General features: G+C 47.8%; 1 protein-coding gene and 2 long non-coding RNA genes across 4 annotated transcripts; all 3 read left to right on the top strand.

Annotated features, from left to right (window-relative positions):
- The first annotated feature begins 26,478 nt into the window (after window positions 1-26,478).
- On the top strand, window positions 26,479-27,106 carry LOC124684514. The gene is made up of 3 exons (XR_006997048.1): window positions 26,479-26,603; window positions 26,719-26,846; window positions 27,025-27,106. It is a non-coding gene; the product is annotated as an uncharacterized LOC124684514 (long non-coding RNA).
- A 3,810-nt stretch (window positions 27,107-30,916) lies between these two features.
- On the top strand, window positions 30,917-31,874 carry LOC124684515. 2 transcript variants are annotated; one of them, XR_006997050.1, is made up of 3 exons: window positions 30,917-31,150; window positions 31,222-31,328; window positions 31,449-31,874. It is a non-coding gene; the product is annotated as an uncharacterized LOC124684515 (long non-coding RNA). The 2 variants fall into 2 exon arrangements; XR_006997049.1 differs by having other exon boundaries at window positions 31,222-31,874.
- Window positions 31,875-39,891: 8,017 nt separating this feature from the next.
- LOC124664274 lies at window positions 39,892-48,621 on the top strand. Its single transcript, XM_047201830.1, has 13 exons — window positions 39,892-40,063; window positions 40,747-41,003; window positions 41,121-41,376; window positions 42,005-42,227; window positions 42,320-42,440; window positions 45,041-45,205; window positions 45,544-45,990; window positions 46,065-46,129; window positions 46,245-46,656; window positions 46,749-46,877; window positions 46,981-47,156; window positions 48,099-48,164; window positions 48,488-48,621. Exons 2-13 carry the CDS (start codon window positions 40,836-40,838, stop codon window positions 48,540-48,542), a joined length of 2,283 nt encoding a protein of 760 aa, XP_047057786.1. The 5' UTR covers window positions 39,892-40,063; window positions 40,747-40,835; the 3' UTR covers window positions 48,543-48,621.
- The last annotated feature ends 23,468 nt before the right edge of the window (window positions 48,622-72,089 follow it).

Here is a 72,089-nt window from a genome sequence, read left to right on the forward strand (position 1 = left end):
CCTTTCTTCTATCTTCTATCGGGTGCGCGTCAGCGCTCCCGATGGGAGTAGCCCCCGAGTCTAGGTACGGATGCTTGCAATCCGTGCGTAGACTCAAGTTGTACCACTCGAGCATCTTCTTCTGCCGAAGCTTTTTCCTGCAAGTCTTTGTAGACCATCCGATACATTTTCTTTATGCAAGGGATAACGAATAACGTGCCCAACTTTTGTTGGTTAACTGCCGATGGAAAAACAACGTTACCCTACACAGAATCAAGTCCCCGGGCAAGATCCTGGAGTGCGAAAAAGGTTTTATCAGGTGCGCGTTCAGCGCTCCCGATGGGAGTAGCCCCCGAGTCTGGGCACGGGCGCTTACGTCCGGGTGCAGACTCGAGTCAAGTTTTTCCTTCGAGTCTTTATTCTATCGGGTGCGCGCCAGCGCTCCCGATGGGAGTAGCCCCCGAGCCTAGGTGCGGATGCTCGCAATCCGTGCGTAGGCTCAAGTTGATCACCCGATACTTTCTTATCTCTTCGTATGCAATCATTCCTCATGACGTCATTGATGACGTTTTTCTGTCCCCTTGATTTTGACTGATAAGACGCGACCTGCCATCCCTGTTTTCGAGCAATTCCTGCTCCTCTTACACGGTTAGCGAGGCACCTCCTCGATTTCCGCAACCATTAACTGGAGAAAAGGCCCACTGACAATACGAGGCCTTCCTTAAGTTTCCCAAGAGATAGAAATCCCTAATCTTTTCCTTCATTCATCCCTTCGCTGTTCTTCCTCTTCTCCCGTTCACAACCGCTCGCGCCGCCACCACTACTTCCTAGCTTTTCCCGGATCTTGCGATGGTGAAGAAGAAGAACCCTAGCGCCGCCGCCAGCTCTACGAGCGGAGGCACCGCCGCCAAATCTTCCTTGATTCCTCCGAGGGAGGGCGCTCCAAGCGCTCCTCCCCCAACTCCGGCGCCGCCGGCGCCGCCAGGCTCAGCAGCCAGGCCCGGAGATTGGATAGCTTCGACCGTCACCAGGCGTGACGAGAAGAGATCCCGAAGCCTGGGATTGATCTCCTCCGATGAGGGGAATGTGATCTTTCCAGGTGCGATTTCCCGACCTAATCCCCCGCTGGTTTTACCGTGATGTTCTTGTCGTTCTTATATCGAGGTCTTTCGCTTCCCGTTCACGAATTCCTCCTTCATCTCTTGCGAACTTACGAAATCCAACTATGGCAACTCACTCCCAACTCAATCCTCCACGTTGCTGTGTTTATCACCCTCTGACATAGGCATCCCAAATGGGCCTGCCGAATATAGTACCCGGGGTTTATTGAAGGCCCACTACCCGAAGAATAAGAAGATTCGGAAGCCCAAGATGTATTTAAGGAAAAGATAGAGTTGTAATAGGAGATGTTATTTGTAATCTGGCGGGATGAGTTAGAAGCCGTCCCGGACTCTGTAACTTGTACGAAACGAAACCCTCGGCTCCACCTCTTATATAAAGGGGGAGTCGAGGGACGAAGAGATCATCGAATCATTGTCTGCAAACCCTAGTTTTCATATTCGTCGAGTACTTTTCGGCTGAAACCTTCGAGATCTACTTGCCCTCTACTTCTAACTAAACCCTAGCCTACAATTCATAGGCATTGATAAGTTAATCCCTTGTCAATTGGCGCCGTCTGTGGGAATTAGAGGCGTAAGGATCTGATCTCGATGGCACGTTCAAGATCTTCGACATCGTCAACCGGAAGCAACACTATGGATCGAGGTAAACAGATCGCTCGCTGGTCTTGTTGATTTTGTTCCTCACCCACCCTCCCGTTTGGATGCATATGCGTATCTGGCGGAGCCCTTGGAGATGACGTTCGGAAGATTCCACTTTCGCGTCGAGAAGGAAGGATCGTATCGTGTCGAAATTCCGATTTCGTCGGGATCGTCGGCGGTCGATTCTGATTTTTCAAGCTATGCATCGTCAACTCGAGTCGAAGAAGAAACTTCGGCAACACGTTACGTCAGCATCGAGCAAGAGAGAAACTCGCCAAGATCTTCAGCAACGCATCGTTTGAGTCATCTCGCGGACTCATATATAAGCGATGGCTCAAGCGATGTCGACAGCTACGACTTCATCGACAAATCTCTCACAATGGGCAAGGTCTTCATCAATCTCAACAATGATGTCACCAAACCCAACATAGATCCGAGTACAAAATATCATCAGATTTATGCTATAGAAAATCAAGAGGAAACATCGGAGGCTTTCGACGAGTTGGGAAATCCTTTTGTCGATCCCTCAGATCTAAGGAGAGGTATGGGCACTAAATATGTCGGGCCCACACCACGCGTCAGAGTTCAACTTCCACGAGCAGCCCGGGATAGAGCGGCAAAAGCCATAGATGGTTCGAGAACCAATGACGACGACAGCCTACAGCTCAAGAACCGCAAGCTTATCGATATATGCTCGCACGAACCGCCCGAGAAATAGAAAAACAGACAACTGAGTTGAACGAGAGAAAGGAGGCAGCTTCGCATCCAGCAGGAGAAGGGCAGATCTAAGTGGACAATCTAGAGTTTCGGGTGATAGCCACAGAGAGGCTCGGAACGCAGGAAGATCAAGGTTACAACACATACCCGAAGCGTAAAGAGAGCACTTGATTCAAAACCTCGACATGTCTTTTATGACGATAGATACAAGAGGAAATATTATCCCTAAGACACCGTAAGCCGGGTATATGGCGACACAAGCTTACATCCTTGCATCCGGACCACCCCAGGAGATCCAAGGGAAACATTATACAATATGGCGTTAGCAGGGGTTGGAGCCATGGGGACAAGCGTTCGTAGCAACGCCTCCCGAAGAAGCGGCAAGGCAAAATAGTCCACGACCCGCAAGCAGCAACGGCGGCAGCTCCGGAAGGGCCAAGTAGAGCAAGAGATACAGGAGCACAAGCAAGGGTCGATAGAGCGAGGCAAAGCAGAAGGGATCATCGGCAGTCCCCGGAGCTTAATGACGAGGATATGTGCGGTCTACCGTGCTTCACGAGAAGAGTCCGAAAAACTCGAGTCCCCTCAGATTCAAGTTACCCGATCACTTCAAAAAGTTCGACGGCTTGCAAGATCCGGAGGACCGGCTAATTGATTACCTCGAGACGGTGAAGCTAACCGGAGGAACTAGAGCAACAGACGATGCAAAGTATTCAGGTGCACTTAAGTGGAGCCGCACGATCTTGGATCAAAAAACTTCCGCCAGGATCCATCGACACCGGGAAAGTTTCGAGGACGTATTTGTCAAGAACTTCAGGTCCACATGCAAGAAGCCTGCGTCGTTAGAAGAGCTGAGGGCGTGTCGACAAAAGCCGGATGAGTCAATGAGAAAATACATCCAAAGGTGGAACATCATAAAAAACTCGTACAGAAAATATATCCGACGAAAGAGCAATAGATGCGTTTGTCGCAGAATCAGGCGTGGAGATTTCGTCGAGGACTTGGGAAGGACCAATCCAAAAACAAGTATCCGCGTTGATGGAGATAGCAAATAGATGGGCAGACGGAGAAGACGCTGTCCACAATAAACGACACAGTCGCCGTAAGAGGACCGTGGTCGAAGTTATCGGCCGAGGCGACGATTTCCTCGAGCAGTATCCGAATTATGACGCCCCGGGGCAAATTTCGGCGGGATTTCGGGCAAATACAGGAGGAAGCAACAGAGACGATTATCAGAGAAGCAATGAGCAGCGAAGCGATAATAGGGACGACTCCCGCAACAGGCAAAATAGTGGGCCAAGGTTCCCAAGACCTTTCGTGTCCCCCGAAGAAATGCTGAACGGACCGTGCCAGATGCACTTCTTCCTCGACAGACAATGGGAAAAGACAAGTGAGGCACCTACGTAAAGATTGTCGAAATTTTCAAGCAATGTTCGGATGTGCGTAAAACGCTCACGCACGAGCAAGCACAGAGAAATCCTCGGGAGCCTAGGAGCGAAGTTCACCTACCGCCACCTCCCGCGATTACAGAGGACAATCGACACCAGCTCGAATAGCGGCAGCACTCGCACCACCACCCTATGTTGATCCTAACTCCAACGGAGCAAGTTGTCGATGATTCGTAAAGGAAGGCCGTCCAATAGAGCTCAAAAAGTAATCTCGCGACAGTGTTCATGGCAGTAGAAAATGCCTCCACCAACAGCTTGAGTACCTCAATTGGTCGGGGCAAGACATCGGTTTCACCATAGCAGACCACCCGCAACAGTGTTCCTCGACCAGTAGGCAGTCAGCACTTATACCGCCAGCAGCTATCGCAGATTTGACGTTTCTCGAGTATTCATAGATGGTGGCAGCAGCTTAAACCTTATGTATGCGTATACATTGAGGAAGATGAACATATCCTTAGCAAACCTAAAGCCAACGGACACAAGGTTCCACGGCATCACACCGTAGAAACCAAGTTACCCATTGGGGAAGATCAACCTCGACGTTCGGCTTTGGAACCCGAGAAAATTATAGAATCGAGAAACTCGGAGTTCGAAGTCGTGGATTTTCCATCACAAGCACTCACGCTTTGTTGGGACGACCAGCATACGCTAGATTTATGGCAGTACCACACTATACATACCTGTTATGGAGATTGCCCGGACCCAAGGGACCAATCACGGTCAAAGGGAGTTTCGCCTTAGCTGATAAGTGCGACAAGGATTTCCATCGGTTATCAGAAACCTTCGGGATGCAAGCTGAATACTTGGCGTCGAAAAGCATGACTGATTACGACGTACTGCCAGACGTTGGAAGGCCAAACAAAGAATCAACTTTCAACACAGAGAAAAATTCTAAGGAGGTGCGAGATTCACCCGACAGATCCAAAAAGACGACATCCATTGCAAACAACATGGATATCGCATAGGAAAGCGCGCTCGTCGAGTTCCTCCGTGAGAACTCGGAAAATCTTCGCATGGTGTCCAGCTGACATGCCAGGAGTACCTGTGGAACTTGCCGAGCACCACCTAAATTTGGATCCAACAAATAAACCAATCGGACAACCTTTGCGGCGTTTTTCGGAACCAAACCGCAAATCCATGCTATCAGAAATAAATCGACTAGAGGAAGCTGGTTTTATCGTAGAGATATCTACAGAAGCCACATGGGTAGCTAACCCAGTGATGGTGCCGAAGAAAAACACGACAGCCCTTCGCATGTGCGTCGACTTCACGTGTCTCAACAAACATTGCCCTAAGGATCACTTTCCCCTCCCAAGGATCGATCAAATCATCGACTCCACGGCAGGTTGTGAACGTCTTTCCTTTTTGGATGCATACTCCGGTTATAACCGGATCAGATTAAAAGAAGATGACGAAGCCAAAACAGCGTTTATTACACCTTACGGCGTGTTTTGCTACAAGACAATGCCCTTCGGTCTAAAAAATGCGGGAGCAACATATCGGAGGATGATGCGTAGTGTTTAGCAACACAGATCGGGAAAACGTGCAAGTATACATCGATGATGTCGTCATAACATCAAAAAAGGGGACAACGCTGATCGAGGATCTCAAAGAAACTTTTGACAACCTCGACAAATTCCGCCTCAAGCCGAACCCGACGAAGTGTTCTTTTGGCGTCCCAGCAGGAGAACTTCCGGGATTTCTAGTTTCAGCGAAGAGGGATTGAAGCAAATCCCGACAAAATACAAGCCATAGTAACAATGAGGAAGCCAACAAAGTTGAAAGAAATACAAGCAGCCTAACCGGGCGAGTCGCAGCTTTGAGCAGATTCGTCGCCGTGTTAGGAGAAAAAGTGTTACCATTTTATGCGCCGATAAAACAAGGAGATAAATTCCAAGTGGAACGAAGAAGCCGATAGAGCTTTCGAGGATCCGAAGCGAAAAATATCGACACCACCAATCCTGGTGGCTCCAAAGGAAAAGGAACCTCTCCTGCTGTATATTGCAGCCACACCCCAAGTGGTTAGCACGGTGTTAGTTGTCGAAAGAGAAGAAGAAGGGAAAATCCATGGAGTACAACGACCAGTATACTTCGTGAGCGAAGTCTTGTCGCCCTCAAAACAAAGGTACCCTCAGTACCAAAAGCTAGCATATGGAGTGTTCACGACAAACACGAAAATTGCGCCACTATTTTTCGGCACACCCGATCATAGTGGTCAATGAAGCTCCTTTGTCAAATATACTCAACAACCCAGAAGCTACGGGTCGTGTCTCCCTTTGGGGAATAGAACTTTCCCCTCGGGACATCACGTATGAAAAAAGAAAAGCAATAAAGTCGCAAATACTACCAGACTTCATCGCAGAGTGGATGGAGTTGCAAAATACAGGACCCCCAGATTTATCGAGAACCTGGACTATGAACTTTGATGGGTCCAAGAGACTAGAAGGGGCTGGCGCAGGAGTAGTACTCATATCACCTGAAGGCGACAAGTTGAAGTACATCCTTCGGATGACGTTCCCAAACGCATCCAACAATGAAGCAGAATATGAGGCTCTCATACACGGGATGAAGATGGCGAAAGCCTGCGGAGCAACTCGATTAAAAATCTTTGGCGATTCACAGTTGGTAGCTCAGCAAGTTATGAACCAATGTGACGCAGTCAACGATAGCATGATGGCATACAAGGAGGTGTACAATGAGCTCGAGAAGTTGTTCGATGGATGCGAAGTAAATCATATTAGTAGACTGAGCAACGACGAAGCCGACGTTCTGGCAAACATCGGGTCGCAATGCCTTGCAGTCCCACCAGGTGTATTTTGGGAAGAGATAACGAGAGATCCACCGAATCGACAAAGTCAAAAAAGAAGGAGAAGAAACCCTCGGGGCTACCAAGGAAAAGCAAGAAGAAGAAGAAGAAGAGCAAGACCTGGTCATGGTAATACGTATACCATGGATGCAGCCATACATATCATATATACTCGGGAAAGAAATACCCGACGATCCAGTCGAGGCAAGGCGAGTAATTCGACGCTCCAAAGCCTTCACAAGTGGTTAAGGGGGAATTATATAAGAGAAGTATTTCGAGCGTCTTGCAAAGGTGCGTCACACCCGAAGAAGGAAGAATAATTCTAAAGGATGTACACGAAGGAATATGTGGCCACCACGCAAGTAGTCGAGCTATCGCAGCCAAGGTTTTTCGGGCAGGATTCTACCGGTTAACAAGCAATTGAGGACGCTAAGGACATAGTACGAACTTGCGACGCGTGCCAAAGGTTTGCCGCAAAACCTCACTCTCCAAGCAGCAGAGTTAGCACCAATACCTTTGTCGTGGCCCTTTGCACAATGGGGACTCGATATGGTGGGCAAGTTACACAAATCATGGCCAGGAGGAAAGGAGTACATGCTAGTAGTCGTCGACAAATTTACAAAGTGGATAAAAGCGAAGCCGATAAATTCACCGGACGGAGCATCCGCAAGTAAAATTCATACAAGGCCTCGTCTTCGGATTTGGAGTGCCCCACAAGCATCGTCACGGACAACGGCAGCAACTTCACATCCAATGAATTCAAAGACTATTGCAAAGAGGTGGGTATCAAGCTGAACTTTGCATCGGCTTGCACATCCTCAAACCAATGGGCAAGTCGAGAAAGCCAATGGCATCATCCGCAATGGCATCAAGAAACGTCCGTTGGGACCTTTAGAAAAAGCTCGACATACCTGGCCCGAAGAACTACCAAGTGTGCTCGTGGAGCATCCGAACAACACCAAATACGGCGACACAAGAAACCCCGTTTTTTCGGTCCATGGCGCGAGGCAGTACTTCCAATAGAAATAGAGCACGACTCCCCTAGAGTCACAGCATATGATGAAGAAGCTTCAAAGATAGCATTGGAAGACGATGTAGACGCACTCGATGAAGCTCGAGACGAGGTATTATCAAGGGTTACCAAATATCAACAGGACTTGAAAAATTATCACAGTCGACGTTTGCGGCCAAGATCTTTTCAAGTGGGGGACTTAGTTCTTCGGCTCACGCAAAAAAGTCATGAAAAACTCGAGTCACCATGGCTTGGCCCTTACATCGTCACGGAAGTAATCGGAGGAGGAGCATACAGATAAAGGACAAGAAGACAGGGGTGGAGGAGCCAAACCCCTGGAACGTGGCGCAACTTAGGCGGTTCTACGCCTAGAGTCGAAAGATAGTCCTTGTAAAACTTCAATGTACTGAAACGCCCGCGAGTTTTCAGACGCACTCTTTTCCTTTTTCGGGGCACCGAGTGGGGCCGGAGAAGGTTTTTAATGAGGCGGGCTCGCGGTGCTGCAATATAATAAAGATAGTGGCCATATCACCTTTCTTCTTTATCAACATGACAAAAGTCACTGATCCGACGAATTCCAATATAGTTTATCGACAAAAGAAAAACCTTACCTTGGTATTCAAATACCTCGTGAGTCAATACAAATACAAAATAGTACTCAATAAAAGCTCGGGGGCTCATATTTGCCTCAAATATATAAATGCCTTGGTTCACAACCTCGCAAATATACAAATATAGTAAAGAGTCACCGAAACACTCGGGGGCTTCAACAACATAGAGGACCTCAGCAACATACAATAAGTTCCTTCGGAAATACAAAAAAGAGAGAGGAGACACAAGGTCTTCTAACAATGATACAAGTCAATTAAATCCCAAGATAGTATCTACCGACAAACCCCTGGTTGTTCTATGTTCAGCATACGAACCCTTGGTAAAGAACTCGGAGTCCATCCGAAGAAGTTCATCAATCATCGACTCAGCCACGGAGCTACCATGGCATCGATTGAGTCAATATCATTTTTCCGACGCGTTTTCTTGGCCGAGCAACCAAGCAACAATCTTCGTCAGGTCCAACTTTGGATAACAAATGTTTATCATAATCATGGCAAATCTAGCTCCAGCAGTGAGTTGAGCCCGCACAAAGTTATGGATGCGAGGAGCATCTCTGAATACCTCCAATAATTCGGGAAGAGTTTTCGGAACCTCGTTTCTCGGAAACAGATTCCTATAGACAAGGGTCAATGTCGACGTGCAAAAGCCGAGAAAATCGCGCACTCGGCAAGCACGATCTTGGAACCTAACAATTTGTTGGGTTCGCTCAGGAGTGGCCCGAACAAACACCCATGATTAAGGGAGAGATTAACAAGAAGATTTGTCCTCTCATTTACTCTCCGATCTTCGGCAGCTAGAATCAAGAACCGAGCCCGTTAAAAGCGACAGGGCAAGAAATTGGAAGAAAGGCACAAGCAAGATAAAGAAGAGGCATCAAAAGAAAGCAAAAACGTACCTAGCATATCCGTGCTAGCTTCTAGCATTAGCTCAAGCATACTATTTTCTCGGGTTGTGGCTCCCTTTGCTTCCAAGATACAAGAAGATCCCCAAGCAGCCACGAACCTTCTTCGGCTTGATGAAGAGCAAGTTTTTCTCCTTCAGAGGCTTTTCGAGATTGTTCCATCATGGCCAAAGTTTGTTTCTTCATAGACTGAAGTTGTTGTCGAAGTTCTTGTAAATCTTCCGACAAATGTCTTCTTGAGGAACTCTCAAGGAGACTAGGGTCGACTAGTATTTTCTTCGAGAAGGAAGATGCAGGTGAAGCAGTGGCGTAACAAGGAGGAGTCGAGTAGTTATCAAATATTAACTGGAAAAGAAAGGCCCAGGATCAATGAAAAGCACGAAGGGAAATTTCATTACTTGCTAGAATATTTACATGGGTATTACAAAAGAAAGTTCTCCAGGTGGACTAAGTAAGTAATTGTCGCCAAGACTAAAATGGCGACAAGAGCAAAAGAAACAGAAAAGGAAACAAGGAGGCATGCAACTAGACCTCCGGCCTCGAGGAGCTAGGAGTCGAAGTTGGCTTGATCCCGAGATATGCCAAAATTTTCTTCGTATTGGGTTTGGCCGCCTTAATCACTGACTTCCATCTTGATTGCTCAATCTGCTCGGTGTCGCCAACTTTCATCCAGTCTAGAGTCTGTTGGCTGTCAGCAACCAGAGCAACAGTATTTTCAACAGCCACCTTCATATTTTCATGGCGCATCTTCAGTCCAAGGTCTTCCGATGAATTGAAAAGCTTGGCAAGGTCAAGGAAAGTCGAAGGTTCCTCTTTCTTCAGGAAGAAGTAGGGGAACAACGCCGACAAACCCGCACTGGCATTGGCCACGCCTTCACGAATTTCGCGCCCGTGCAATTCCAAAAGAGAGAGTGCGTCAAGGAGAGGGTCATTGACGGGATTCTCCAGATCAAAATCCTGGTCTGTTTGGGCTGCCACGTGAGACAAAATATTAGTCGAGAATCAAGATACAGGAAATGCAACAAAATAGAAGAAATTGAGGATATTACTCAGCCGTACGTCGACTTTGCGACTTCAAACGCTTGATGATCCCTTGCTCACGTGCAGCCCGTGCAGATTTTTGCTCGAGTAAGGGCAGATTCAGCATCTTTGAGCCTTTGCTGTAATTCTTCGACACTAGCGGCCTTTGCTTTGGCATCATCAGCTTCAGCTTTAGCTTCGCTAGCGGCAAGTTCAGCTTTCTTGCGAGCCGTCTCACTTTGCTCGAGTTTTCGAGCAAGTGTCTCGGCACGTTTGTTAGCCTCTGCAAGTTTTTCTGTCGAGATGTGGAAAAGAAAGAGAAGAAAGATCAGAAATAGCGACAGGCAGCAGGAGTAAAAAATCAAGGAAAAACAGCAAGTATAAAAGTTGTTACCTTCGGTTCTGCTGGCATACTCGCGGTACCCAATAAATTGGGACCCGATGCGGATAAGATCCTTGATCATAGGCTGTCAAAGAAGAAGAAAAGAAGGGGAAAACTTCGGCATTACAAAAAGTAAGGATCCACAAAAGCAAAATAGAAGAAATATAGACATCGACAAACTTACATCATCCAAAAGTCTGCGACGAAGAGCTGCTCACTTGAGGAGGAGGCTCAACGATCATTTCAACCCTTGCCCTTTTTGGTGAAGGAACAAGGGGCTTGAAGGAAGAGTAGATGTATCAACATTCCGTTGAGGAGGCGACGATTCTTCTCCTTCAACGAAGCTTCTCGAAATAACTAAAGTGTGTGACGTGCTCGTCCGAGGAGCTACGTCACGAGTTGGTACTTCTTCCTCGTCATCACCGCGAATAAGGAGCAATAGCATAAAAAGCAAGACAAGGAAAAAACTTCGATTACGTAAATAAAGAGGAAGCCGAGGAACTTACGAGCCGATGAGGGATGCAACATAAGGATCATAAGTTGCCTTCGGAGGAGAAGGAACAACTTCTTCGGCTTGGGAAGTGCCGGAATCTTCGACATCGTTCCTCTTCCTTTTCCTTTGTGGGGAAACAGCGGGAGGAGGAGATTGGATTGACGTGGTGTCCTCGGAAGATCCCGCAGACTTTCGAGAATCCACGGGATCATTCACAAAGGATCGGAGCTTCTTGATTGTCGTCAGTAACAATGCCCATTTCTTCGACTTCTCCATCCTCAGGAAGAGGAGGAAGGGAAGTCATAGTAGGGTGATTCTACACAAAAATAGCGACAAAGGGAAAAATAGAGAGATATCAATGCAATGAGATGCAGGGAAAATTCACAACAAGATAAATTCGAGAAGACAAAATACCTCGGGGAGAGGATTGGTGGAGCTGTAGGGTCCCACGCGACAAGCGGAAGGAATAGGATCCTTCTTACTCAGCGAGGTAATTCTTCGAATAAGCTTCTCCAAGTCCTTCACAGAAAGATCATTGGAGAGCCTATTGGCGTCATTGGCACCAGAGTACGTCCAAAGGGGATTTTTGCGAGCCTGCAGAGGCTGCACCCTAATCCTAAGAAAATAGGCAGTGATTTGGACACCAGATAACTCCTTGCCTCGAGTATTTTGAAGTTGATGAATACGGGACATAAGAGCTTCTGTCGCCTTTTTCTCTTCTTCGGAAGCTTCGGCGTCCCAGGAGTAGCGGCGTTGAATCTTCGCGTTTCCGTCGAAGGGAACTATGTTGTGTTCCACGGAATTGGCGCTTTCTTCGTGTATATAGAGCCACCTCTTGCGCCATCCTTGGACAGAGTCGGGAAATTTGACGTCGAAATAATCGACATCGGTTCGGACACGGATAACTACGCCACCTATGTTGTAGGTGGCGTTGTGCGCGCCATTGCGGCGAAGGCAGAAAATGCGCTTCCAAAGAGCCCAATTGGGAGCGACTCAAGGAAGCACTCACAAAGAGTGATAAAAATAGAAATATGAAGGATCGAGTTGGGAGTCAGCTGGTGCAACTGAATCCCGTAAACAAAGAGAAGACCGCGGAGGAAATCATGGATTGGGGGAGAGAGGCCACGGATGAGATGATCAACAAAACTAACCCGATACTCCATTGGAGGGTTGGGATAGCTTTCTTCGCTGGGAAAGCGGATGGCGTCTTCCTTCTTCATAAGGCCAAGCCTTTTCATCAGGTTGACGTCTTGATTGGAGATTTTAGATCTCTCCCACTCAAGATCTTCAGCAGCCATCGCGGATTCTGGAGTGCTGTGGCGAGTCAGGCGCGTTCGCGGTGGCATCAACGGCAATGGGTAGAGCAATGTATGCGAGTGCGGGAAATCAGAGAGAGTTGGGCGCAGGGAAAGTTTTTGCGAAGAGGAACAGGTGAGCGGCGCAAGCGAGGGGATGAACGGAGGTTGAAGACAGGTTTATATAAGAATTGAGGGTCGCAGAAAGCCGTTGGATGACGAAATCGTGTGGTGAGAATCGATCTTCTGGGTACAAGGGCAAAAAAGTATTTTTGCTGAGATAGGCGTTACCGTACGTGCGCCAGAAAAAGCGGAGGACGTGTGTCCCCCACTTGCACGACGTGTCAACGTGGTAGAAACGATGGACCCACAAAACAGAAAAATCTCGACCATCGAGAGAGTTGAAGAAAATTTGCCAAGGGAAAATATGTCGACAAGAAAAATAAAAGGAGAATGGCGACAGGATGAGTTATTTGCATACTTCGGAAGCCTTTGGTCAGAAACAAGTTTTTGCCCAAATGCTCGGGGGCTACTTCGAAAAAAGTAAAGTTTCGACTATGGCAAATATAGAAATTGTGGGAGCCTACAACCAAGCACAAGTTCTTGGGTGTAGCCTCGGGGGCTACTCCCATCGGGAGCGCTGTTCGCGCACCCGATAGATAAAAAAAAAAAAGAAGAGAAAGAGAAGAAGAGAAAGATTATCGGGAGATACTGGCAATATAGCGACAAGGTGGACTAAAATGTTGAGCCTACAACCAAGCACAAGTTCTTGGCTGTAGCCTCGGGGGCTACTCCCATCGGGAACGCTGTTCGCGTGCCCGATGAAATATAAAAAGGAAAAAAGAAAAAGAAAGATAGAACGAGCAAGAGAGTATATTTCGAGTTATAATTAACTCTACATATACTCCCATCGGGAGATTAATATAAGTCATATTTGACTCGATAAAATGTGCCATTCCAACAGCCGGAAAAGCACTCGACAATATATTCTCAGAACGCCAAAGTTGCGATCAATTTCTGAATGCCGCAAATTTGCGAAGGTAAGACCCCAGCTCTATTCTCACTGGGCGTGGCATCGCCGAAGACTCGCGCTCTGCTACTTTTATCCGTATCAACGGATACGAAGAAAAATCCTAACGGACGCGTTAGGTACTCGATAAATTTGACCGGGACTCGACAGAATGGTAAGATCTTAAGCGGCACCTGTCGAAGTTTACACCAGTATCCCAAGATCATGTCCAGGGACGTGATTTTGAAGTAGGTTTTTGCGGATTGCCACTAGAGCAGTTAACTAGTACCTGATCCGTCAGATGAACTAGCCCCAATTACCAATATCCCTGTACAATATAGAATTTTATGAGAAGAAGTATGAAAGTTAGAGTTTTCGAGTAAAAATAAACAGTAGAGATTTTCCTTGACTCTATGATTCAAGCAAAATCTCGGGGGCTACTGACATAGGCATCCCAAATGGGCCTGCCGAATATAGTACCCGGGGTTTATTGAAGGCCCACTACCCGAAGAATAAGAAGATTCGGAAGCCCAAGATGTATTTAAGGAAAAGATAGAGTTGTAATAGGAGATGTTATTTGTAATCCGGCGGGATGAGTTAGAAGCCGTCCCGGACTCGTAACTTGTACGAAACGAAACCCTCGGCTCCACCTCTTATATAAAGGGGGAGTCGAGGGACGAAGAGATCATCGAATCATTGTCTGCAAACCCTAGTTTTCATATTCGTCGAGTACTTTTCGGCTGAAACCTTCGAGATCTACTTGCCCTCTACTTCTAACTAAACCCTAGCCTACAATTCATAGGCATTGATAAGTTAATCCCTTGTCACCCTCTGCGAAGCATATTTGGGCGTTGAGCCTCATTTTGGGCTATGGAAAAAGATTTTCTATGTGAAGAGATACAGCAGTAGTAACGGGTCTTTTGTCACCGGAGGAGTGGGATTTGTAGCCCGTTCGGATGTCAACTACTTCAATTTCCCAATGAGAGAGTCTGTGCAAGGGTGGAGATTGAAGTGGTTTTACGCCAAGGATTCCTTGTCACCCGAATCTCAACTTCCTCGCTTTGTCGACGTCCTTGAAGCCAAACCTAAGAATTCCTGGAAAAATACTCTTTCTCCCGACGAAAAAGTAGCAGCCGACGAATTATTTGCCAGATTTCTTCGGATTAAAGAAGCTGATGGCCAAACCATGGTCGGTACTGAGGTAGCGGCAGTGTTTCTGAAACGTCGAGTCCAACCAGTTATGGCTAGAATTCGCCCAATGTGGTTGTATTCGGGTCCGAAGGACGAGACCAGAATTAACGCTGCCGAACTATCGGAAAAAGAACTGCTCGATGAAGTCCGTCGCCTCACTTTCTTCAGCCAAGAAGACTCGATCCCTTTGATGTCTCCGTATACTCCTTTTGATGCCGATCATCCACCTCCAGAGGTAACTTCCCTCCTCAAATTCTTGTTATGCTGCTATTTACTTAGTCGACATAATTACTGTTGTTCTCATCTGTCTTTTCTTCGACAGACCCTCGTAGCCTCCGGGGACTTACATAACTTGCCAAATGATATTTCCGAAGGAAGAGGCTCTTCAGAACCTGTTGACTTTCATACCGTTGAGCATACAAACCCAACAAGCGATCACGATGACCTGATAGATTCTGAAACTGCTCATACCAATCTCCCTCCATCAGCCGATGACACTTGCGACACAGAGGGATCAGTGCGCGATGATGACGCTGATCACGATGCCTTTGTTAATGCAGCTGCGGAGGAGACCAGGGCTCCACCTACGAAGAGATCAATCGGCGGCTTTGCCGATGAAGATGATCTTCTTGATATGTAAGCGTTTTCCTTCTTTTTATTATTTTCAGCTTCTTGGTCTTCTCACATTTTTCTCATAACTTGGTCGATCAAATCTTTCTTGTAGTGACGATGTTTTCATTGAACCTCCACCTAAGAGGGTCAGATCTGATGCTGTTTCGCCAACCGCCGCAACTTCCGAAGCTTCGGCTCCTAAAGCGGCTCCCGCGGCGCAAGCATCGACTGCCTCCTCCCTTTCCAAAGGGAAAGATGCTCCTGCTGCTGCCACAGCTCCTCCTTCTGTAAGTCTTTTTCGAGTCTAACATGAATCTTTTGGAATGTGTCTTGCCTTATGATCTTTGTAAAACATTCCCTTTCTTCAAGGATCTACGAGGTGTGATATCCTCTTTAGAAGCCTTCGCCTCTCAATTTACCTCTCTGGAGGCGGACAAGGTTCGACTGCAGGAGGAAGCTAAGTCTTCCTCTTCAAAGTTAGATGGCGCCATCAAAAAGGCTGCCATAGCTCGCCAGGAGGTCGACTCCCTAAAAGATGAGCTGAGCAAGCTGAAAGAGAGGCTGAAGGAGGAGGAAGATCGAGCAGCAGAGAAGGATGAGCTCCTTCGTCAATCTACCGTGGCTCTACTTGGTAAGCTTTTTCATACATCTCTTGTAGATTATTACTTTTTATGGATCCGTTTCTTCATCAATGATTTCCTCCAATTGAATTTCTTGCAGAAGCCGCCAGCATCCCTGCTACTGCTTTGGACAAAGTTCCGAGCAACTCCCCGGCAAATGGTGTGTCGATGGTTCTTGCCACCCACCAGCTTACCCGGGAGCTTCTTGACAAGGGAAAGGGTGCTCTGGCGCGGATGCATTCGATGATATTCCCCAAGATCAAGCAGGAGAAGACTCTGGGGCAGCTGATTGATGCCTTTGCCGTCGACACCAAGGAAGTTATTGAGGTATTCAAGCGTACCTCGCGTACCTATGGTGCCCTCCTTGCCTTCCAACTTATGATGGGTTACGGCTTTAAGGCTGACATCGAAGAAATGACTAAGGAGCTGCCGAAAGAAAAAGATGGGCGATTTGTTGACTTGAGCGCCTTTACAGTGTCTGCCCGTACTTGTGCTCGCCAGCTCCTTGAACTAGTTTCGTCAGGAAAGACATCGGCTGGCCCCAGCCTGTCGACTCAAACTCAGGCTCCTTGACTGTTGTAACGATTTTATCCTTGGGCTTAGTACAAAACATTATTCTGTTGCGAGAACTTAAGTTTGTAATGAACACTGTGCTGGCAATGTTGCCAGCACACTTTTGTCATAATATCTTCATTTGTACTTCTCCTGATAGGATTTTCTTGTACTTCTCCCGATGGGAGTTACGTTGGACGCTTAATTTGTCCATATCCATCATCCTTTTAACGCTGTTGCCTGCAGGTTTTCCCGGTGCCCTCGTTTGTTGATGACTCTTCGGGTGTTCTTCCCGAAGGTGATCGAATCCAACGGATGAAGGATCGGATCACCCAGATGGAAAAGGACCTGCGCAGCACTTATGCCCTAGCTGCGATTGTCAACAAGAAGAGCGAGATTGCAGCCGACGTGGAGCGGTACGCTCTTACTGAGCTACACAAAGCTACCGAGAGCTTGAACTGTGAGTTCCTTGATCTCTGCGCCTTTTTGTCGATAGTGTCTTGTCTGATCCTTTGTTTATTTCCGTGCCAGTCATAGCTTTGAACCGCGCAGAAGAGAACAAACGGATTCACTAGCGTGTGAATGCATTAACTCAGCTGTCCTCAGCCGAAGAGATTTTCTGGCGGGAGCACTCGAAGGCTTCGGCTGTCGCGCAATTTCAGGATCGGGTTCAGCAGGTCCACCACTTTTTTGACAAGTGCTACAAGGCTATGAGGGTGGTTTGGAAGACAATGTTCCCTTTGAACGCAGTTCCCCCGACGCTCCTTGCTTTGATGTCTGAATTTGGTAATGCCAAGAAGATTCGAGACTTGGTACGTGCGCAGGTTTTTGCAGGGGCCAGGTTTACACTTGCCCTTGTACTTGCCCGTTATCCTTCGGCAAGTTTGCTGTCGATTGCCAACGCGACTGGAGACTTGGAGGCACTGTATCCGAGGGTATTGTTGCCTGCCAACATAATTGTCGACAAACTCGAGGAGGACTCAAGGGTACCTGAAGAAAGAGGAACTCCGCAAGGGTGATTTCAGGGATTTAATGTCCGTTTTGTAAATAGATAATTTGGCTACTTTATCCAAGTGTTTGGATTATGTAATGATGCCTTCTCATTCGGTAGATACATGCATATGTACTTTTACCATGTTATTGCCGTTGGCAAGTTTTGAGCGAATCTTAGTTGCTCGTTTAGATGTATGTATATTGGTTGGTTAGCAAATCTTTTGAGTGATCAGCTCGTGTTGCAGGTTTTGCTAAACCTGTTGTGTATGCGCAACTTTGCTTTCAACCGTTTTAGATTTCGACAGGCACTCCCGAATATTTCGGGTGTAGTGGTTCTGCCGATGAGCCCGTTGTTCCTTGATATTTCCATAAGTAAAATATCGAACGTGGGTTTTTGTTTATATGTATTTCCAAACTCTTGCTATTTACGGCGCTCGTAGAGGCATCTATAGCGGAGGGAAAGGTGAACGTCTTTTAGCACTCATAGAGGCTTTTTCGAAGCGCGATCTTCTGCCTTGTACTATGTTTGCATAGTGATGGGGCTTAGAAGTTTGTAGTTACTGCAATGCTTAACAAAGAATCGAAGCTTAAGTTCTTATTAATAAGATAAGCACGATGCTAGAGGGCGAAAAAGGGAAGGCCCTTTTTATAATAAAGGAAAAAAGAAAATGAAGGCTAGTAAACTGCTTAGGCAAGGAAGGGGTTCTTCTCCTCTTCTGGCTTCTTCACCGCGTTAGTGATTGTCTGCAGTCGTTGCCGGTTTCATCGTGGGTTTGAGCGGTGGTTGCCATCGTCTTGCTATCTCCTAAGCCTTCCGTGCCATCAACTCGCCGAACCCTTTGCTACCGAGGCTTCGCCGCCGAAGCTTCGCCGCCGAAGCTTTAAGGGCGAGAGCGGCTGGCTTCTTCTTGGTTTCCCCGCCATCTTTTTCTTCCTTGATCTCTCGTAAAGACAGCTTGGGCGGAGGGTCGACGGTTTCTTGCCGTGACCCGAACTTTGCAGCAATCCTCCGAAAGTCGCGATCACAATTGTCCGAGCGTGAAAAACTTCCATAGACTCGTGATGTTTGTCCCGTTGTTCCCGTGCATTTTCAGCTTGAGGTATGCATAATGCGGCACAGACCATGAACTTGGCATACGCCGGTCTCCCGAGTATAGCGTGATACCGTGACTCCCAGCTCACCACTTCAAACTCAATCTTTTCCTTCCTGAAATTGTCGGCCCCGCCGAAGATAACATTCGTGTAGACTTTGCCAAGAGAGTGGCCCGGTGCGGTTGGAAGGATCCCGTGGAAGAAGGTGTCTGTTTCTTCCAGCATGCTCATGGTGATCCCCATACTTCTAATTGTGTCGACAAATATCAGGTTTAGCCCGCTTCCACCATCCATGAAGACTTTGCTCATCTTGAACCCCCCAATTTGTGCTTCGACTACCAAGGCAGCGTGTCCTGGTTTTGGTATGGTCATCGGGTGATCTGCTCGATCGAACATAATGTTCCGAGAAGACCATTCGACGTACTCGGGATGTTTGCCATGATGCTTTCTCGCCAAGTTGATCTCTCGGGTGAGCTTCTTCATCTCCCTTTTCGAAACACCTGTCCTATGGATCATGCTCATCTCGCCCACGTGGTGGTGGGAACGCCTCGTTGGGTTGATGGGGTTGAGCCCGCTCGGACTTGATGCCGCGGTGGAGATGGGGGTGGTGGTGGTAGCCGTTGCTGGCTCGATTGCCGGATGAGTTTGTGCATGTCAAGGAACTGCCGACAGTCCCTGAGCAGGTGAATTGACTTCGTTTTGCCGTCCTTGGAATCGACATACGAATGCAAGTAACAAGGGGCGTTGATCTGCTCAGCGTAGGGTAATTCGGGAGTCCTCTGCTGTCGTGGTTTATAGTTACCACGGTTCCCAGAGTTGTTTCGGTTACCGTCGTGCCTATCGTCTCGATCGTCCTATCGATCGGAATATCCTCGCGGCTACCGCATTGTTATCATCGTAGTTGCGGTTCTTCCTTCTCTTGTGACGATCTCTTCGGCCACCCGAGTCGTGCTTCGGCTGGTCGTCGTCTTCGTCATCACCTGCGCTGCCGTGGCCTTCGTACGTTGTCCTCACCATCAGCCCAACTGTTGGCGATTTCCATTAATTTGGTTATGGTTTTTGGCTTTTTGCGCCCAAGTTCTTCTATGTAGCTTTCCCGCTGGACGCCGTCGCTGAAAGCGTCGATTGCTCTGTCGACAGGTACGTCTTCGGCAGCGTTCAGGAGCTTTGTGAACCTCCCAATGTATGAACGCATCGACTCCTTCTGCTTCTGCCGGCAATTCCGCAGCTCTTCGATCCCGACGGGCCTCTTGTATGTTGCTTGGAAGTTGGCAACGAAGGCATCTACTAGGTCGTCCCATGATTTAACAGAACCTTTCGGCAGCCCCTTAGCCGGGCCCGTGCTGAATCCTTTAAGTAAAGCCGTAAGCATTGCATTGCCGCTATCTCGGTTTCCTTTGTGCGAGGATCACGATCTGCGTGTAGTCGTCTATCCAGGATCTTGGTTCTTGCTGCCCATCGTACTTGGCAGCATTGGTAGGGGTAGGCTTAAACTTTTTGGGCGGCATCATTTCGCGGATCTTGTAACTTAGATAGTCGGCTCCCCTGAGCTCGCCGTCGTACTCCTGGTCTTCATCCGAAGAATCGCTGTCGTCGTCTTTCCTGGCGGCGCGTCGTCGCCTTGCTTTGTCGATCTTGCTCTGGGTGATTTCGTCCCGAGCATCTCTCGCATGATGTTTCGACCCGCTGCCTTGGACGGTGGTCTTTTCCTTTGGCGGGACTAGGTTGTTCCCCAATATTGCGAGACTCTCCAGGGCACCTCGATGAGCTTGAGCCATGGATCCTTCGGGCGCCGGTTGATGAGGTATGTGGCGAGGTTGGCCGTTGCTCCCGCAACGGTTTTCGGCCGTGGCATGCCGGCGGTATCCATAGTCATAAAGGATTTGGTCAGATTCGACGTTATTTCTCCGGCGTCATCTTCCGAAAGCCTCGGATAGTCTCGACCGGTGCTTGCCTGTTCCCTGAGTATTTCGGGAGGCACTCCCTTGCGAGCCCCTTCGCCGTTCGCTGGATCGATCCGCCGCAGATAGGCGTCTCTCGAGGGTGGCTTGCTCTTTCGACAGGTGCTCCCGGTTTTTCTCTAGTATGGAGCGATAAGCATTGAGGGTTCCAACCAAAGTTCTTGCGGGGAGCGGCGTGTTGTTGAGTACTGCTGCCCTTGCTGCTGCCCACTCCTCATCCGCGATGGTGTAATCGCTATCGCGGTTGCTGGCGCTGTTTTCAAAACTCGCCCTTCTACCGGAACGGGGGTATGGTCCTCGTCTCCTCTCGCGCCTTGTGTTTCCCGTGTTATTGGCGACATAAACCCGATGGTGTGCCGTTCTTCGGGTGGTTGCCTGGATGGTGCCGTCGATACTGTCCTCTCCCGATGAATACCGGGCGTTGCGGATGAACGGCGTGTCGCTTGATCCCAGCCCGTGCCCGGTGTCGCGGTTCGGCGCAGTAGTACGAAGTTAGTTTCGAAGATGAGGAATCATCCGACCCTACCGACATGGAAGACACCGAGCGGGGAGTCGAGGGCACGGGTGAGCACGTCGATCCCGTCAGACCAGCCGACAGATCGAGTGACGATGAAGCGCTTGAACTCGTCGATCCGGAAGTGGGGGATTCCAGCAATCGAAGGATTCCCTCTGCGTTGACGTTGTAGTGGACGCTGCCGAAGGTCATCTCCATGTTCCCTTGTAGATCTGAAAAGTTCGAGCGGGAGGAATCACTGTGCGGAGTGAACTCGTAGGAGCCGAATCGAATCGGGCTTCCCAGGATTGGTGACGATGGTGTCGACAAAGTTGCTGATGAAGTTGCCGGTGAAGCCGCCGGTGTCATGATCGGATCTGCCGATGCCCTGCCTTGTGCCGACAGGGTTCCCACAGACGGCGCCAATTGTCGAGGGTGCTCCTCGGCAATGCCCTCCGATAGGGGCTTAGGGTTGATGGAATCCTGTAAGCTGACACGAGACATCGGTTCACGTACAAGCGGGGAGAGCGATTTACCCGAGTCCGAGGCCCTCGATGAGGTAAAACCCTTACGTCCCGCCTCGTCTGTTCTTGATTATGATGAAAACAGGTTACAATGGGGTGCCGAATAGTTCGGCTGTGATCTCGCCGAGATAGCTAATTGCTAGGGTAACCTAGTTCTAAGCTTCTGTTGGCTAAGATTGCTAAGATTGATTGTGTCCCTCGATAGCCCCTCTCCTGGCCTTTATATAGGTGGCCAGGTCCCGAGAGGTCTAATCGAGTATGAGTAGGTTTACAGTAGATCTATCTCCAATCTTTCCTTGTTCGGCTTCTTCCGTGTCTTGTACTCCAAGTAATCTTCCGCCGCACCGCCCTAGTGGCCCATCTTGCCATCGGGTACCTTCATGGGCCTCCAGTTGGACCGTGTAGGGTAGAGCAACATTGGTTACCCGAAGGGTAATGCCCACATCACTAGGATCATAAGGCGTTGGAGAAGATTTGCAGTCGCTATACCCGAAGCGACTCAGGAACTTTTCCACATAGTTGGACTGAAGCAATGTAATCCCACCATCGTCATCCTTCAGCAGCTTGATGTTTAAGATCACATCAGCTACTCCCAGGTCCTTCATCTCAAAGCAGCGAGACAGGAACTCCTTGACCTCCTTAATCACAGTAAGGCTGGTCCCAAATATCAATATGTCATCGACATAGAGACAAAGAATAACTCCCTCGCCCCCACCATGGCGATAGTATACACACTTGTCAGCTTCGTTTACAACAAAGCCTTCGGCGGTTAAAGTTCTTTCAAACTTCTCATGCCATTGCTTAGGCGCTTTCTTAAGCCCATACAAAGACTTCAACAACTTACACACCTTTCCTTCTTGACCATCTACTACAAATCCATCGGGCTGCTCCATATAAATTTCCTCTTCAAGCTCTCCATTTAGGAAAGCTGTCTTAACATCCATTTGATGAACGAGAAGACCATGGGAGGCAGCCAAGGAAAGTAGTACTCGAATAGTGGTCAGTCGAGCTACAGGTGAGTATGTATCAAAGAAGTCTTCGCCTTCTTCTCGAGTATAACCCTTGGCCACAAGTCGTGCCTTGTACTTTTCAATAGTACCATCGGGCCTAAGCTTTTTCTTGAACACCCACTTGCATCCTACAGGTTTGCACCCATAAGGACGATCAGTAACCTCCCAAGTTCCATTAGCTAAGATGGAATCCATCTCGCTACGGATAGCTTCCTTCCAGTAGTCAGCATCCTGAGATGCATAGGTTTCTGAAATAGAAGTGGGAGTATCATCCACGACGTACACAATGAAATCATGACCAAAGGACTTTGCAGTCCTCTGTCTCTTGCTCCTTTTGGGAGCTTTATTGTCATCCTCCACAGGATTTTCAAAGTGTTCTATGGCCATGGTAGGTTCAGGAAATAATTCCTGAGTAGATGAATTGGGCATCTCCTGAATTGATGAGCTAGAGGTTTCTTTCATAGGAAAGATGTCCTCAAAGAAAGTCGCATCATTCGACTCCATAATTGTACCAACATGCATGTCGGATACCTCAGATTTTACTATCAAAAATCTGTAGCCAATGCTATGAAATGCATATCCCAGAAAAACACAATCCACGGTTTTTGGTCCAAGCTTGCGCTTCTTGGGTATCAGCACATTTACTTTTACAACCCCAAGTTTGTAGGTAAGAGAGTTTCAACCTTTTCCTTTTCCATTCCTCAAAAGGAGTAATGGTTTTGTTCTTTGTGGGGACACGGTTTAGGACATGACATGCAGTCAATATCGCCTCCCCCCACCATGCCTTGGATAGACCCGATGTATCTAACATGGCGTTAACCAAATCAGTTAGAGTACGGTTGTTTCTTTCGGCCACCCCATTTGACCGAGGTGAGTAGGGAGGCGTCCTCTCATGGATAATACCATGTTCCGCACAAAAAGAATCAAACTCGTTGGAAAAATACTCTCCACCACGATCGGACCTTAGCCGTTTGATCTTTCGATCAAGTTGGTTTTCTCGCTTCAGCTTTAAAGATTTTGAAGTAATTAAGAGCTTCATCTTTAGATTTCAGGAGGTACACATAACAATATCGAGTAGAGTCATCAATTAAAGTCATGAAGTATCTTTTCCCTCCTTTTGTCAATTCACCATTCATTTCACAAAGATCCGAATGTATATGTTCCAGCGGTGCCAAGTCTCTTGCCTCCGCAGTCTTGGGAGACTTACGTGGTTGCTTAGCTTGCACACATACTTGGCACTTGGATTTCTTGACAATAGCAAATTTCGGAATTATGTTCATATTCGCTAGCCGCGTCATGCACCCAAAATTAATATGACAAAGTCGTGAATGCCAAATATCGGACTCACTATCATTGCAGACATGATTAATAATTTGAGTACATAAGTGTGACAAAGATAAGCGGAACAAGCCTCCGCACACATAGCCCTTTCCAACAAATTGTCCACACTTGGAAATTACAACTTTATTGGACTCAAACACCAACTTAAAACCATCTCGACATAAAAGCGATCCGCTAACGAGATTCTTATTAATGGAGGGAACGTGCTGCACATTCTTCAACTGGATGGTCTTTCCCGAAGTAAACTTCAGATCCACCGTACCAACACCACGAACAGAAGCACGTGAGCCGTTTCCCATCATCACGGAGGAAGTCCTTGCGACCTAATAAGAAGAAAACATAGAGACATCAGAACATACATGTGTATTGGCTCCGGTGTCTATCCACCAATCAGGAGAGTTACATACTGAAAGGACAGTAGGAGAAATACCGTACCCAACGTCCTTCATCTCAGTATCAACGCCAATAACAACATTTGCGGATTTGCCGCTGTTCCCACGCCGATCGTGGCGTTCTAGGCAATCAGGAGCCCAATGTCCAGGAGCGCCACAAACATGGCAGTTTCCTTTCTTCTTATAAGGAGTCTTCCTCTTGAAGTTGGTTGAGTTGGAGGCTTTGTTCTTCTCGTCAAACTTGCCTTTTCCATTGTTCTTATTCTTAGACTTGTGAGATTGGAAGTTCTTCTTATGTACCACATTGGCACTGGAACCTCCCTCAAAACTGCGAGCGCGTGTGTCTTTTGCTCTCGCCTTCTCTTCCACATGAAGCGAGCCAATGAGATCCAAAACGGAAAACTCTTGTCTCTTATGTTTCAGAGAAGTAGCAAAGTTCCTCCACGAAGGAGGAAGCTTGGCAATAATGCCACCGGCCACAAATTTGTCCGGTAAGGAACACTTAAACTGCTCGAGTTCTTTGGCAAGAGATCGAATCTCATGAGCCTCGCTCAACCACGGAGCGCTCATCGGTCATCCTGTAGTCATAGTATTGCTCCATGACATACAGTTCAGTGCCAGCGTCCGAGACCCCAAATTTGTCCTCGAGCGCATCCCACGCATCTTTACCATGGTCGAAAGCCATGTACGGATCAACAATGTTGTCCCCAAGAATGCTGAACAAGGCCGCCTTAAACATGGCATCGACCTTCTCAAACTTTTCCTGCTCCTCTGCAGAAAGAGGCCCCTCGGAGTCTAGCATCTGTGGCGCTAAAACAGCCTAGGTTTGTAAACCATAGAACCGCCTTTGTGCGCCACCTCTTGTAATGCATACCATCAAAGAGGGGAGGTCGAGTAGCGGCAGCAATGCTGCTTGAATTGATTTGCCTATAATCAGGTTTTTGGATTGTTGAATATATAAGCAAATATCCATATGAAATAATCCGTACAAGTAATTGATAAATCATGACTATGAAAGCAACAAATAAACTAATCATGTAGACTAGTAAGATAGACGAACAGATCACATCTAAACAAGACAAACCGATCGCATCTACCACAGAAACTAGAAGAAGATACTCTAAGAGAAACGACAAGATCACATACTTCGCAGAAGCGTCGTTGTCGCCCATGTTGAGGTTGTCGAAGAAGTCGCTGAGGTCCGGGAAGAAGTTGTCGGTGTGGAGAAACTCGTCGTCCGAAGACGACGTCGTGCTGCCAGTAGTCGCGCCGGAGCGCTCCCCAAAAACCTGATTGCCCCTCACCCGTACAAGTTCACGAGAGGCAGGGTTCCGGAGGCCTACTGTCCCGGCAGTCGGTGCACGCCGACGGACGGGATGAGGAATTAATGACTCAAAATTGATTACACAATTGATTGCCCCTCACCCGTACAAGTTCACGAGAGGCAGGGTTCCGGAGGCCTACTGTCCCGGCAGTCGGTGCACGCCGACGGACGGGATGAGGAATTAATGACTCAAAATTGATTACACAATTAATTTTCCAAACAGCAAAAAGATAAGCTCGGCTCGGCGAGATTCCCGCAACCCGCGGCGTGGCGAGGCGGGCGGAGGAGGAGGAGTGCACGAGGGCTCTCTCTCTTCTCACTCACTTACTAGGACTAGAACAGCCCACCTTATATACCACTCCAACTCTCTCCCAACTAGCAATGTGGGACTAAACTTTAGCCCCCACTAGTGCTGCCACTGAATATTGGAATGGGCCATGTGAATTTCAGAATTTGATAATGGGCCATGGGCCAAACGCCAAATGCCCACAAATTCCAGCACCCTCCCCCAACTGCTCTCAATCACGGCGGCGCTTTCGCTGTACAACACGTGCTCTTGATCCCACTGCTACACGGACCAACGAGATGGTCACTCCCGTTATACCTGCCCAAGGCGCTCGATCTGAACTTGTCCATCATCATGGATATATTCAGATACTAGAGTTTGTGTTACAGTTCTTGCAATCCTATTCCTTGGGTGTTCTGATTGTATCCTCCATCACATACGAAAATTGATTTGTGCTTCTTGGATTGTAGCGTGCAGGTTCAGGGATCTAGGGAAGCACGGGTACCGGATGACGATAGTGGGGCTGAGCACGCGTTGTTCGAGTGTGGCTCGTGATACGGCGGATGCTACAAGTTCATGTGTGTAGAGGACCTAAGTATTGTCTCCCCGACATCTCCATCATCGTGACGACCCTAACTAGGCTTCCCCGCCGATGCTGGCGACGTCTGCAATCTGCTCAACCACCATGTCCTCCTCCCCGTTCTGGACTTTGAGAAGATTGCGATCTGCAAGGCCAACCTCATGCGGTCATGCTCATGCAGCCCATCCAGTACCGCTGGTATGGTCCATTATTAACTTCCATTCTTTGCTGCTACCTCAATCTACTTTGTACTGGATGTTAGACTGACCTAGGCCTAAAGTTTTCCGAAATTCTGAAATCGCTTTGTGTGCAGCTGTATATGTGAGCTACAGTTGCATTTTTGTGTGCATGTGGGATCCCTAAAAAGGCTGAAATACAGTGTTCGATGGTAAGAAGAGTTTAAAGGAGAGAATGTAGAGTCGTGGATCCTTTTCCAATGTGGTGAGCTTCTGTTAGTGTTCGAAATAGAATTGGGAAAGCTATATCTACTTGGTCCTTTTATTCTTTCTTATTTGTTTGAGCCTAAGATTTCCTTTAGTTACGGCTGGGCGCGCTGGGCGCAACAGCACAAGGTCACCCATTCACTCCCTCCTCCCCTTCGGGTCTTCCTGTGGTGCAGTCCTGCTTCTCAGCGGGGGCGAAAGGCCAGAAGGGTGCGAAGTGGTCGTCTTAAATGGAAGAGTGAAGGAGGACCCGACGGCGATCTCCTGCGAGCCTCCTATCGAGGTGAAAACATGCGGTCATTCTTCCATCTGAAAAACAAATCCTAGCTCTTTCCATATCGCAGAACCTGCAGATTAGTTGCTCATTTTATTTTTTACTCCTTACCTTTTCCCCAATTTGTTCCAGTTAATTTGAACAACGTCCCAGTTCATGTCTCTGATGGGTTTCTCTGTTTGTGAATGTCCCCTTCCCATGCTATGTGTACGCAATTCATAGGAACATAATGAAATTGATAGCACATCCTGCTATAAGCATATCATGTCATTTGCCGTGCCATGCACATGACTGAAATTGATAGCTAAGTATCAGGTCCTGCTGTGAGCATTATGTGTCACAGGTTCGCAGATGGGCACTGAAATTTGTTACAATGATTGTTTCCTGCAGGTAGAGCAGTTGGAGCGACTCACATCTGAAAAAAAATGATGATGACCAGTTATTTGCTCGTGCGGCATTTGATAGGTAAGACTGTTGCAAATATGCATACTGATTTTCTTCATGCGTTGTGATAAGGAATTTGATATATATCTTGTGGGACTAGGTCAAACTATGGTCTTGGGAACCCAGAACAACAAACAATATCCAAATATGTGGACACTTGCTGTTGCAGATCTGTTCTAAGTTAAGAAATCCAGAAACATTGGAACGGAAAATTGTAATGTTAAATGTTCGAGACGCTATCCATTTTCTTGGGTTTAATGGTGCTCAATTGCTCATTTTCTGCATTCGTTCGCAGCATCATGTTAGTGTTAATTTTCTTGCAACTATGATATCTTGAAAGCACGATGCTTTAATAATGATGACAATTCTCCTAAGTCTGTTGATGCTGTAACGACTTCACAATCATCATCTTCATTCCCACGATAATTTTTCAATAGAGGTCTTGTGTCTTATTTTATACCATGTCATGCTCTTATATGGATTCTTTTTCGGCAAGCCAAGGTGACTCTGCCAATTTGTGCAAAGCCAGGCTTTAGGAATGCTGAGAAATGCAGTGAGAATGTTGTACACTTCTGCGGAGTTTATCTGAGCTTCATGTTGGTCACAAGAAGGAGGCTGGATCTAACAAATTTGACATGGTAAGGAGCATTTACCTATTGCCGTACATCCGAATACATCTGGAGAGGCTGTTGCCCGGCACATGACATCGGAGGTGGGGTGGCAAGGATGTGGTCGCCGCTGGGTACGTAATCCCAACATCCCCGCTTCTCCTCTTCCGACCTCGACATCACAACCGACCTCAAGGCTCGAGTAGCACCAGCAAAACAGCATTCACTGGCTCATTTGATGCTACCACCTCGCCGTTAACGTCCTGCTCAGTCAGTACCCACTCCTCCAATTTTGGCATGAATAGTGGCATATTGCAATTGGGTCTTTACACTTTTAGTTTCAGAACCACATTATTTAAAGGTGCACTTGTTGTTATCAAATACAGTGTTCACAAGAAGATGCACTTCAGGTTCATTTTTTTTACGTATTCTCTTACTAAATTGATAATTCTATACCGAACAAACTCAATTTTAAGTCCCATCCACCGAGGATAAGTCCTTAAGTTTCCATTACTTATTTTTAACAGTAGGCTAAATGTGTCAGTCGGGCATTACCAAGTACTGTATCAAACCTTATATGTAAGAGAAGCCACAGCCCACGGGTTTAGTGAAGTTCCTTCCTATCCGTCAAAAATAAAATATGTGAACGGCAAATTAATTGTTGGCAAACTCAATGGACGAGACAGAAGAATGGCATGTGTATGGTACACATGTTACATGTGCCATGCTCAAGTTAAATCTGCACCAAGTTTTTGGTTCTGGTATTGTGCTTAGAGCATGTCTAACAGGCCCCGTATAACCCGCCCACCCCGTAAAATTCCGGCGGGATACGGGGCAGGCGCGATTTGGGCCGTCTAGCAGGCCCCGTATTCGGGCCGGCCCGTTTCGGCGGAATACGGGGCACAGGAAATCGGCCCCGTCGCCCCCTACTTATACTGGGCGCAGGTGCGAGTGAGGGGTTAACCCCTCACTCGCAACCCTAGCTTCGCCGTGCGCCGCCGCCTCATCCATCCTTCTCCGGAGAGAAATTACTCGCTCCCCCGCGCCGCATTCCACCCCATCTCCGGCATGGACTCCCGCCGCCGCAGTAATGCCTCGCCGGCGAGCGGATCGAAGCGATACCGCTCGCCGGACACCGTGGAGGAGGCGTGGCGGCTCAAGTGCAAGAGATTCGCCGCTGGGAGCCGCCGTGCGGCGTGCCGGTACGCCGGCGCGCAGTACGTGCCGGATTCTCTCTGGGAGTACGCCGCAGGTGGGCGGTGGTACCGGCAAGACCCGCCGCTCAAGCCGATGAGCGGCGAAGCCTTCGAGAAGTGGCTCGCCGAGTGGCAGCGCGACCGCGCGTCCAAGGCGGCATGGGCGGCGACCATCGGCAGCACCAGCGGCGGAGGAAGCGGAGGCGGCGAGGAGGAAGAGGAGGCGGCAGAGGAGGAGGCGGCCTTCCGGCGTGCGGTGGCCGAATCCGAGGCGGATGCCGCCGAGAAAGCTCGGGCGGAGGCAGAAGAGGAGACGGCGGCCATCGCCGCCGTCCGGGAGTTCGTGGCGCGGGAGGCGCGGGAGGCGCGAGAGGCGCAGGAGGAGGCGGCCTCCATCGCCTTCATCCCCTACGTCATCCTTGACGAGTAGATGTAGGATAGATGTAGTATGATCCGTAGTATGATCGGAATGTATGTATGATCCGTAGTATGATCAATGAAGATGAACTTCCCGGGGTTTTTATTTTTGAAAATACGGGGTCTGCTAGACGAAATGGCTCTTCCGTTAGCAGTTTTTCGATACGGGGCGAAATGCGAGCGTTATACGGGGCATCGAAATACGGGGCCTGTTAGACATGCTCTTATTGAGACATGATGTCCTCAATATTGGCTGGTTCTTCTACACGATTTCAAAGTGAACATTCTACTCTTTCTATTGTTCATTGCAACGTCATCAGTTTTAATGTTGCTAAATATGTAGTCACAGATTAGTAATGATACTGTGTGTAATTTAAAGTTACACCTAAGAGGCAAAAAATAATTTCCCTAGATTGTTTTTTTTGCGTGTATTGTTAATATCGCCTTGTGATTGTAAATTTATAGGAAAGAAGGAGGCAAATTTATGCGAGTTTGTGTGAATATTTGTTAGCTAAGTAGTTCATCAAGCTTTCAGCCCGTTATCGTGGACGATCTCCTTTGTGCTCTATTTTGTCGTCGATGGAGACCAAACCGATGTTGGAGGTATGCACGCATTAATTGTGATTGAGATCTTGGGTTTTGCTTCTACTCTCAATTATACTTTTTCTGCGAAGCCATGAACTCTTCTTTTGCTTAACCTTCTACTTGTTTTCTCTCAGTTCTCAAATGCAGATTTGTGTTTGCTTGGTAGTTGGATTGCTCTTGTGGTAGGTTCATAATTACTTGCCTCGATGCCTACTGCATGCCCATCAAGGTATGGTAATACTTGCTTTAACAAGCACTCTGTTCTCGCCTAAAAGCACATGTGTAATCCAGGTTTAATTGCCATGAATGAATCTCTGGAAAAAGTAGATGTACAATTTTACTTGGTGCATCTGATTTTTAAAGCAATGCTCATATGATGGCAATCATAAGTGATGACACCTTCAAATTAGTCTGCTAGGATTTATTAGAATCCTTGTGGTTTCTTCAGACAGGAGATTCATGTGTTTTTTTTTTCATGAGAAATATTGAACCATGTATTTTTTAAATGTAGCAGAAATAAAAATATTTAAGTCTTGCAGGCTGCGGAGTGGAGGCCCTTCTCGTGGAGAAGCTGGACGGCGCTATGTGAGTCGTTGCCTCTCCTGCAGACGGCGTACAAGTGAGGCTGTTTATCCAAGTCGTTGCCGGAGGAATCCTTCATTTTTGTCAGTGAGGTCTTGAGCATAGGCATCTTCTCCTCCAGAACAGCGAGCGGTATGTTCAGAAAGTGAAACCATTTGGGAGTTATGAGCAGGCCGTATGTCCAGCTGCAGATGAGGTACACCATTGCCGATCAGACTTTTGTACTCTGTAGTTTGCACAAGTGATGCGGGCACTCTCTAGCAGCAGGTTCAGGCTCGGTACTGCCTGCGTTATGTCAGATGAAAAGGTGAAATATCCTAACTTCTCAACATGGAGCACTTGGTGATGCCACCACGCCGCCACCGCCTAAAACGGTACAGTTGCCCTCTTTCATTTTTCCCATCAGCGACATGAATCTCATCACTGCAATGTTGCCTAACTGACCTCTCATCCCTTCCGCGTGTTATAATGGTATGATTATTATTGTTCGATAGATGTATTCGTAGCTTCTGCACAATCACATTGGCAATGCGATTCCTCGGGGGCAGGGCCAGAAGGTGTGGTGGTGGGACAGACAACAGAAGAGGAAGCTCATCTTCCAAGCCTAGAGGCAAGGTGTTCAACTGGTTTCCTCATGATATGCAGAGTGACCACCCATCTTTGAAGCCTAAAGGAAATCATTCAAGTGGCCACCCAGGAGCTATCTCTGCGAGTCTCTTTGTTTTCCAATATGTTAGGTTACAGTGATTTATGAGTATATCTCTAACATGACATTTCAAAAGATGAAGATGAAATGGGGGAGTTTGATTGTTGTTTGGTGCGTCTGTTTCTCCATGTTGGTATGCACGTGACATTGAGAGATTCAAAGATGTGGCTTAGAAGAAATGAGAGCAAGATTGTTTTGGAGAAATTGAGAGGAATTGCTATGTGTGCTGCTTGCTATCGAGCTAATTAAACTACCAACCATTTTCTGTTCGATCAAACAGAGATGAATTAAACAGGAAGGATTGCCGTTACTGTCTCATAAAAGATAATAATTCACGATGCACAATGTTGGTTATATTAGATAGATTGTTGCTTTATATACATATGACATTGAAATATACTATACTTTATCTAATTGCAAATCTACCCAACATAAATTTGACCAGTTTTGGAATAATATATTAACATGAGTGTGCACATATTTCTCATTACAAGTTTTACAGTGATTGGTATTTTTAATAACCGTTCATCCACCCCCATCCAACGGTAGTAAATAGACGGAACCAAACTAACGGAACCAAAAGTGTGGGACGGAACCAAAATCATGTGGGACCGGAACCTCTAATATATTATGTGAAAATTATAAAAAACAAACGCCCTTCTAAACGGTCAAAGCATCTGATCAAACTGCACAGATCTTAAAGTCACCGGAGAAGAATAGTAGTCAGACATCATCGTCCCTGGAGGAGTTGCGGCCGTTGATGCTGGCCGGAGTGCCGGACAAGACGGGCGGTCCTAACAGCGACGCCCTTTGACGTGCAGCCTTGGCTGTCCCTGTACCGCATCTCGGCGCACCGGAGCGGCAGCACGGCTAGCTCCCGCGCCTCTTCCAGGGCCACTCGCATCCGGTCGCGTACGTCCAGCATGTCCGAGAAGACGTTGCCGCCGTCTTCCAGCGCAGCCTCCACGGCGTGAGCGAGGCGGCGAGCCCCAGCGGTGACGTCCTCCCCGTGAGCATCTGCAGAATCACGACGGCCAGCGGGTACACGTCGGACTTGACCATCGTGGTACTCCGGGTCGATGTAGCATCATGACGCCGTGTGCTTGACCAATCGTGGACGACAACGGGTGCTGGACTGCTGGCCTCCGTGGCTCAGGTTGCGGCCGGGAGGAGCAGCGACGTCAAGAGGCCCACGTCGCCGACCTTGCTGGCGAGGTTCTGATCGAGCAGGATGTTGGCCGGCTTGAGGTCACGATGGGTGATGGGGTCCGGCCTGGCGCTGTGGAGAAATGCGACGGCGGTGGCCACCTCCCAGGCGATGCGGATGGGGTCGTACACTAAAAGCGGCGTGCCATTCTGGCCGTGGTGGAGCATGTCCTAGAGGCTGCCGTTCTCCATGTACTCGTAGATCACACAGCCGTGCTCCGGGCAGGCGCCAAGCAGCAGTAGCAGCACAAAAGTTCGCGGATACTACTGCCACGAGCAGCAGGCGCTATCCAGCGTCGTGCCCGTCGCCGCGCGGAGCTACTTCAGCGACGAGAATCCCCACGCCTGCTCCATCATGTGGCCCGTGCTAGCTACCATGTCTGATCGGATCATCGGGTCGATTCATCGATCGACCTCTGCAGCATGTATAACTGTACACATGTCTCTTGAGCACAGTTCTGTGCAGATGCTCTGTATAAAACTCTCAAGCCCATGTTTGGAAGATGGGATTTTGTATAATCTTAATAGTTTCTAAACTTTCTGGGTGTTTGCTTGTTCCCTGCTAGAACCAAATCTCGAGAGAAACAGTTTGTTTTCATGTAAACGAAACAGTTTGTTTTCAAAATAAAACAACATTAGATCCAAGAAAATGAAACACACACAAACAATTAAGATCCTCATATAAAATTTAAATTACATCTGGAACTTTTGATGCTATCATATTTAGCTCTACTTTTTGTATCTTTGCAACTGAGTCACGAAACAAACGGACTTAGAAGTCAGAAGCATCACATACATACAGCTCTTTACAACATTACAACAGTGAGAAAGATACACAAACTGAACTTTGGGAGCAGACTCAGACATAACATTTAGAGCGGACCACAATGGACCAGTTACCGGGCGACTCCATAAGGACAGCCAAGTCATCGACAATCTCATCATGATGTCCTGGTCGCTGCAGCATCAGCGATCCCAGCGACGGAGGGGACGGGTCCGTAACTCTGCTGGCGATCCCCCGGACGATCAAAATTATTGCTATGCCTACTCCTTCCATTTTCTGAGATTCACTACATCAAAATCCATACTTATCCAAGGGTGCAGCAGCTATGACGATCAATCATTTTGAAGTAGAAGGTCTGTATATCCTCCTTGCACAACAAACCTTTGGATTCGTATCTTCTACAAGAACATGATGTGGTCACATTCTCATAATTAAAGATAACTAGTGCCCCATCCTCATATATTACAGGCTTCACCTTATAATTTTTGACTGTTCACATCGTGGAAATCAACTCCGCAACTTGCCGCCAGAATGTCCGCCGCACTGCACCTCGCCACCTGGGGCAACCTCCGCTTCGCTGCCACTATCGGGATCTCAATGACTTTGTCATGCTTGAAGCCGCACTGTCGGATGAAGAACTGATCGGCGGCATAGAGCTTAGTACGCTCTTGTTGGCTGATGCTAAAGCTATTGGTTTACCTTTGGCCATCTACACTATCAAACTACCTTCAGATTTATCAATGCCTCCTTCTGTCCAACGATATGCGACTGACTCTGAAGATGTTGATGTATCAACAGTTGAATGGCAACGGAGACCAACTGTCCTTATGAACAAAGCAGGAACGCTGCATTTAAGCAAAAGTCAGAGACACCATGTGAAGACTGGTCATACATACTGGGGAGTTGATCATGTATCCATGTCAGCAATGAGCTAAGGGCCATATCTTCCTGCATATCAAATGCAAACTAACAATTAGATTTCTTGGAACAGCCAGCATGTGTTAGAGTAACCAAGTAATTCCTCACATTTCCTGCAGTTCCGTAATCAATGGACAAGTAAAATTAGTACAAGTTGAAACCATTTCTTACCTCTACAGTCAAAACCGCCAACCTTATTTACATATGTAACAACTAAAATTAGCATAAGCTCTTCACTTTTGCATGGCCATGCGGCTCTATTGACAGTGAGCAGGCAGTACTCAACACACAAAAATCCGGTAGGACTTGGTATTTCCTTTGACAGGGGTACACCTGGATTAGCCACTAGGAGATAGAAATTCCCAAATACTGAATTTGATTTGAACCTAGTTGCAGACAATATACCATTAATCTTTCTTTTAGGTATCCAGTAACAAGCAACTGATGGATAACACAAACATATTTGCTTTCTATCTGAACATTGTTGCTTAATGAGAACAGATGGCTTTATGTAAATACCGTTGTATGACTTTCAACTCATATTTTGTGGCTCTCCCGACGATCCCCGTGACGGAGGGTCGGGGGGCTGCGACGGAGAGGGTGGCGGCGGCTGGCGGTTGCGACGGAGGGAGGGGCGCCGGTGGCTGGCGGCTGCACGGAGGGAGGGGGCGGCGGCGGCGTCTGGCGGCTGCGACGGAGGGAGGGGACGGCGGCGGCTCGCGTCTACGATGGAGGAGAGGGGCCGGCCGCGACGGCTAGCGGCTAAGATGGAGGAGAGGTCGCAACCGCGGCGGCTGGCGGCTGCGACGGAGGGAGGGGGCAGCGGCGGCGGCTCGCGTCTGCGATGGAGGAGAGGGGTCGGCCGCGGCGGCTGCCGGCTGTGATGGAGGAGAGGGGGCGGCCGCGGCGGCTGCTGGCTTCGATGGAGGGAGGGGGCGGCGGCAGCAAATGCGACGGAGGAGCGGGGGCGGCTGGTGGCGCAATTGAGGAGAGGGTGGCAGCATGATTGAGGAGAAAGAAGGAGGAGTTGATGAGTTTTTTTTTCTGATTACTATTTGATGAGTTGAGTTGACTTTCTAAACGGCTGTTTAGGATTGTTGAAGTATTATAGAAGTTACGCATCGATTTAATCAACGGCTACGAAAAAATATATTAGACGGAACCCAAATTCGATTAGACGGAACCAAAGTTCCGGACCAATCACCGTAAAAGAGCTCATTTCTCATATATTGTGTTCGACACGTGTTGTGAGGAAAAAGTAATTTGAGAGTCGTGGCAACGTACGTGCATTCTACTAGTAAATTCTAACACGGATTTTATGGCATCTAGCCATTTGATGGAGTCCTCGCCCATCATTTGCTTCCCCTTAAGTTGCCGATTCATTGTTGTCACAACGACAAAACTTGATGCTCAAACGACACATGTAGTGGCTTCCGTACTTGCAACCCGCATCGTGGCATGCGTGAGAGGCGGACGGAGGAGGGGGAGAAATACGCGAGGGCTCTCTCTTCTCACTAACTTATAAGAACTAGAACAGTCCCCTTATATATCACTCTAAATTTTTCTCAACTAGCAATGTGAAACTAAACTTTAGTCTCACCTTTTAGAATATCCATATGAGCAAAAGAATTTCAAAATTTGTATTAGGATATGGACTAAGGTCCAAGGTTAAATTCCAGAACTCACGTGCTCCGATATTTGGCAGTGTGAAACCCGGGGTTATCCTTCTTTGCCAGAAAAAAAATGCAAAGCCTAACGGTAACTAATTCTTCGGAAGTTTTGTGTGTATAGTCTAACAGCATCTCCAGCAGCGCGACGCAAACGGACGCGCAAAGTGTCCGCTCGCGTCTGGCGGACGTTTCGTCGGGTCCGCCTGGCAGCGACCTGCGTCGATACGTCTTCTCAAACGCGCTAGCGACTGGCGCCGCTGCGTCGCTTCGGCAGTCTGCGCCACGTTAATGGCGATGCCTCGGCTGCCGAGCGGCCGCAGCCCAGCTCCGCGAACCACGTTAATGGTGACGCCACGCGTCCCGCGGTCACCTCATGACTCCGGCCTATATAAAGGGGCGCGCGTTCTTCTTCCTCATCCACTCCTCCAAAGAAATCCTAGCCGCCACAAAGCTCCACCGTAGCGCCGCCTAGGTGTTCCTGCGACGCAGCCAGGCCCGCGAGGAAGTCCATGGCCGGTCTTGTGGCCGGCGAGGCGGTCAAGGCTGCGGCCCTAGGCGCCCCCGGGGCCGGGGCAGGGGCCGCCGTGGTGGAGCAGCTACGGCCCCACACTCGTCGTTGCCTGCGCCCTCCTCGTCTTCGCAGGAGGACCGCTGCGTCGAGTTCCTTCTCCGCATCGACGACGACCCACTCGGCATCAAGCGGCTCCCGGACAAGTTCGCCGAGTTCGTCGATGGCGTCGAGTCGGTGCATTTGCAGCTATGGGAGGCCGGACCGCAACTTCGACGCCGGACCGTGGAGGTCTCGTTCGACGGGCAGGGCAAGATGTACCTGCACACGGGGTGGGACAAGTTCGCCCGTGACCTCGCGCTCGAGCCCGACTGCCAGCTCACCTTCCTCTACGAGGGGGACGGCGAGATGATCGTCAAGGTGTTCGACGACACGGCCTGCCACAGGCACTACCACACCGGCGAATCCGGCTCGGACACCGATAGTTAGAACTTAGAGTGTTCTTTCTTTGCAGCGAATCTGGCTACGGGCCAGACGAAGCCAGTAATGGAAGGTTTTTGTCTGTTCTTCCTCGGTAGAACCAACAAGGGCACCGTCATGCCTCCCGCTGGATTTTCCAGTTTGGGTGACTGGGTGTGCCCTCGAATGTTCTTTCTTGGCAGTGAACATACGGAAATCAACACAACTGGTTTTTATTTTTAAAATGTTTATATTTGTGTCAACCATGGTTCAAACTATGTATTAGTTTGTGTAAACCATGTTCCAAACTATGTATTAGTTTGTGTAAAATAATCTTCCAATATGTAATATTTGGAACTATGTTCAAATAGAAAAGAGAAAAACAAAAACAAAAACAAAAAATGCGTCGGGCCGCTGGAGTTAGCCCCAGACGCAAATGGACGCGCGGACGAAAACGGTTATTTCAGCGTCCGCGGCGCGACGTAAACGGACGCGCGCGGACAATAAAATGCGTCGCGCAGCTGGAGATGCCCTAATTATTAAATTTTCTAACATGGCAGCCTCTCAGCCACATGCATCAGCTCCACCACCCAGCACGATGCTAGCTGTTCAATCTGAAGTCTACTCTGCATGTTGTATTCAGTTTACATGTACTAGTAGATCGAGTAAAGTCAGCCGATATCGCGCGTCGATCACGTGATACCAGTTGTTTTTCCTCCTCTCTGTCCTTGTCACTTTCCGTTGAATACACCGAATTTTTTTTGCATAATTATTTCGGAAATAAATAATAGTACTGTCACCCTATTGGTTAGGGCTGTACAAGTCAGAGCTGCCTACCATATCAAATGAACCTATACATATCTAATCTGACGTAGCTGTTAATTAATTTAGAGACTATTCCGTCAAAGTCTAGCATATATGTACAGTTCACCTGGATCTCTTCTTAGTTCTTGCCCTGCCCTCTAGCTCCTCTTCCTAGCTCTTGGTCTTGTCCCTCTCTTCTACTTGCCCCGCCTGCACCCCTATGAATCTTCCAGGTCAGTGAATTCAAACTCTTTGATCATGAGTACTTCGTTTTAGTTAATCTGTACGTGTACCTTATCTTAGGAAATTTTCGGTTTTCCATTTGAATAAGAGTTTTCTGAGAATTCAAATCTTTAGATTATTCTACTGTATAGGCGTCATCTCATTCACCATACTATAATCCCTGCAAATTGTTTCAAAGTACTTTCATGACCTTTTTTCAGGATTAGTCTGAAACTCTCCTATATTACCTTTGTTCCCCACGCACGATTTTTTTTTAACCTTTGTTCCTCATATGCCACAATGGAAGCCTCTGCGGTAGATTTTCGGCAGCATCTCCTGTGGCAGGTACATTTTTCATACAGTCCCTTTACATCACTTGTCCTAAAGAACCAAGTATTTGAAGATAAGGCCTGCACTTTTACAAGAAACACCCTAGCAAGAAAACTGAAAAAGCAATCAGGACACTGGGTATCTCTGTCACTAGCCGCCGGCGTCCTCAAGGCGTTACCGCCGAGGAGCAGGGCGAGAGCACTCGAGCGCCCCCTTCTGGGGAGCGACCGTCGTCGCTGGCTACCTTGAGGCTTCCGGGGACGAACCACTTGGCAGCATCTAGGCGTCGAGCTCCAACAGATGACGGAGAGTAGCCTCCGATCGGAGGTTGTAGATTGGCCTCCATGGCCAAGGATAGCCGTGGCAAGATTGCCACCGGCTTGGAAGCACTTGTCGAGGAAGATTCACCATCGAAGATGCGGAGACGAAGAACACCTGCACCATCCACCTTGAACAGCACAGGGATCCTCCGCTCCTCCTAGAAGACGCCGATGTACAGCATACTGCTGCTCCCCTTCCCCCCCTCCACCATGGCCGGCCAGAGAACAGCGAGACTTGCAGCGGCACCTTTTCTTCTCCTCCCGCCGTCACGGCCGACCAGAGAAGATGCAGGTGCTTGCAGTAGCAAGCTGAGCTCAGCAAGAGCGGCTTTATTGATGGAGACTGTGGCTCCCGTCGATTGATCCACCTCCGGCCACCGGAGCTGAATTGATCGAACAGAATACCCTAGGCAACCACCGATGTGGCCAAACAGATCGGAGATTCTGCTCCAAACTACGGACATATAGCCCAGAACCAGCCTAGCTACTAACCTATACAGGGGCCGGTCTCCATCCCTCCAACCCCTCCGGCCGGCGAGGTCGCCGGAGAAGGTAGAGGAAGGAGCCGGGAGCGACTTGGAGTCTCTCAGGGGGAGGAGAGGAGGAGAGCGGTGCGGGGTGGGGAAAGTGCTCAGCGGTTACTAGAGTTCCTCTTGTTTAACTGAGGAAGGGCCTCTCGGCCGACTGCCGCTCCCAAATTCAACCGAGATTTCGGATGCTCAATCCAAGCCGCCACTCGCGCTCTTCCCAAATCGGCCCACCATGGCCGCCCCGGGGGAGAGCATCGTCACCGAACAAGTCGGGGTCGACGATGGTGGCTTTGACTCGAACTCGATGTCGTCCCATCTTCGCGCGTCCAGCTGCCGGGCACCAGCTGGCTGCACGGCTTCACACCGGTCAGGGGAGAGCCAGAACTGGCCAGGCGCGCAGGAATCGGGGCTTTCTGCTCTGCTCCGCTCCCTTTCCTCGAGGGGGCAAAACGTCAAACAGGTCACGGATGGGAAGGGAGCAATGGTAGCTCTCTGATGATCTTCAGTCCGGTGAACTGCAGCGCCATTGGATTCATCAAGAAAACATGGGCAATCTCGGTTGTGTGCAGGTGTGAGCTCGGGGATCTGGCGGCGGCACTGTATGGCTGGCTTGCAGCGATATATAGAGAGCTTTGACCACGCCACCTTCATGGTTTGCTTCCCCTCCATCTCTAGCACTCATACTGGCCCCAAGTATCGATTTTTAGTTTTTTTTACTTCCACCGTTCAAGCAGCCTCCCCACCCACCTAAACGCCGCCACAGAATTATCAAGGGGAATAAAGTGCGCCTTTTCTCTTCCATTGATAACTAGTGAAAACAAACCTGAATCGTGCTTGGTTAAGACAGCACGAACATGATAATGTAGAAATTGACAAGTTTTTTCTGTTATAGTTCAACTGGATTATATTCATTTTTCTAGCCATTTGGGATGTGCATTCAGTGTAAGTATTTTGTAATATACTAATATAACCATATTCAAATGCTGAACCCATATATGTAGCAGAAATTTATATTGTTTCAGTGTATATCTCGCAATACTATGGTTGCTACAGTTTGGTATCTCACAATATTGTTTCAGCGTATATCTGACAGTAGTATTGTTTTTGTAAACCATAAAAGAATAACAGTTCGGAAAAGAATACCGTGAGGGGTTACCCTGATTGTTTTAAATCTACTAAGTTGAATTTGTATGGGTCCAACTTAATTTCCGAGGATTTAAATGGTAATTAGATGAAGGGTCCAAATTGGTTGAATTTGATTCCACAAGCACGTATCTTTTATTTTGGTATAGTTAGTGTGTCTTTATTGTATCGTTCGTCCTTGAAATCTTGCAGACATTTGTGACAACTGAAGGAGGAGAGAGGTGCCTTTGTATTATACAATTACCTTGGTCTTATCGAGGGGTATCTTTGTATTATAGAAAATGTCTTCTCGACAAGCAAAACAACTTGAAGCTGAACTTGAAGCCCTTAAGCGCACACTGAGTGATCCAAGTGAAGAGCCGGTCAAGCTATCTTATCCAACTATAGAAATAATTACAGAAGATTTCTCTGAAGAAATTGGTCGCGGTGGGTTTGGAGTTGTTTATCTGGTACGATTTTACCTTGACTGCCACACAAACGATACTTGTTTCATATATTTGCCAAAGTGATATTTGCACCAGTTTCGCAAAATGCTCATGTCAGTGCGATTACCATGTGTAAAACAGGGTTATCTTCCGAGTGGGAAGATTGCTGTAAAGAAGCTTTCCAATGCACAGGATTATGATGATAAGCTGTTCTCGGATGAGATTAACTGCTTAATAAGGGCAAAGCATAGGAATATAGTAAGATTTTTGGGCTATTGTGCGGTTACACAATTGGATTTGGTTAAATATGGAGGAAAACATGTTTTAGCTGATGTACGACAAAGAATTCTCTGCTTTGAGTACGTTCCAAATGGAAACCTTTACCAATATCTGAAAGGTATGAGCTTGCGACTACATTTACATATTTACTAACTATATCGATATACAAAGGTATCTTTGGCAGACGCGTAGCATTCTAACCCTAAACCAAGTTTCATTAGCCAGATCAACTATTATAGATACTACTTTCACCTGCTAGGCACTGATATATCATCCTTGTTTATTTATTATAATGCACATTACATCTTTCTTTCTGTTGGAATGCTATATAATAATCCTAGTTTATTTAGTAATGTTCATTGTCCTATAAATTTTGAAACTGTTAGGTAATGTATCCTAATTACAAAAATAGTGCCAGAGATTAACCTCTTGAAATTATTTTCTTGAAGTGGTCCTGATGTAATTAAGTATTTCTTAACTTCAGGATGTGACCAAACCTCGAAGCTTCTTATGTTGCTAAAATTCATAGTTTTGATTGCAGCTAAAAAAAAAAAAGCTCTACATTACAACCAACTGATTCTATTTCCTTACACTTCACCTTCAACTTCTTTTCGTACAGGGACTAGTTTCTCCAATTATTTTTCATAGAAATGATCACGTTTGGTTGATAAAACCAAATTATGCATAACTCATGCAGCATGTAACCTAATTAGAAAGTGCGTTTCCTCTTCTGTTTGTTTTATCAGAAAAACCTAATAAAAATGAATGGCAAATGCGTTACCGATTGGTTAAGGAAATTGCTGCGGGTCTGCATTGTCTGCATGAAGAACGTATTAATCATTTGGACATGAAACCTGAAAACATTCTGCTGGATTCTCAAATGAGGCCGAAAATTACAGATTTCGGTTTATCAAGATTCTTCGATGAAGGACAATCCAGAATTTTTACTAAAAATGTTTTTGGTACAAGGCAAGCTAGCTTCTTGAAAACTTTGTTTTTATATTAACCATGTTAAATTTTATGTATGGCATCATATTTCAGAATATCACAATTTTATGCAGGGGATATATAGCACCAGAAGTGCTTGAAAAGGGGGAATTGTCATTCAAGTCGGACGTATTCTCTTTGGGCATTATTATCATAAAACTATTAACCGGTCGTAACAACTATGATGTTGATAATGTAAGGATTTACTTAAACCATGTTGATTGACTTTGTTTTTTGAAAAGATTGATTGACTTTGGTGAGTGCTGTAAAAAGATCACTCCCTTCCCTACTATCATTGCATTGAAAAATTCACTGCATGTCACATGTTGGCAGCAATAATAAAGGAGCAGTCTGAAAACTCAATTGTTATGATTTCTAGATGATCGGTAGGTGATAGGCTTGAGAAGAAACAAAACTATAAACAGGATACATACTTTGTTACTTTTAATGGAAAAAATGGTTCAGTTAGTGGGAGGTGTGTGTAGAGCCCTACGACTGATTTTTTAATTCTTCACAGAACGAAGTTGTGTCCCTAAAGTTGTTGAGGAACAACTCCACTTTGTTGCCATATATTGTACAACACAAAGGTTCGACGAACCTCTTCAATGTGCTACCCTAGATATCTCCCTAGAGGCGAAGAACTACCAGGGACAACAACATTTTAGTTTCAAAACTAAATGCTCTCACCTCCGTACATGCTTTATCCGCCTTACGACGCTTAGGAGATAAGCGGCTCTGGTAGTGCCTTTGAAATTTGCCAGTTTTAGGCCCTTAGGCGCCTGCCTTAGGTGCTTAAGCGCCGCTGAGGCGATTAGGCGGGGTAGAATGCCTTACCGCCTTAAATACCATGGCTACTACTTATAGATTACCAAATATTAGAGGAGTACTTAGGAGAAGAGATGACTTCAGTGGTTTCCTGGCCTATCCAACACTATATACGCAACAAGCCCCCTCATTTCCTCAAGATTCTAGATGGTGATCTTTGACCTGGCGGTCATCTCTCCTGCTAGTAGTTGCTGCCTGCAGATCGCTCGTGGCGAGTTTTTTCCTAGCCAACTGAGCTAACCGGCGCCTGACCTCCCGAGTCGCCTCCCACCGGGCAGCTCCGGAGGATCCCTCCTTCCCCAACCCTAAGATCCCCACTTCTCCTCCCTCTCCCTGGCCGCCGGCGCTGGCGGTGATGGCGCCGCCTATTCGTCTGGTGTGGCGGTGGGCAAGGGAGGTGGTTTTATCGGCCGCTGTTCAGGGGAGTTAGTGGGCGGCGGCGGAGGGCCATGAGCGGCGCGGCTGGGCGTGGCCGAGGCCTGAGTGCCTCAACTGGATCGGTGACAAGGAAGGGGTGGTGCGTCGTCGGCGCCCTCTGCGCGGTGGTGCTCTGCGCCGCCTCGATCCGATCTAGGGTTTCAGCCAAGATCTGGACCGGGTGGTCTGGGCAGGTGCCGTCCTGGTGTTGGTCCTTGCCACACCGCTGGGCCGTGCTGGACTGCCCTCTCCATGTCTTCCGAACTGGTTTGGTAGTTGACCCGCGGAGAGTGGGCTGCTAGTATTGCGAATAATGGTGGTGGTTCTCGGATTCTTATCGCGCCAAGTGAAGATCGGTCGGAAGCTTCTTCCCAGCGGGCTGGCTGGATTGTCGTGTTCCGAAAGGCCCTGCCGGCGAAATTCATTGTGCGATCAATGCCTGAAGATGGATTTGGTGTTTTCGGTCGTGTGCACCCATGTTTTTTATCTGACCGTTTGGTTTCAGAGGGAGCGCTTCGAAGCTCTACTGGCTGTTAATATCATGGAGCTTGTTTTCTTTCCACGGTGTTGGCGGAGAAATTCATGAAAGCCAAGATCGGTGGAAGAGCAATGGTGATTGGATCTTGGTGGTGAGGTGGAATTGGTTTGGTGATTCGACTTCAAACAGCGACTTGTATGTGGGGGGGGGACTGCACAGGAGAAGTTGAGAGTTCTATCTTTCAGGGTGAAAATCCAAGGTCTGGCCTTAATTGGTTGTGCCTGGCAATGTTCTTGTTGAAGGCATTGTTTTGAAAGTGATGACTTTTTTCAGGGTGAAAACCTAAGATCTATTATCAGGCGACAACAGTGTTTGTGCATTGTTTTCTTCTTGGAGGCGTCGCTTATGGAGAAGCTGATCTTCTGGTGTTGTCTTGGTGGTGCCAGTGTTGTTGTTTCAAGTTTTCGATCTCTGTAGCGGGACTTTTCTTTTTTGTTATTCTTCTCTCTTTTTTTGGCCGTGTGCATCCTTTATGCCATTAGGGTTGTTGTTGCAGAGGCTAGGTGACTCGCCAGGACACATTGCCATCCATGTGTAACTGTTAGACGCAAGCCCACCATGGCCTCCTTTCTACAGCCACGTGGCCAGTGGGGTGTAACTTTATTTTCCACGTTGATTATAATTTGTCGTGGGTCCTTGTTGGCTATCTTCCATCCAATTAAAGGAGAGATTTATAATTATTACAAAAAATGCCATGTTATTTGCAAATAAGAAGGCAGTTGTGGATAAATTTTGATTGATTTATTTATTATGTTATTGTCCCTCATCATACTTCTCCTATCATCTAAAAGTTGCTTACTTTCCCAGAGGTAAACCATTTTTTATTTTATTTTGAACGCAGTGTGTATAATCATACTGTATTGTTTTTCACTGGTATTTGTAACATAAATTAAACTGGTGGTCAAGGTTGAATAATAGCATCACAAATGTCCGGAGTACATACGTTAAGTATTCTTATAATGTACCAATGCATGGGTGCTGCCATCTTTATTAATCCCATGCTTGAAATTTGCAGTGGCATAAATCGTTAGACGTGGACGGCCCACATGCAGAGTGCTGCATCAAAATAGCGCAATTGTGTACACATGACGACCAACATAAGAGACCTACCTTAGGTGAAATAATTGATAAGCTGAACACAACGGAATCGAGAAAGGACACAGGGTCTTCCGTAAAAAAGGTATGGTGAATTCAATGTAGCCATGCAATCATGCTATCTTCTTTTTTATCTAGATGTTACACTGGGGTTTGTTGTTGTGGTTCCCTCCTTGTAAAACATTGAGATACAATATCTTCGTAATTAAGATTCTCATTAACAAAAAGAGATACCGTAGGCATGCAATGTATGATCTCTTTAGTTTTAACCACTTAGAAATATATTTTGCATGATAACATTTTTTTTTCTCATACAATATTTCAAAAACAACCTTGGTACCTAGAATTCAGTATTTTAAAAGACTACACGTGGCCAGCCATGCGCGCTCAATTTCATGCATGTGAGTTCCTTCCTACTTGTAGGTAAGCCATGGATTTATTGAGACCGAGCTGCTCGATGTATACCCCCTGGAGCTCAGCTTCCCCTTCAAGACAAATGAGGACATCTCTTCGACACTGAGCCTAATCAACCAGACAGGTCGTCAGGTTGGCTTCCTGATTGTACCGGATTTTTCGGATAGGTACTGTCATACGGAATTACTTAATGGCATTTTGATGCCAATGTCCACCACTGCTATCACTGTGACAATGCGACAGCAAAAGAAGCAACTACTGGGCACAGACAAGTTGGAGATACTGATGTTTATCATGGGGTCTGAATCCAATCGTAATATCAGAAAGCTGATGTCATCCATCTACGGAGTGGTCAACATATCTACTGATAATTTAGTGAAGCAAGCTGAAGAGTTGGGGGGCAAGGTCCATCGGGCGATGTTGACTGTGAGTCTGAGGGAGGCCACTGAATTCAAGGTGAGTCTAATTAGTTGTTCAAAAGTACTTGTGTGTTATAAGTTTCCCAAGATTGACTGTCATGTGGTTAACAGTTCATGGATACAAGCGAGGAAAGTGATGCCATTGATTTCATATCAGTGCATCCCACAGAGCCATGGTGAGTGTAGCTTCTTCATGTGTTGTCTGGTGTGGTCACAAAATTATCGATGCGGTTAGCATATTCCATACGTTTTCTATGCTTACGTGTGTTTGTTTCTTGTACTCCAAAATAGGATTTTGGTTATTTATGCTGATAGTTGTTCCATTTGGAACTGGAAGACGGGGAAGAAATTATCTAAGAAGTTTGGTGTATTTTTTTCGGCTCAATTTATTCCTCGAAAGAAATGGCTTGTATTGGGAGACGAGAAAGGCTCCATTTTTGTATTTACGTGTCCTGCACTGACCAAAGTTAAGAAATTCAAAGCTCACAATGATAGGATCTTTTCAATGGAAGTTCACCCAATGCAACCAATGTTGTTATCGTGTAGTGAACAATCGATCAAGCTTTGGGACTGGGAGAGAGGCAACAATAACGACTGGCATTGTAATCTATTTGATGAGCAAGACTCTTTATTTGAAGACGCCATATTTGACCGCAAGGACCCCCAGACTTTTTTCACTGTTGGCAAAGATAAGATAGTAAAGGTTTGTCTTCTTCTTTTCCTACTTCCTTTGCGGTAACAAATTAGCTCTTGCCCTGGGTCAATGAGGTTTGGATTTTCTGCACACATTTGTAGATTTGGAATATTGATTCTTGCAAGCCTATCACGGCACTGAAAACACTAAGACTTGGCGGACTATTCGATTATGTTTTAACCAATTCAGATCAGTATATGATTGCTGCAATTCAAGGCTGGATAGTAAATGTAAGGTATCAACATTACAGAATATGTAGTAGTATTGTGTGCATACATATGCGAATTTTTGGCATCTCTGGAATTGATTTTCCTTTTTGTTGTGTTGAATCAGATATGTGATTTGCAGACAGAAAAACGTATCCACTCATTCTCTATGCATCGGAAAGAAAATACAGCTATCTCTTATATGAGAAACATGGTTGATTTGACTGGTCACCCAACATGCCCAATATTAGTTACCGCGTCAGACGATGGGAAGATTTGTATGTGGAACTCCACTACCTACAGGTAAGCTACATCTAATTTTTTTAAATACATCCTCTTTTATGATATAGGGCATCAAATTTTTGTCATCTTGTTTGAAAATATGGGGTGCATGTATTTCCTCAAACTAACTTCCCTCTTTGTTCCTATTTCCAGGACATTAATACAATTAATAGTATGATCATTTTCTCTAGCTAGTATTCTTTTGGTTTCGTCACCTCCTTAATTCCGTACCTAGGTGTACATGGGTGTTTCTGTTTCAAACATGCGACGTGTTCAGTTGACACCAGTTTCCAGTAGCACTTTTGAACCATGATGATAAGCATTTTGGTACATTAACTGGATTTGGTAGTATTTCTTACTAGGTTGCCTACAAAAATGGGAATACAACAATGTAAAAGGAAGGTCACTTTTCACGCAGAAACTGTAATTGTGGAACTGCACATGCACAATAAACTAATACATATGATAATTCATGAAATAGTGGTCCAAAGTGGTGTTTCTCAAAAAGAATTCCAAACTATTTTATTCATATATTCTTCTATGACTGAAAAGGACTTGATCGACGACATATAAATTAAGTCCAAAGTCAATGTTTCCTAACTTTGACCGAGTTTTTCGACAAAAATGTCAACCTACAATACCAAATCAATATTAATAGATCCACCGTGAAATATATTTTCATAATTATAATTGTTGTCACTTGTCGCCGGCTCATTCTTCAACATGCATGCGGTCAGAGATCACTTTCCCCGCTGATCCCTCCTTCTGTTGGAGGCACTTTTCATTATATATTTAGTCAAACTTAGTAATATTTTGATTAAATTTAAGCATCTTTTTTTTTTGGAATGTAGGTAGTAGTATGAAATGTTCAATTGAATATAATTTAGTACACATTTACGAATAAGAATGATATGTATTATGTTATAGATGATTCAACTAACGGTGGGCTTCCTGCATTTACAGGCTAGAGAAGTATATACAAATATCAGAAGAGAGTCCTAATGATGTTGGATTTATAGGTTCAAGAAGGTAATGGATTTTCATGTTACTATTTTACCCTGCTAATGGATAAAAATAACTTGGGTATACTTTGTTTCCATATATCGTTTGCATAGATTATTCCCCTGACCCATCTTAGGAAATTCACGCCTTCTGAAAAATGTTTCTAAACAGGTGTAATTTAGATATGTAAAATCATTAGAGGGCTTTTAGTAAATTATGAGAAATATCAGAGACCGCAATGTCCACTAATTATTTTCCATCTCTTTTTTCGATAAAGATTAGTTTCCATCTCTATCATGTGCTTTTTGCCATTTTCAACTGTCTAACCTGCAACATCTTAACTTTTGTAGCCTCGCGATTGCGTACGACCACGGAATAACAATAGTTGATATTGATCTGGAATAGGACAGCCTTAGAGTTGGAACTCGATGAACGCCTACGGGACAGAGTGCTCCCGGCTGGTTATCTCTGGGAGTTACCTCATTGAATTCACATTCGAAGTCTGAAAGTCCACTAGCTGCAATGGATCTTGGGTTTATATGTATCATGGATTTGTATTCGACATTGTGATTTCTTATCTGTGTGGTAATAGTTCCGATACTTGAAAGAGTTTTACTTGTCGAGCGTGTCAGCCGGGAAGTTGGCGACAGTCTTGCAGACGAAGCACGACATTCTTTGTCTCACAAAGAGAGATCACTAGCCCACTAGTATAGGAGTAGGAATGATGCTGGAAGGAGGAAAGAAAAGACAAAGAGGGACCATTTGACTTCTGACATGATGTATAAAACGAGTTGGATTAGAGAGAATCACCATTCGAGGCAATATACTCAGGACCGTCACCGGTGATAGGAAGTACAAGTACATGGACAAATGGTGAATAGATTCCACGGCAAGAAAAATTCCAAAGAGTGGTCATGTGAGCTAAGAGAGTAAAAGTCTCGTCTGCTGAAAACCCCGAGCAACGAGTCGATTTTTGTAACGCTCGAGATTACCATCAGAGCAAGTCTTAACCTTATAGATTCACTTATAGGTGATAGGACAAACACGTGGAGGAAGAGGAACGAGTTCCCATGTACTAGTACGCTCAAGTGTAGCAATCTCCTCGGTCATACCAAGCTTCCATTCAGGATGAACAACAACCTCATGATAAGTACCAGTCTCTAAGCGATGCCATTCGGAGCATGCGCAAGAGAACTGAGCGAGAGTACCCTGCTAAGTAAGAACACCACGCAAATCCTTGGAGATATACTCATCAGCACAATCAGTACGGAACACACGACTTTGTCTAGAGAACTGAGTGTGAACCATGGAAACAAAGCTCTTATAAATAGAGAGAACATCACTACGAGAAAGCACAAAATAAATCCAATTATAGCAACAGAAATCATCTACAAAAATAATATAGTATTGATGACCCCCTTTCGACAAGCACCAAGCAGAGTGCTCATGCAACGATCCTGAACAGAACATGAATCAAAATCGAGAGTGGCCCTACAACGAGAGTCGACAATCTGAGAGAAGCATTACCGAAAAAAGGCTTACGAGTGACGGACATGTTTTCCCAACTGCTAATGGTAGAGGCTGGCGTCACGAGTATACAGCCACTGGTAATATTTACCACTAACGGGAATTTTATACGTGGGGGGTACGATGTAGCGCTGAATGTTGTGCGCGTCAGCAGATCTAAAGATCTGGCGAGTATAAACCAGACGAGGGCATCAACAGTAACGAGTCAGTGACGTGTTTGCATAACATGTGTAACCATGACCTTCTCCGCGCGCAAGGGAGTCGGCGGCGGTGGCGCACGCCATGCATGGTGGAAGCGGCGCCGTGCGGCCCAGACGAGGCCGACATCTTTTTCATTTTGCGGGAAAACTTCAGGCTTTATTCAGAGAGGCTGGTCGTGAGGAAACGGACAGGGATTCAGGGATTTGGTGACATTAAAATAGCATGGACCTCCTATCCACCCTACACTTTCCATCTAACGGCTGTAATCAAGGAGGTCCACCCTAAACTTTCCATCTAACGGCTGTAATCAAGCGATCAGAAAATTTTGCTAAATTTGTTTTTTTGCTGCGTCCAAAATCCAAAGTAATTTCAATTGAAACTTTCCGTACTCACAACATGATTCGTTGGCGATACGTACATTTTTTGTTTTGAACTTTTTGATGATTTTCAATTTTTTTTAAAAAAGTCATCAAAAAATTCAAAACTAAAAATGTACGTACCGCCAACGAATCATGTTGTGAGTACGGAAAGTTTCAATTGAAAATACTTTGTATTTTGGACGCAGCAAAAAAACAAATTTAGCAAAATTTTCTGATCGCTTGATTACACCCGTTAGATGGAAAGTGTAGGGTGGATAGGAGGTCATGTCACAGCGTGCCATGCTGTTTTAATGTCACCGAATCGGACAGGGATTCGGTGACATTAAAACAGCATGGCACGCTGTGCCATGACCTCCTATCCACCCTACACTTTCCATCTAACGGCTGTAATCAAGCGATCGGAAAATTTTGCTAAATTTGTTTTTCTGCTCCTGCGTGCATGCTAACTTCGTAGACAGGTGAGCCGGCACATTGGATGCCCTCTTTACATGCTGAATAACAAAAGAAAAAAAACAATGAGGCTAGCCCTTCTAGTTCTAATAGAACAGGTGCTACTACTGTGCGAGAAACTGTGCGCGAGTCCCGAGGTTAACAACATCTAAACAGTCTACTTCCATTTCCACTCGCGAAAAAACTCAGAGCTTGGCGGAGATAACCCCATCTCGAAGGGCCAAGCTGTCGTTGCCTATTCGACGGTGCCTCGGAGGAGGGATCCTCACGAGGGGAAGAAGAAGTAGGGGCCATAGGATGGAGAGTCCTCGGGACGGTGGTACGCGATTTACCCAGCTTCGGAACACCTGCTCGAAGACATGCCTACTGATGCTTGTCTGGTATTATCTGGGCGCTTTCACATTGTTACAATGAGTTGTGGTTGTGCCTCTAGGGCTCCCAGGATCCGGCTTATAAAGACGCACAGATCTAGGGTTTACACGGAGAGTCCTAGCCGGAATACAAGTCACCTAACTACGGTACAATATCTTGCCGTGCACGTCAAGGATCCGCCTTCCCTTGTATGTCGTACCGGATCCGGCTACCCCTAATGGGCCAAGCCGGATCCGACTTCCAACATCGGTCCGGTGGATCCGGCTCCTTGATCCTGGGCTGGACTTCATCCATCTTGATCTACAGCAACTGGGCCGCCCGATGGGCCTCATGCCACCATCACCGTCTATGGGCCACCCGGGTTTGCCGGATCTAGACACTGTCGATGGTACACCCATGAAGTATGCCCACAACAGTAGCCCCCAGAGTTCTCCGAGATTCACCTCTTGTTTCCGCCTTGCTGAAGCATCGTGGCTTCCGACAATCCTCTCGGTCACATGGGGAAACTTCAAGAACTCCAACTTCACTTTTTCTTCTTTTTCAACTTTCAAGCCGGAAAAAACTTTTATCCCGCGGGACTTCATCCATCGACATCATTTTTACAATGCGTCTCCGGGTTACTCCCCTGCTGAGATAACGGTAGGTAGTTTTCAAATTGTCACCTGGAACCTCGAAAAGTTCAAACGGTTCCGCCAATCTTGGCGCCATTTTCGGGCGATCTGAGCGGTAACTTATCCTTAGCCATTCTGACCGCTTAGGGCTTTCGACACGTGTCAGCCATCCAATGGCACGACACTTGCGTTCCGACCACAGGATGCGGAGCACGAATCTCCTCCCTCAGCCTATAAATATCTCATCGTTCACCCTAATGTCTCATTCACCCCCTTTTCACCTCTCATCCCAGCGCCGCCTCCGAGCTCTTCGTCCGCCGTGCCGGAGCCCGCCGGAAGATCGCCGGAGTCCGAGCGCCGCCGTGAGCTGTTCATCAAGTTCATCCTGTTCTTAAGTCCGGCGAGCCACCGCAGTAAAAACCTCACCGCCGGCGACTCCGACCACCACAGAAACCATTCCAGTAAGTCCTTCGAGCTTCATCTTCTCGCCGTTCTTGGTAGGGATGACTAGGGTGTTAATAACGGATCCGGCTAAAATTAGTTAACTCGCATTTTTTTCGTAGATGTCTTCTTCAACCCCGCCTCCATCTACGTCCGAACCGATCATGGCAACCCCAATATCCTCCACCCCTCCTCCCTTCGTCCCAGTTCAGCTGGAGCCTTCAAAGGACTCCGGTAAAAACATCGAAGGGACGTCGGCCAATCCGGAAGAGACTGCCGGATCCGAACAAATGGAAAAGAAGGTGGAAGAAGTTGCCACCAAGAAGTCCAAGGCTCGTTCGCGCGACAGCGAAGCCAAAGGAAAATGGTGGCCCTGCACCATCACCGAGACTGAACTCCGCAACCTCGAGGCGGAGGAATTTCTGAAGCCCAGATCCTGGCGAACGGTTCCGGTTTCCCTAACTCCAGCTCCTGAAGCCGGAGAATGGGTGGTGACCAAGGCGCTCATCGAGCGAGGCTTCTCGTTTCCGCCCAGTGACTTCTTCGCGGAAATCCTAAAGGCGTACGAGCTACAACCTCACAACATTTCACCCAATAGCATCTTGGCCATCAGCAACCATGTCACGCTGTGCGAAGGCCACCTCCGGGTAACTCCAGAACTCTCTCTCTTCCAATACTACTTCTCCGTCAAGAAGGAGAAGGTCTCGCAAACTTCTTCATTGGCCACCTGCGGAAGCATCACGTTCAAGCTCCGCCCCGGCCGCATCTACCCGCACACAGACCGCCATGAGTCCGTGCGGTACTGGTCCGGAGGCTTCTTCTACCTGAAGGACGTCTCCGATCCAGCCAGCCCAAAGGTGCTGCCGGATTTCAAGGATGGCCCCGCCAGCGAGACTCCGGCCTGGACCCAATGCCCTCATCTATCCGAGTCTACTCAATTGACTCGAGCGGTAAGGCGGATCTGTAAGCTGATGGAGGATGGCCTGTCAGTGAAGGACCTTACAATGTCCTGGTTCACGAAGCGGATCCAGCCTCTACAGCACCGAGACCGCCTAATGTTCCAGTACACGGGGCGCGACGACCTCATGCGCGCCTCCAAGGATAATCTTTCCGCCGACGCCTTGGACAAGCGGATCTGGGTGCTGATCAAGATTCCGCGTGATCTTCGGATCCACGTGTGCAATATTGACATTCACACCAACGGCACCGGGATTGCGGTATGTTTCTTGTCTTAACCATCGGTTCCTTTTTGTTCTTGCAATATTTGTCTAAGTATTTGTCATGTGATTAGCTCGAGGCCCTCGAGGACAAAGATCTCGGAACTCTAACCCGGGTCCCTCACGCGGGCAACACCGACCCGGAGGCCCCTAAGGCTCCGGCTCTCACCAAGAGGAAGAGGGGTGCTTCCTCCGGCCCGGCCTCCAAGCGTGCCCGCGAAGCGCCAAGCGCTGCGGCTACCCGGAAAGCCGAGGCGGAGAAGAAACGCCTCAAACAGATTGACACCAGCAAGCAGTCCCAGCCCAACATTGATCAATTTTTCCTGTCGTCCTCATAAGTGCTTGATTTCCGTCTTAAAATTCTTTTGCTACTGTAAGCCAGCATATGCTAAGCGTTATGCCTTTCCTTGTACGCAGCAAAAGTTCCGGAAGCAAGCCCCCCAAGAACCCCAAGAAGAAGGCCAAGCCGTCTCCGGCCACGATGCCCATTACACCGGAAGTGGAGGTTCCGCCAAAGGCCTCTTCGTCCGCTGCGCCGAATCCAAAGGACGTCATCAACCTTGATGACCTTCCTGAGGAGCCAAATGCTGAATCTGGCAAGGGCGTATCCGGCAAGGGCGCGTCCTCGTCCCATCCTCCGCCTAAAGAGCCTGATGTTACCTCGGCTGAAGCTACGGCTAATAATGCCAAACAAAAATTGCTGAAGCTGAGTGGTGCCACTGGTACGCCCCAGACGCACCCACACTTATTTCCGGTTCTCCAAAAAGTTTCCTTGTCACAACGTCACACGGAAATCTCCCATCTGATGAACGAAGTGTGGGAAACCTGGAAAAATAGCAACAAGATCTGGCAACTCTTGAAGGCAACATCAAGGTCTTGTTTGCCCAGCACAAGAACGTGCGCCAGGTAATACTAGCCCCCAAGAATTGGTTTAGACATTTTTCCGAGTAACATGTGTGAGCCGATGCTTTAACTGCGGACCTTAGCGGAAACTTAAAATTTTCCCAGCATAAGGATTTTAAGTTCATGTCCAGCCCCCGAGAATTTTGAATTTTCGGCTAACTCTTATCTGCTTTACAGAACACTCGGAAGCTGCATGAAGATCTGCGCGTCCTTGTGCTGGAACAGAAGACCGAAATCGAAGGGCTGCACAAGAGCTACGCGGACAGCTAGAAGGCTATTACAATCCTGGAGACCCGTGTGAAAAATCATGAAGGTTACGGATTGGCCCCAAGCTTTTCAATGTGTTCCTGATTTGAACAAGTACAGTGTGTAACTGCTTTGTTTTTTTACTTTCTGCCTTTCAGTAGAAATTGCCAACCGCCCCTCCATCAAAGAAATCTCCGCCCAGCTCGAAGTCCTGAAGGCCGAGCATGAATCCCTCCAGAAGTTCCTCAAAGAATCCTCTGAGAAGGAAACCAAGATGAAAAAAGAACTCGAGGAGAAGCATGCTCAAGACATGTCGGATCTTGCTGATAAACTCAAGAAGAGCCACCAGAGAGTCAAGACTTTGGCGGCAAAGAATAAGGCTTACGAGACGGAGGCGGAGAACATCAACAAAATGATCTTCCGTAAGGACTTCTTGTTTTCCTCCGGCTTCTTCATATTTTCATTCTGCCTCTACCGAGGAAGAAACTGATCGTACTATTTCGCAGCATCTCTTGGATTCGAATGGACCAAAGAGTCTACCCTGAGCAGGGAGGGAGGCATACTAAGAAGCGCGGAACTCCATTGACGATCTCTTCGACGCTTGCCGTGGAATCGCCAAGTCCCTCTCACTGAAGAAAGCCGGAACCTCACTCATTGAAAGAATAACCAAGCTCATGCGGATGGTGCCGGATCTCATCAAGTACTGGCAAGAGTCTTCTGCCCGTGGGGTTGCTTCCATCACCTTAGCGATGTGCAAAGCCCACTTCCCCACCATGAGCTATGCAAGGATTGCACGCGGAGTTCCTAAGGGCACAAACATCAAGGCCACCCTCGCGGAAACCCAATGATATGACAGGTTGTTTGCCGGGCGAGTTAATCACTCGTTCTGGTATAACAAGTATGCGCTTCCCGAAGGTTTTTCCGACGCGGAGGACGACGAAGAAGATGAAGACCTCGAGGAAGGTTCCGGAGCCAGCGCAAACCGCTCAGATGGGGGCTCTGACGATGATTCCGGCGAGGCCTCTACATATGAAGCTTCGGAGGATGACGAACAATCCTCCGGTTAAATCCTGTTAAAATAAGAGAAATGCGTCATTTTGATCCCGGAGTGGGTTTGTAATATAACTTAAGTATTTTTCAGTAGCTAGGGATGAAACAACTGGATGTGGGCGGAAACTTATCCTGCGACTCGTTAAATTTGTTTGCATGTTTCATCTGTATGAAAAGCAAGTTCTAGTTTCTAAGTTTTCCGGCTTGCTCACTTGACCTTCAACGAGCCGGAGGACCTTTAGCCGGAAACGCTCGCCTGCGGCGACAAAGCCCAATGGCAATCCGTCAATAACCGTGGAAACAAGCCCCCAGCCAAGGTGCCGGAAGTCGCTACCAGGAATCCATGAGTTCACAACGGAGAACTTATCCACCAGAAAACTTAAGCTTACGTCCTAAAGGACGATTTTTGAAAATCACAACTTTCATACACGCCTAGGCGGAAACATCGAGCTCTGCGGTTTTAGTCGGAAAACATACACGATCCAAAAATGAAAAACTAAAGGAGGTAAAAGACTCTAAGAGTGAACCATATGCTTTATTTCATTGATAATGTATCATAGATATTACAAGGTATGTAATGCAGAAAATGCTAAGTGTGGAAAGGATGTAGCTGTGCTATATTCCAGGGACGATCTGTTTCATCATAAATGTCATCCGGATCCTCCCGTTTGCGTTTCCGGTACCAATTAGCAGGTCTATCCTTTAGTTCCCGGAAATCGACAAGGTTGTACGATCCGTTGTGAAGCACTTTAATGACGACGAAGGGTCCTTCCCATGGAGATTGCAACTTATGATCTTTCACCTGACGAAGGCGGAGGACTAAGTCTCCGACCATGAACGAGCGGTTCCGAACTCGACGGCTATGGTAGCGTCGAAGTTTCTGCTGGTAAATGGTGGAGCGTTAGTCAGCTAAGTTCTGAGCTTCTTCAATCAGGTCCACAGATAGCTGTCGAGCCTCGTTAGCAGTTTCTTCGTCATAGGCGGGAACTCGCGGTGAATCGTGGAAGATGTCGGAGGGGAGCACAGCTTCAGATCCGTATACTAGGAAGAACGGAGTAAATCCGGTTGATCTGTTAGGGGTAGTTCGTAAACTCCACTGAACAGAATCTAACTCCTCAGCCCAAGCTCCGGCTGCGCGTCGTAGCGGTTCTTCGAGGAGAGTTTTGATTCCGGCTAGTATAAGACCGTTGGCTCGTTCGACCTGACCATTAGATTGTGGATGAGCCACAGATGCGAGGTCAAGCCGGATCCCTACATGATGGCAATAATCCTTGAGTTCTCCTTGTGCAAAGTTTGTGCCATTGTCTGTGATTATGCTGTGTGGGATGCCAAATCTCGTCACGAGGCTGCAATTTTTTTTAGTGCCGTAGCACCATCGGCTTTTCTCACTGGCTTTGCCTTGATCCACTTACTGAACTTGTCAATAGCGACCAAAAGGTATTCATGACCGCCAGGAGATGATTTCTTTAATTTCCCAACCATATCGAGCCCCCAGACCGCAAACGGCCAGGTGATAGGGATAATCTTCAGCTCTTGAACTAGAGCGTTTGGTTGAGTAGCGTTGTACTGACAACCTCGACAAGTTTTCACCAGCTTCTCAGCATCTTCTTTAGCTGTGAGCCAGTAAAATCCTAGCCGAAAGGCTTTTGCAACGAGGGACCTGGGGGCGGCATGATGCCCGCAATCCCCTGCGCGGATCTGTCTGAGGATTTCAATGCATCTTGATTTGTTACGCACTTGAGAAATACCCCGTTTGCACTTCGTTTGTAGAGCTATCCATCAACAATTGTGTAGGATCTTGCTCGTCTGATGATCTGTCGTGCGAGGACCTCGTCCTCCGGCAACTTTCGATCAATGAGGTAGTCCAGGGACGACTGCGTCCAGGCCAGAATGATAGCCATCACTTCCTTAGCCGGAGATACTGCCATATCCGGGTTTTCCGGGTTAGCGCCCTTCACCGAGGGTATCCGTAGGTGCTCCAGGAAGATTCCAGGCGGAATCGGTTTTCTACCGGATCCGAGCTTGGACAACATATCTGCCACTGTTTTATCGTCTCTCCTGACGTACTTGACTTCATATCTGAGGAAGCACTTGGCGATCTCGTCAACTTCGTCTCTGTAAGCCGCCATAACGGAGTTTCTGGCGTTCCAGGTTCCGGCTACTTGTTGTGCCACTAGGTCGGGATCTCCGCAGCATATGATGTGCTTGATCCCAATTTCCTTAGCGATGCGCAGACCGTGTAGTAGAGCCTCGTATTCCGCCATATTGTTTGTAGCTTCGAAGTGAATCTGCAGGACGTACTGCAGTTCTTCTCCGGTAGGTGACTTCAAGGTGACTCCAGCCCCCGAGCCTTGATGTTGCTTGGAGCCGTCAAAATGCATGGCCCAGGCTTATGGTTCCGGCACAGGTGTGCCCTCCGGCGCTTCAGTCCAATCCGCGATGAAATCCGCTAGAACTTGAGACTTGATCGCGGTTCTGGCTTCGTAGTTGATGTCCAAGGCAGATAGTTCAATGCCCCACTTTGCTACACGCCCTGTTGCGTCGGAGTTGTTGATGATGGTTGACAATGGAGTTTTGCTCACAACTGTCATAGGGTGCTCCTGGAAGTAATGCCTCAGCTTCCGGCTACCTAGGAATACGCCATAGGCTAGCTTCTGAAAGTGAGGGTATCTTTGCTTGGATTCCGTCAGGACTTCGCTAACGTAGTAGACTGGCCTTTGGACTCCGTACTCATGACCTTCTTCCTTTCGCTCCACCACGATTACTAGGTTGATGACCTTGTTGGATGCTGCCAAATAGAGGAGCATAGGCTCTGACTCACTTGGAGCTGCTAAGATAGGTGGGGAGGAGAGTATGTCCTTCAACCCCTGAAGTGCTGCATCTGCTGCGTCGTCCCAGACAAATTTGTCTGTTTTGTTCAGCAACTTGTACAAAGGTAGTGCCTTCTCGCCAAGACGGCTAACAAATCTACTGATTGCTGCAACACAACCAGTTAATCGTTGCACATCTTTGAGACAAGTTGGCCTCTTGATGCTCAGGATAGCCTTGATCTTTTCCGGGTTAACCTCAATGCCTCTATGACAGACTATGAAGCCAAGAAGTTTTCCGGCTGACACGCCAAAGATGCACTTCAGCGGATTTAACATCATCTTGTACCGTCGGAAATTTTCATAGGTTTCCGTGAGGTCGCTGATCAAGTCGGATCCTTTCCGGGCCATGACCGCGATATCGTCGACGTAGGCGTGCACGTTGCGGCCAATTTGGTCCTTCAGCCACCGTTGCATCGTACGTTGGTAGGTGGCACCTGCGTTTTTCAAGCCAAAAGGCATAGTAACATAGCAGTAAGTGCCAAAGGGTGTGATGAACGAGGTCACCTTTTGGTCGGACTTCTTCATCCGGATCTGATGATACCCAGAATATGCATCAAGAAAACACAGAAGTTCCGCCCCCGCCGTCGAATCAATGACTTGGTCAATGCTCGGCAAGGGGAACGGATCCTTCGGACAATGCTTATTCAAGCCGGAGTAATCGATGCACATTCTTAGTATTTCAGAATTCTTTTTGGGTACAAGGACGGGATTTGCGACCCAATCAGTATGGATAACTTCTACTACAAAACCTGCCTCTAGTAACTTTGCTAACTCCATTCCTATGGCGCGGCGCTTCTTATCTCCAAAGCGTCGCATAGCTTGCTTCACCGGTTTTGCACCCGGATTTATGTTGAGGTAGTGCTCGGCGAGTTCCCTTGGTACTCCGGACATGTCAGAAGGTTACCATGCGAAGATATCCATGTTAGCTCGGAGGAACTCGACAAGCGCGCTTTCCTATTTGGGGTCCAGGCTGGCTCCGACTGACACCTGCTTAGTGCTATCGCCTTCTATGAGGTCGTGCTTCTTGGTGTCTATCACGGCCTTGAACGAGTTCTTCTGTTCGGAGATCTGCTTCTTGGTGGTCTCCATCTCGCTCGGATCCACCGCGGCTCTGTAGCCTTGCAACTCCTCTCCAGATATCACAGATTCTGCAAAGGCGGCTTCGCCCTCCTCGCAGTCCCTAGCTTTCTTGTAGTCTCCGGACACGGTGATCATACCTTAGGACCCAGAATCTTGAGCTTATTCTAGATGTAGCATGCCCTTGCGTGGAACTTGTGGTAGGTGGGCCTGCCGAAGATTACATGGTATGAGCTCTTGAAGGGCACTACTTCGAACGTGATCATCTCTTCGCAAAAATTATTCATGTCGCCGAAGGCCACGGGACGTTTGATGCTGCCCAGGGAGTTTGCCTTTTTACCCGGAACCACACCATGAAACTCAGTGGTGCTGTGCTTAAGCTGCTCCTTTGTAAGGTTCATCCTCTCCAGAGTCTCCAGGTACATGATGTTCAAGCTGGCTCCGCCGTCCATATGGCACTTGGAGAAGTCATACCCGTCGATGCGGGGACTTACAACTAGGGCGTAGCATTCTTTGGGGATGACGGCCGGGTGATCCGACCTATCAAAAGTGCAGGGGTTTTCCGACCACTTGACATACTGCGGCACAGCCGGAACTGTGACGTTCAAGAGTCGGAGGGCCGATTTTTTGGCCCGGACCGTTGTGGTTCCGAGGAAGGTGTGGTAGGCTCCCACACTCTTTTTTACGAAGGGGTTGGATTTATTAGCTGCGGTACCCTCTTTGGGATCCGGCGAAGCATCATCCTCGTCCATCGCCTCGGAACTATCCTCGTCCTTGTCTTTGTTCTTGCCCTTGCCTCCTTTGCCGCGTGGGCTGTGCTTCCGGGCTCGCTTGTAGCCTGCTTCCGGGTCAGTCTTGAGATCATTGACCCACTTGGAGTCATGGTTGGTGTGAGAGGATTTGCCGGTAGCCGGATCTATGTGAGCTAGGCACGTCATATCCCTGTATTCATCGTACGTCTGGGGAGCGCGGGTTCCGGCAACGGTGACTTCGTCAACGCGCTGCTGGCCCCGGCCGGCTCCGCCACCACGTCCGCGGCCTCTTCCGCCTCCTTGACCTCCGCGTTGGAACGTCATGGCGACCATGTCGGATCCTCCGCCCTTTTGGTCTTCGGAGGGGTTCTTCCGCTTGTTGTTGCTGCTGCTGCCGCCGTTGTCACGGTTTTTCTTTTGTTGGTGCAGGGGTATGGCTGTGGCTGCGAGATCTCCACATGCGTCGTCATCGGCGGCGGTGTGATCACTGGCGATGGTGATCATTTCATCCAAAGTCAGTTTGTTTGTATTAACCAAGCAGGTAAGCTTATGCCGCAGCAGTCCTCCCCTCTGCAAGCCACCAATGAAGGCGTGCATAGCTGTGCGGTTATCCATGTTCTCGCACTCGTTTCTGGTTGCTAACCATCGGGTGAGGAAGTTCCTTGATGTGTCACCCTTCTTTTGGATACATTCATGTAGGTCGCTTGTGGTGGCAGGTCTCTTGTAGGTACCCCTGAAGTGATTATCGAAAGCGTTCTTCAGGTCAAACCAGCAAAAGATAGAGTTCTTCTCGAGGTCACTGAGCCAAACACGAGCTGGACCAATAAGGTACAACTAGAGCATGCGGCAGGCTATGTTGGGGGTTCCTTCGGCGAAGGTTACTGCATTGTAGTAATCCTCGATCCAGGTATCCGGCCTTTCACTGCCATCATAATGCTTCAGGTTTCCGGGTAGCTTGAGGTTCAAGCTTCTTGGCTTTGGTTCCTCTCGAATCATCCTGCCAAAGCACTTTGGGCCAATGTAGTCGGATCTGTATTCGCTGAGACGTTCCTGTGCATCGCGCGGGCCGCCGCCAGGGGTCTTTGAGCGGGAGCGAGATCTCCGGCCGCCGCCTCCGCCTCCACCTCCTCCATTGGGTGGTGGTGAGGGAGATCTGCGAGGGGGCATGTAGGATTTCTTGCTTCCGCCTTCGGATTCCCGGCGCTCTTCCCGCGACTGACTCCGGCTTCGGTGGCTACCTTCTTCTTTGTATCGGTCGCCTCCGTCGTTCCGGCTTCTGCGTGGCTCGGGCTCGTGTTCTTCGTTTCGGCTCCTTCGAGGCATAGGCTCGCGGTCGTTGTTCCGACTCCGGCGGGGCTCGGGCTCGCCCTCCGTGTTCCTGTTCCTCGGAGGCGGCACGTTGTCGCGGATTGATTCCACCGGGCCCATGGGGCCTGGTGTTTCCGGCTGGACTACGACGGCGAGGTGGTGGCGGAGGACGCGGGATCCGAGGCGGAGGTGACGGATTCCAGTACTTGTATTTGCCAGTATACATCGAGCCCTTTCCCTTTGCTGGGTCTCTCGGAGGTGTTTCCGAAGGCACCGGGATTGGGTTTGGATGTTCTTTGGTCTTTCTCCTGCGCTCCGTGGATCCGGTGCGCGATTCATCATCACGATGCTGTTTCCCGTAGACGTCCTTCTGCGCGGTGGATACACAGTGATCCGGGTTGGATTCCAACCTGCGCGAAGTGTCTGCCTTGTTCTGCCGCTGTACCGCTGAAGCAATGAGCGTGCGGATGTGGTTGATATCAACCTCCTCATCCTTATTTTTCAAGAGCTCCGCAGGCTTCTTCATGTTATCCTTTGGAGTTGTGAGCGGTTGTTGGTCAGTGGGAGTTGCGAAGGTGATCTTGCGAGGGGTAATAGCTTCCCGCCGGATCCTATCAGCATCCTTCTGGGCCTCGCTCATCTTGGACTCCCAGTGCTTCCGGAGTTTCTTGTCCTGTTCCAGCGATTCAGCAGCTTCGCGCTCTCTTTTGAGGAAATTGTTCATGATGCTTTCCGCCTCTTTCCTTTCCTCCAGCATTGCCATTGCGGTGTTGGCTAACTTCTTGGCGGTGGCCAGCATCTCCTTCCTTGTAGCTTCTAGAGCTTCCAGATCTGCGGCTTCGTCAGGAGTTATAGGTTTGTTGAGGACTTCTGTATGTAGCATAGGGTTCATGCCTGCTTGTTCAACTAGCTCCTCCGGGGTTAAGTATTCCTCATGCTGCCGTTCCCGCGAAAGCGGAGATCCTGCATTAGATGGTCCTGGGTTGGAGGGGTTGGTTTCATCTTCTGCTTCCTGCTGATCCAGTGCTGCTAAGGTTGCGAGAACCTCCTTAGGCTGGGCGGATTCTTCTTCAGATTGTCTATCACCTCCAAGCTCCTTCAGCGCGCGGTCGTACTCTTCCGTGTTCATGGAGGAAGCGTCGTCAGATGTTGGGCTCAGGTTGCCCAAGATTGATTCTTCTTTGTCTCCGGCCTCCTCTTGTCCCGGAGTGTCGCTGTCTCCGACAGCCTCCTGCTGATCCGGAGCGTCGCTGTTTCCGGGTGCCTCAACCTGCATGGGACCGGCTCCGTCCTGAGAAGGGGCGGTTCCTGCGGTATGGGCTAAGAAGTGCACGAAGTGACAACTTTGCTTCTCTAACACATGGGAGACCCAGGCGGATCTGCATTGGTCTTCCACCGTAATTTCCTGCTCAGTGGCGGATTGGGTGGGCTTTCAAATTTCCAGATCTAAGGCGAAATCTTCCTTTGGAAGTTCCTGCGTCTCAGATCGGATCTTCGCGACTGCGTCCTGCTCAGCGGCGGTCGCGTCAGCGTGACTTACCAGTGCGTTCCCGTCAGAGTCGACGGTCTCGCCGATGAAGATGTGGATGCTGCCGATTGGGACGATGGAGAGCTTGATGGGGTCGGTCCTGGCCGGAATCGAGCACTCATACGGAGGGACGATCTGAAGGTTTCCGGCGTAAAGAACATGCCCCACAGCGATTGATTCGTCATAGCTTCCCATGGCGGAACCCTCCCGGTTCCGGCCTCCAGACGCCGCTGGCCCCACGGTGGGCGCCAACTGTCGTTGCCTATTCGACGGTGCCTCGGAGGAGGGATCCTCACGAGGGGGAGAAGAAGTAGGGGCCATAGTGACATAGGCATCCCCAATGGGCCTGCCGAAGAAGGTACCCGGGGTTTACTGGAGGCCCACGACCCGAAATTTTACATAGTTTGGAAAGATAGAATTGTATTAGGAATATCGACTTGTAATTATTACGGGACGGTTCAGAAACCCTCCCGGACTCTGTAACTTGTACGTCACGAAACCCTCGGTTCCGCCTCCTATATAAGGGGGAGTCGAGGGACAAAGAAAGGATCGACTCATTGTTTCACGCAACCCTAGTTTTCATAGCAGTCGAGTACTTTTCCGGCTGAAACCTTCGAGATCTACTTGCCCTCTAGTTCCAACTAAACCCTAGTCTACAACTCGTAGGCATTGATAAGTTAATCACTTATCAATTGGCGCCGTCTGTGGGAATTAGAGGCGACAAGGTTCTGATCTCGATGGCACGTTCAACATCATCAGCATCTTCGGTAGCAAGCAACGCGATATCGAGGTAAACAGATTGAAACCGCTCTAGTCGATTTTGTTCCCCACCCACCCTCCCGTATGGATGCATATGCGTATCTGGAGGAGCCCATGGACATGGCGTTCGGAAGGTTCTACTTCCGCGTCGGGAAGGAAGGATCCCATCGACTCGCAAGATCGGATTCGGCGAGATCGGTTGCAGCTGGTTCCGATTCATCGGGATCGGTTTCATCGTTCGAGTCTGGCGATGAAGAGATTTCGTCGGCAATCTCCACCAAGCTTGCATCAAGCAATGAACTCGTCAAGATCTTCGGCAACATATCCGTCGGGTCGTCTGCGGACTAAAATATAAGCATCGATTCCGACAGCGTCGATGCTTTCAACTTCATCGACAGATCTACTTCTATTCGTGAGGTTTTTGCCGATCTATATGACGGTGTCACCGATATCGATGACAATCAAGCTTCAACACATCACCAAGTGTACGCCATTGGTGAAGCAAGCCGAGCAGAGCCGGAGACATCAGAGGCTTTCGATGATTTGGGAAATCCATACGTCGATCCCGCTGATCTCGTGCGAGGTTTGGGCACCAAATACCTCGGTCCCGAACCAAGAGACAAAGTGCAACTCCCGCAAGAAGCTTGGGATAGAGCGACAAGAGCCATGAATGGCACGGAACCGATGAATACCACTGCAACAGTCGCAGAGTTACAGGCGTACCAATATAGGCTAGCCCGTACGGGGAGAGAGCTCGAAAAAGAAAGAGCCGAACTCGAAAAGAGAAGAGCCGCTGCATCTGTGTCAAGTAGGCGAAGGGCTGAGCTGAGCCGACATTCAGGAACTTCGGGAGACTGATGTCTACGTTCCCCCTCCTTTCCTGTAGACAGTGTTGGGCCTCCAAGAGCAGAGGTTTGTAGAACAGCAACAAGTTTCCCTTAAGTGGATACCCAAGGTTTATCGAACTCAGGGAGGAAGAGGTCAAAGATATCCCTCTCATGCAACCCTGCAACCACAAAGCAAGAAGTCTCTTGTGTCCCCAACACACCAAATAGGTGCACTAGTTCGGCGAAGAGATAGTGAAATACAGGTGGTATGAATAAGTATGAGTAGTAGCAACGGTGCCAGAAAAGTGCTTGGCGTGTAGTTGATGGTGGTGGTATTGCAGCAGTAGTAACTCAGTAAAATAGTAAACAAGCAGTAGTAACGCAGTAGTAGTAACGCAGCAGTAGTAAACAAGCAGTAGTAACTCAGCGGTATTTAGGAACAAGGCCTAGGGATTACACTTTCACTAGTGGACACTCTCAACATTGATCACATAACAGAACAGATAAATGCATACTCTACACTTTTGTTGGATGATGAACACATTGCGTAGGATTACACGAACCCTCAATGCCGGAGTTAACAAGCTCCACAATAATGCTCATGTTTAAGTAACCTTTAGTGTAAGATAGATCAACGAGACTAAACCAAGTACTAGCATAGCATGCACACTTGTCACCTTCATGCATATGTAGGAGGAATAGATCACATCAATATTATCATAGCAATAGTTAACTCCATAATCTACAAGAGATCATGATCATAGCATAAACCAAGTACTAACACGGTGCACGCACCTGTCACCTTTACACACGTGCGGGAGGAATAAACTACTTTAATAACAAATCACTAGAGTAGCACATGGATAAATTGTGATACAACATGCTGCAATCATAAAGAGATATAAATAAGCACCTCACTATGCCATTCAACGGTGAATAAGTATTACGTGAAATCTAGCCTAAGAGACCCACACGGTGCACACACTGTCACCTTTACACACGTGGGACTAGGAGTCTCCGGAGATCACATAAGTAAAACTCACTTGACTAGCATAATGACATCTAGATTACAAGCATCATAATATGAATCTCAATCATGTAAGGCAGCTCATGAGATTATTGTATTGAACTACATAGGAGAGAGATGAACCACATAGCTACCGGTACAGCCCCGAGCCTCGATGGAGAACTACTCCCTCCTCATGGGAGCAGCAGCGGTGATGAAGATGGCGGTGGAGATGGCAGCGGTGTCGATGGAGAAGCCTTCCGGGGCACTTCCCGCTCCGGCAGCGTGCCGGAACAGAGATCCTGTCCCCGGATCTTGGCTTCGCGATGGCGGCGGCTCCGGCAGGTTTCGTGGGTTTCGTCAATTGGTATCGGGTTTTCGATCCAGGGGCTTTATATAGGCGAAGAGGCGGCGCGGAGGGCTGACGGGGGGCCACACCATAGGGCGGCGCGGCCCTCTCGGCCGCGCTAGCCTAGGGTTTGGTGGCCCGTGGCCCCCTCCGGTCCTTCCCGGGTGTTCCGGATGCTTCCGATGAAAATAGGAACTTTGGCGTTGATTTCGTCCGATTCCGAGAATATTTCGTTACTAGGATTTCTGAAACCAAAAACAGCAGAAGACAGGAGCTGGCACTTCGGCATCTTGTTAATAGGTTAGTTCCAGAAAATGCACGAATATGACATAAAGTGTGCATAAAACATGTAGATAACATCAATAATGTGGCATGGAACACAAGAAATTATCGATACGTTGGAGACGTATCAGAGACAACCACAGAGATGGTCGTAACCGGGCAAGATCTCGACTGCAGAATATACCGGAGGCAGATAGGGAGAACTTGATCCAGAACCTCGACATGTCTTTCATGTCGATCGACACAAGAGGGAACATTATCCCAAAAACCCCGGAAGCAGGATATATGGCGACACAGGCCTTTATACTGGCGAACAGGCCACCCGCAGGAGATCCAAGAGAGGCATTGTATAACATGGCTTTGGCAGGAGTCGGAGTCATGGGGACGGCGTTTGCAAGTACAAGCACACCTCCCGAAGGTGCTGCAAAGCAAAATAGTCCACGACCTGCAGTGGCAGTACAACCACCTCCAAGAACATCGGCAAGAGACATGTACAGTGGCGCAGACACGGGTTGACAGGGCGCGACAAGAAAGGAGAGAACGTCGGCAGTCACCTGAAGTAGATGACGAAGATCTGTGTGGACTCCCCTGTTTCACTCGACGAGTCCGCAAAACGCGAGTCCCGTCAGATTTCAAGTTGCCTGATAGTTATAAGAAATTTGATGGATTGCAAGATCCCGTGGATTGGTTGGTTGATTACCTGGAGACAGTAAAACAGACGGGTGGAACTAAGGCAACAGCTATGCAAAGCATCCAGGTGTATTTAAGTGGCGCAGCTCGATCATGGATCAAGAAGCTTCCACCTAGATCTATCGACATTTGGGAAACCTTCGAGAACTTGTTCGTAAAGAATTTCTTGTCCACGTGCAAGAAACCTGCGTCAATAGAGGAGCTGAGAGCCTGTTGATAGAAGTACGACGAGTCGATGAGGGTGTACATACAGAGGTGGAATATTATCAAAAACTCGGCAGAAAATGTATCTGACGAGAGAGCGATAGATGCTTTTGTCGAAGGAATCCGAAGGAAAGACTTCATCGAGGACCTCGGAAGGACTAATCCAAAAACAATAGCAGCACTCATGGAGATAGCAAATCGCTGGGCAGATGGAGAGGATGCTGTCAACAACAAGCGGCATAGGTCGCCCGAGGAGGATCGTAACAGAAACTTCCAAAATAGACGGCGTTTTTCTCGCCAGTATTCAGATCACAATGGTCCCGGCCAAATATCGGCCGGCTTCCGCAGAAATAATGAAGGAAACAATCGAGATGATTATCCAAAAAGCGGTGAGCAGCGGGATGGTCCCCGCCCAAATAGGCAAAATAATGGTCCAAGGTTCCAGAGGCCGTACATATCTCCTGAACTTATGTACGCAGACACATTGAGGAAGATGAATATATCCTTGGCGAACATAAAACCAACGGATACGCGTTTCCATGGTATCACACCAGACAAGCCAAGTTATCCATTGGGGAAGATTAATCTCGACGTTCAGTTTGGAACCCGAGAAAATTACAGGATCGAGAGGCTGGAGTTCGAAGTCGTGGATTTCCCATCACAGTACCATGCTTTATTGGGACGACCCGCGTATGCCAGATTCTTGGTAGTACCCCACTACACGTACTTGTTGTGGAGGCTCCCTGGACCCAAGGGACCAATTACATTGAAAGGCAGTTTTGCGCTAGCAGATAAGTGCGACAAGGATTTCCATCGTCTGTCAGAAACTTTCGGGATGCAAGCAGAGTATATGGCGTCAAAGCTGACAACAGACTACGACGTGTTGCCAGATGTCGGCAGGCCGCTTAAGGAACCAACCTTTGATACTACCAAGAACTCGAAGGAAGTGCAGATACACCCGACAGATCCCAAGAAGACGACAACTATCGCCACAAACATGGACCTCGCATAGGAAAGCGCGCTCGTCGAGTTCCTCCGTGAGCGCTGGGAAATCTTCGCATGGTGTCCAGCTAACATGCCAGGAGTACCCAGAAAACTTGTCGAGCACCCCCTTAACTTGGATCCATTGGCCAGGCCAATTAGACAACCTCTGCGGCGTTTTACGGAACCAAACCGCAAAGCTATGCTGTCAGAAATCAATCGACTCAGAGAAGCTGGGTTCATTAAGGAGATACACACAGAGGCCACGTGGGTAGCAAACCTAGTGCTGGTCCCGAAGAAAAACACAGAGGTCCTTCGTATGTGCGTCGACTTCACGTGTCTAAATAAACATTGTCCAAAGGATCAGTTTCCCCTCCCAAGGATCGATCAAATTATCAACTCCACGGCAAGTTGTGAACGTCTTTCCTTCTTGGACGCATATTCTGGTTATAACCAGATTCGACTGAAGGAAGAAGATGAAGTCAAAACAGCTTTCATTACCCCTTATGGCGTGTTCTGCTACAGAACAATGCCTTTCGGGTTGAAAAACGCGGGTGCAACATACCAGCGGATGATGCAGAAGTGCTTGGCCACGCAGATTGGCAAGAACGTCCAAGTATACATCGACGATGTTGTCATAACAACAAAGGAAGGATCAACACCGATTGACGATCTCAGAGAAACTTTCGACAACCTCGACAAATTCTGCCTTAAGCTAAACCCGACAAAGTGTTCTTTTGGCGTCCCTGCAGGAGAACTTCTCGGGTTCCTGGTGTCAGCAAGAGGAATCGAGGCTAACCCGGAGAAAATTCAGGCCATCGTGACAATGCGGAAGCCAACAAAGTTAAAGGAGATACAACAGCTAACTGGACGAGTCGCAGCTTTAAGCAGATTCGTCGCCAGGCTAGGAGAAAGGGCGTTTCCATTTTACGCCTTGATCAAGCAAGGAGAAAAGTTCGAGTGGAACGAAGAAGCAGACAGAGCTTTCGAGGATCTCAAGCGCACGATTTCGACACCCCCCATATTGGTGGCACCCAAGGAAAAGGAACCTCTTCTGCTATACATTGCGGCTACACCTCAGGTGGTTAGCACGGCACTTGTGGTTGAGCGAGAGGAAGAAGGGAAACTCCATGGAGTACAAAGGCCGGTTTATTTCATTAGTGAAGTTTTATCGCCTTCAAAACAGCGGTACCCGCATTATCAGAAGCTAGCGTATGGAATGTTTACAACAGCAAGAAAATTACGACACTATTTTTCGGCACATCCGATAATAGTGGTCAATGAGGCACCATTGTCAAATATATTGAATAACCCAGAAGCTACGGGCCGTGTCTCCCTTTGGGGAATAGAGCTTTCCCCTCGGGACATCACATATGAAAAAAGAAAAGCGATAAAGTCGCAGATCTTACCAGATTTCGTCGTAGAGTGGATGGAGCTGCAAAACACGGGACCTCCTGATTTATCGAGAGCCTGGACCATGAACTTCGACGGGTCCAAGAGGTTAGAAGGAGTGGGAGCAGGTGTGATACTGGTTTCACCCCAAGGAGACAAGTTAAAATATGTACTACGGATGACGTTTCCCAACGCATCTAACAACGAGGTAGAGTATGAAGCGCTGATACATGGGATGAAGATGGCTAAGGCTTGTGGTGCGACCCGATTAAAAATATACGGCGACTCCTGATGCGCGTGAAACACACGTCCGTTGGGAACCCCAAGAGGAAGGTGTGATGTGCACAGCAGTAAGTTTTCCCTCAGAAAGAAACCAAGGTTTATCGAACCAGGAGGAGCCAAGAAGCACGTTGAAGGTTGATGGCGGAGGGATGTAGTGCGGCGCAACACCAGTGATTCCGGCGCCAACGTGGTACCTGCACAACACAACCAAAGTACTTTGCCCCAACGAAACAGTGAAGTTGTCAATCTCACCGGCTTGCTGTAACAAAGGATTAACCGTATTGTGTGGAAGATGATTGTTTGCGAGAAAACGGTAAAGAACAATTGCGATAGATTGTATGCGATGTAAAGAATAGGACCGGGGTCCACAGTTCACTAGAGGTGTCTCTCCCATAAGATAAATAGCATGTTGGGTGAACAAATTACAGTCGGGCAATTGACAAATAGAGAGGGCATGACAATGCACATACATGATATGATAAATATAGTGAGATTTAATTGGGCATTACGACAAAGTACATAGACCGCTATCCAGCATGCATCTATGCCTAAAAAGTCCACCTTCAAGGTATCATTCGAACCCCTTCCGGTATTAAGTTGCAAACAACAGACAATTGCATTAAGTATGGTGCGTAATGTAATCAACAACTACATCCTTGGACATAGCATCAATGTTTTATCCCTAGTGGCAACAGCACATCCACAACCTTAGAACTTTCTGTCACTGTCCCAGATTTAATGGAGGCATGAACCCACTATCGAGCATAAATACTCCCTCTTGGAGTTAAGAGCAAAAACTTGGCCAGAGCCTCTACTAATAACCGAGAGCATGCAAGATCATAAACAACACATAGGTAATAGATTGATAATTAACATAACATAGTATTCTCTATCCATCGGATCCCGACAAACACAACATATAGAATTACAGATAGATGATCTTCATCATGTTAGGCAGCTCACAAGATCCAACAATGAAGCACATAAGGAGAAAACGACCATCTAGCTACTGCTATGGACCCATAGTCCAGGGGTGAACTACTCACTCATCACTCCGGAGGCGATCATGGCGGTGAAGAGTCCTCCGGGAGATGATTCCCCTCTCCGGCGGGGTGCCGGAGGCGATCTCTCGAATCCCCCGAGATGGGATTGGCGGCGGCGGCGTCTCTGGAAGGTTTTCCGTATCGTGGCTCTCGGTACAGAGGGTTTCGCGACGAAGACTTTAAGTAGGCGGAAGGGCAACGCGGGGGGCCACACGAGGGCCCCACACGCTTGGGCCGCGCGGCCAAGGCCTGGGCCGCGCCGCCCTAGTGTGGCGGCGCCTCGTGGCCCCACTTCCTTTCCCCTTCGATCTTCTGGAAGCTTCGTCAAAAATAGGACCCTGGGCGTTGATTTCGTCCAATTCCGAGAATATTTCCTTTGTAGGATTTCTGAAACCAAAAACAGCAGAAAACAAGCAATCGGCTCTTCGGCATCTCGTTAATAGGTTAGTGCCGGAAAATGCATAAATACGACATATAATGTGTATAAAACATGTAGATATCATCAATAATGTGGCATGGAACATAAGAAATTATAGATACGTTTGGGACGTATCAACTCCCAGCTGGTGGCTCAACAAGTGATGAATCAATGCGACGCAGTCAATGATAGCATGATAGCATACAAAGAGTTATACAATGAACTCGAGAAGCTTTTCGACGGGTGTGAAGTGAATCATGTTAGCAGGCTCAGTAATGACGAAGCCGATGTTCTGGCAAATATCGGGTCGCAGTGTTTAGCAATACTGATAACCCACAAGTATAGGGGATCGCAACAGTCTTCCTTAACAACTGAGTTGTCAATTCAGCTGCACCTGGAAAAGCACTAGTAACAGGGGTGATGTGAAAGCAGCAGTAATATGAGAGCAGTAGTACATGATAACACGGCGACGATAGCAGTAATATGAGAGCAATGGCACCAGAAAATAGTTGATACTACTTCCAATGACATGTAGGAACGAGTATATGATGATGAAAGATGGACCAGGGTTCCCAGCTATCTACACTAGTGGTAACTCTCCAATAACAAGTGTTGGATGAACAAATTATAGTTGGGCAATTGATAGGATTGAAATAGCATTAAGACAGAACATCAAGATTATTAATCATGTAGGCATGTTTTCCATATATAGTCATACGTGCTCGCAATGAGAAACTTGCATAACATCTTTTGTCCTACCAGCCGGTGGCAGCAGGGCCTCTAGGG

Source organism: Lolium rigidum, chromosome 1 (genome assembly GCF_022539505.1).
Source record: "Lolium rigidum isolate FL_2022 chromosome 1, APGP_CSIRO_Lrig_0.1, whole genome shotgun sequence".
NCBI lineage: Eukaryota > Viridiplantae > Streptophyta > Magnoliopsida > Poales > Poaceae > Lolium > Lolium rigidum.

Coding starts and splice junctions, on each gene's coding strand:
- LOC124664274 (XM_047201830.1), top strand. CDS start 40,836: ATGTCTTCTCGACAAGCAAAACAACTTGAAGCTGAACTTGAAGCCCTT. Junction 45,206..45,543: donor CAGGGTCTTCCGTAAAAAAG/GTATGGTGAATT, acceptor TCCTACTTGTAG/GTAAGCCATGGATTTATTGA. Junction 46,130..46,244: donor GTGCATCCCACAGAGCCATG/GTGAGTGTAGCT, acceptor ACTCCAAAATAG/GATTTTGGTTATTTATGCTG.